Consider the following 72,089-nt stretch of genomic DNA (forward strand, 5'->3'; position numbering starts at 1 on the left):
AGATCCACCTACTGTTGAAGTAGTCTCACAATACGGAAATTACGTGTTATAAGTAATTGACAAACTTTAGTCTCACGATATGGAAATTACGCGTTATAAGTAATAGACAAACTTTAGTCTCACGATATGGAAATTGCGCATTATAAGTAATTAACAAACTTTAGTCTCACGATATGGAAATTACGCATTATAAGTAATTGACAAACTTTAGTCTCACGATATGGAAATTGCGTGTTATAAGTAATTGATAAACTTTAGTCTCACGATATGGAAATTACGTGTTAAAAGTAATTGACAAATAATTTCTGGCAAATTATTACTTACTTCTAAAAGTCTAAGACTTTTACAATATAATCATGTTATTGTTCGACGTTACAAAAAATTTTAGAGTAGGAGAATTCACAAATATAGAATCTGCAAATAATGAGGATGGGCTGTATGTATATTCAGGAGAAGGAATAGACATTCTCAAAAGAAATCAGCGCTGTGGAAGACTATCAGTAAAAGGGGAAAGCAAATAATTGTGGCACATTCCACATAGCATTCAAGTAAAATGAAGACTGAAGTCTCAAGAGTCCACTGGATGTTGTGAATACAAAGTGGCTGGTATTTCTTAGAGCACTTTCACCGGAGTAGTTGAGACAAGGATTTGGTTGCTATGACTTGGGAAATAATTAGGGGGTGGAGAAATGGAGACAAGGAAGATGCAACTGTTTTAGGAAACTTGGTCGTGCACATCAGACTGGAGAATATTCACCATTGCGATGTATGTTCTGTGAGGGTAGGAGTTTTCTTCTCTGCCGTTCATTGTCGCTTCCTCAGCATTTAGGACAGCACCTGAGACACTGGCGCTCAATATAGGTCTGTTCCCGATAGGCTTGGTCCGATAGAGCTGGGAGGGACCATTGAGATCATGTGCCCCACCTGCTGACTTTACAAAGAAGAAAACTGAGGCCAAAGAGACTGAACAATTTACCTACAGTCCCATGGCTAGCCAGTGGCAGAATTGTAGCTAGAAATCCGAGACTCTTTAGCCTTATTTCAGTGTACTATTTTGGCTATACTATGGAGCCAAAAATAGGAGAATGGAAATGAGAGGGAGCAAAAGTATTTGGCCTCATTATTACAACAGGGATTTCAGCACATGGAGAGGCTGGGAAGTTTTCTTCAGTGAAGAAAGCCAACAGCAAAACAATGTGTATAGCGTGATTCCACTTTTGTAAAATATGAACAATCTAGCCAGCATACCCTTTTTGACAAAATGGGGAGTACTAGACTGTTAAAATGGTTTTCTCTGCAGGGTGGGATTACAAGGGACCGTCACTTCTAACAGTAAGTATTTCTGCAGTGTTTGGGTTTTATCCAAGGTATACATTATCTTTGTTAAGAGAAAAATGAAAGAAATTCTTGTAACGCCTACGAGAAAAATCCGCTGCTGTTAGAACAGTACATCGTTGGCTACATAGAAGATTAGTGGATCTCTGGCCAATGAAGAGAACAAGTTTTGTGAGGACGCCTGCCTGGAACCGCCGCTGGAGTTTTCTTCAAACACCAGAGGGATCTAGAAGGAGAATGGGAGAAGATAGAATTTCTATGCAAAGGGGGAGAAAGAGAGGTGGGGGAAAAGAGATAGGGAGGCATTCCCACTATGGCAAGGGGGCCGAGGTATGCTAAAAACAAACCACAGATAATCTAGGAATTAATAACATGGGCACCTACTGAGAAAGAAAATGACTCAGAGGTTTGCAGTATCAAGCACAGAGGGTTTCCTGCCCGCTCCCACATCTTGCTCCGCTCACATTTCACACATGCACGCACAAACAGCTCGGGCACACTCCCGCTGTCTGCACCGTTTATAAATTACCAAACCCGCAGAGCTAACTTCATCAAGGCTGCTTGAGGAGCCAATGAAGTGATGCATGCAAAAAAGTAAAGCACAGCAGCAGACTCATCAGCACAGCTGTTATCATGGTGGCTGAATCAAAAGGCGATCCTCGGAATGCATACACCTTGGGGAAATGCACAGATTGCTTTTCTGGACACGTACGCTTTCTCTTAATTAAGTACCGTTGTACAGCATTGTTGGAAGTGGGAAATGTCGGATGTATCCTGACTGAAGATGATGCTGGGAAGTCTCCCAAAAGGCAATTCTACTTTTTGAGGACCTGGTGGACAAGAGAGGATTTAGGGGGCTTTTTTGGCCAAAGTTCAGGGAAGCACTGTCTTTTCTTTTCCAGGCTGTAAAGTGAGAGGATCTTTTTAAAAGTCGGTGAGCAAAAAATTTAAAGCTCTGAGAGACAGGCATCAGGCGTAAGACTTTCAACTTAGATAGCACTTGGGAGTGATTAAATATTCCCTGAGTTGGCTTCTCAGCGCGCCTCCAGGGAGGCTCCTTTTCAGGAACCGTTTCAAACATCGAAGCAGAGCAGGAGATCAACACCTCCCTCGGCCCCAGCCCCAATACTGGATGAGTAAACAAACGGACCAATGGAGAACAACGGAAAGTCAGAATTAGAACCAAATTCTTACAAGGATTTGGTGCATGACAAAGGTGGCTTCTCAAGTAAAAATGGACTAGTTAATAAAATTGCTGGGGCAATCGGGTACTCACCTTCAAGAAGACAAGGTTAGATCCATAACTAACATAACACTCATCAGAATATCACCAAATAAAAATGTATACACGGGTGGAAAACAGAAGAAACTATAGAAATATGACAAGAAAACACAGGCGGAACATCAGAGTAAGAAAGGCCTTGCTAATGGTGACTCAAAATCCAGAGGCTATGAGAGAGAATAATGATGCCTTCAACTCTGTAACCAACAAAAGCCCTCTGAGTGGCAAAAGAATAGCAATAATAATAATGACAAGGGCAAAATCAAAAGATAAGTGACAGATTTAGATATTTGTCACTCATATCTCAGGCAACATAATCTTCCCACTACATTTTTTTTTTTTCACAGAAAGGAAATACAGTGCCCTTAGACGTATGAAAAGATATCAACTTTGGTCATAAAAAGAAAAACAACAGCTGTAAATCAGAACTACATTCGAAAACCATTTCTCGCCTATCAGATTGGTAAAAATCCAAGAGTGTGATAACATACTCTATAGGCCAGGCAGTGGAGAAAGAGGTGCTTATATAATGCTGGTGGGAGAGTCCTATAAGGGACAACTTGACAATAACCATCAAAAATGCATTTGCCTTTCAACCTACCAATCCCACTTCTGGAAAGTTATCCTGCAGATACAGCTGCATGAAAAAGAAATGCCATTTATACAGGTCTCTTCACTGCTATGTTGCTTGTAATTACAAGATTTCAAAAATTTTAATATCCATTTAGAGTATCTTAATGCTCTGAAGGCCCATTAATTGGGACTAATTAGATAAATCACAGTTCAGCCACACAATAGAATACTACGCAATGTAAAGAGTGAAAAGTGAAATTTGCACGGAGTACTCAATAAGTCCTAGCGATCTAATGCACAATAGAGCGAATATAGACAACAATTCTGTGTTAGAATTATCAACTTGTTAAGAGACTACATCTTAACTATTTCAACCACTAAAAGGAAATGATGATTATGCGACATGATAGAGATGCTAATTATTGCTACAATGGCAACCATATTATAATATCGAGATGAATCAAATCAATATGTTGTACCTCTTACATTTACACAATGACATATGTCGAATATAGTTCAGTGAAAAATAAAAACACATGCAATGAAAAAAAAGAGTAGAAAGTAGATGTTTTCCACATATTAATATAGAAAGATTACCATGTGTAATATTGTAATATAATAGGAAATATATATTTGGTCCCTGGCACAGATCTCATAACACCCTTGTAATTTCCTGAGTGATAAGAGTGGTAGGACCATCTCTTCTTATATCATTTGGTTTTTGTCTCTGATTCCTGACAGAAGACCTTCTAAGACCCTTGGAATCTCCAGTGATGAGTCCTTTTTTGAATGCTAATGAGTTGACTCCCGGTGGGTCCCTTGGTAGCTTCAGGATTGCATGCTGGTGACACAGAAACCGGACCAAGGGATGATTAGAGGATTGAAATGTTCAACCCCATCTCCCAAACCTTCAGGGAGGAGAGAGGTGAAACTCACCAATGGCCAAAGACTTAATCAATCATGCCTATGTAATAGAGCCTCCATAAAAACTCTAAACAAAGGGGTTTGGATAACTTCCAGGTTAGTGAATGTGTCCATGTGCTGGGCAGAGTGGCATATCCCAAACTCCATGGGAACAGCTTCAGTCTTCTGTCCCAATCTGCCAGATAGTACCTTATGTAACCCTTTATCTGGATGTTCATTTATATTCTTTATAATAAACCATAATAATAAGCAAAGTGTTTCCTTGGGTTCTGTGAACCATTATAGCAAATTATGGAACCTGAGGAAGACTACACAGCCACTATATATCTCCCAAAGAGGGAATCTAGGCTATCTTGTGCACGAAAGCTGAACAAAGCAGGACTCTCTATAGTCAAGGGATGCAGCTTGTAGATTCAGTCCAGCTGAATCAATCAGTCCATTATTGGTTACTTTTTCTGAAAGTCAATATGTCATGGTGGTAAAGACTGAGATGTCCAAAATCAGTTGGGTTTGGATTGAGCCCCAAGTATACCATTTATACCGGATGTGAACTTGGCCAAGTTACTCAATTTCTGTAAACCTCAATTTCCTCATCTGCAAAATGCAGGTGATAACAGGGAAGATTATCCACATATGAGCACTTAGCACAATACCTGGCACATAGTAAGGGCTTAGTAAGTGGTTACTATGAATATTATTATTTGGCCAGTGTAAAAGAGGCCTGTTGTTCCGTATCTCAGCAGGCAAAATGTCATGCAGAGTCATTCCAGTTTTGAAGGAGGGATAGCAAATATTTTCACTACCTCTCTCTCCTTTTATGTTTCAGTTCAGCTCATTTAAATTAAGAGGCCCTCATTTGTACAGTTCTTATGGGAGACAAGTGTGTAAAGATATGAGTGTGAGTGTGACAAGTCTTCCAAATGAACCCACCCTATGTACCAGATGTAGAGGGCCACCCCTTTACAGCGGGAAACGAGCCACTTCTAGCGATTTAATCATGTGTGGGAGAAAATCTCAACTCTACGTGGACGTCTTTGATTGAAGTCAGCAAATCTTTCAAAAGCAGTTACATCATTTGGCTTCAGAAAATCTTTTCAATACAGGTGCAAATAGCAGTTTGGCCTTTTTTCCCCCTACTTTATTGTGATATTGTTGACATATAACATACGTAAGTTTAGGGCGTACAATGTGATGACTTAATATACATATATATTGTGAAATGATTACCATGATAATGTTAGTCAACACCTTCATCCCCTCACATAATTACCATTGTGTGTGTGTGTGGTGATAACAGTTAAGATCTACTCTCTTAACAACTTTCAGGCATATAATAAGGCATTGACAACTATAGTCATCATGCTTTACATTAAATTCCCAGAACTTATTCATCTTACAGCTGGAAGTTTGTACCCTTTGACCTTACATCTCCCCATCTGCTTCCCCCCGCCCCCACCAGGCCCCTGGCCACCATTCTACTTTCCATGAGTTCTGCCTTTTTAGATTCCATACATAACTGAGATTACACAACATTTGTCTTTCTCCACTGACTTACTTCACTTAGCATAACGCCCTCAGGGTCTATTCATGTTGTTGCAAATGCCCAGATTTCATTCTTTTTATGGCTAAATAGTATTTACTATATATAATAGTATATGTTATATATATATATATATATATATATATATATATATATATACACACACACACACACACACTACATTTTCTTTATCCATTCATCTATTGATGGACACTTGGGTTGTTTCCATGTCTTGGCTTTTGTCAGTAACGTTGCAATGAACATGGAATTGCAGTACCTCTTTGAATAGTGTTTTCATCAGGGCACCTGGGTGGCTCAATCTGTTAAGCTTCCAACTCTTGATGTCGGCTCAAGTCATGATCTTAAGTTTCATGGGTTGGAGACCGCCATTAGTGCAGAGCCTGCTTGGGATTCTGCCTCCCTCTCTCTCTGCCCCTCCCCTGCTCTCTCTCTCTCTCTCTCTCTCTCTCTCAAAATAAAGAAATAAACATTTAAAAAATCTTTTTGAAATAGTGTTTCCATCTTGGAATATTTACTCAGAAGTGGAATAGCTGGGTCTTATGGTGGTTCTATTTTAATTTTTTGAAGAAACTCCATACTGCTTTCCATAGTGGCTACACCAATTTACATTCCCAGAAACAATGCACAAAGTTTGCCTTTTCTCCACATCCTCCCCATCACCTGTCATCTCTTGTCTTTTACTAATCACTTTCTGGCAGATATGAGCAGTTTGGGTTCAGCTCTTGTTCACCATTTTCATGGTAACAGAAATATGTATACCTTATGAGAAGATTCAGTAAATACTGTATTTGGAGACTAAGAACTGAGCTACTACCCAGAGAAATCATTTCACTGCCACATCAGTGCAGGGGCATTTATCTGTTATATTCTGAGACATTGTGAGCTCTAAAAGACTGGTGCTTATCTGGGAATCTCATTTAGGGAAATCTAGCCTATTTAAGTCCAGTGCTATTTCTATGGGCACTTTGCAGTATCACAAAGAGGAATCAAAGTTAGTAAGACCTTTGCTGGAACCAATGCACTTGATGCCTAGTTTCACAAGCAGTTTGGCGATTCTGCATTTTCAAAAATCAGCAGCATTTGCAATTAATGTGCATGCAAAGATGTTTACCAAGTCCTTAGTGAGACTGGCTGAAATATCAGAGAAGATGAGGGGATGTTCTTTGATCTGGACAGGCAGGATAGAAAAGGCAACAGAATGAAATAGAGAGCTAGCTTCGTACTTAGGCACTGAGGCCCCAAACTGGGTCAGTCTCATTTCAGTCTGCTCCTCTGCCTCTACTAATTTTGAGAACCTCAGGAAATGTTTGAACCTCTTGCACCTTGGGGTCCTCCTCTGAGGAATGAGGACATTTATCTTATAGGCAATAAGTAGCATTTAACTTATAGGTAATGAGATCATTCCTGTAGAACATTTAATACAATGCTTAAAGCTGCTGTATACAACTTGATAAATCTTTCAAATGGAAGTAATAATAATTCTTATTCCACATGGTTATTGTTGTATTAAATGAATTAATATAGTACCTCGGACGCAGCAATTTCTTACTTGACGTGTCACCGAAGGCAAGGGAAACAAAAGTAAAATTGGAACCATTGGGACCTTATCAAGATGAAAAGCTTCTTTGAATATATACATATATACACAAACACTTAGACTAGAACTAGGGGCATTGTAAGAGTTCAACAAGTATAAGTGCTTGAGACAACAAAGCCTCCTCCTATTGCTATGATTATTGTCCAGTCCTATTTTGGGAAAGAAGAGATGTTCATCAGGAATCAAGATTTAATTTAATCAATAGTTTGAACCATGTGAACTGTTAATATTTGATGATTTGGGACCTGCAGATATGGTGATTTCTTAAGGTTCAACCTAATAATTTAAAGCCTTTTTAAATTTAAACCTTGATAACTCAAAGAAGCAAGTGGAACTTTCCCCATTGCAACTCAATCTCCCCTGTGATGTTATGGATTGTACTGTTTTTTTTAATATGACATTTATTGTCAAATTGGTTTCCATACAACACCCAGTGCTCATCCCAACAGGTGCCCTCCTCAATGCCCATCACCCACTTTCCCCTCCCTCCCACTCCCCTTCAACCCTCAGTTTATTCTCAGTCTTTAATTAAGAGTCTCTTATGGTTTGCCTCCCTCCCTCCCTCTCTAACTTTTTTTTTTCCCCTTCCCCTCTTCCATGGTCTTCTGTCAAGTTTCTCAGGATCCACATAAGAGTGAAAACATATGGTATCTGTCTTTCTCTGAGGACTGTACTTTTAAAGACAACCTCCTTAGACTCAGCGTTTCCATTTAGGTCAACATTTTGGCATTTATGTAGCCACCACCAGATGAACAGTGATAATTAGCCTCAACCAGTTGGGCTTTCCTCGGGCGCGGATAAAAGATAACTATATTAAATACCCAGTATAATTATCAAGCTCTAACTATTTAGCAAAAACAAAGTGGTATGCAATTTAGAATAAGATATTAAGGTATTTGTTAAAAAATAAATACATGGGTTCACTGTAACACCTTTCTTAGACAAAAGTGGTTGAACTGGTATCTTTGCCTATTTAGAATAAACTGTTTTTCTTCTCTAATGAAAACCTCTTAGTTTTGACTTATATTTCAAAAGTCAAAAAGAATTTATGTAACTTCTCATGATTTTAGAGTCAGAATCTCCCACAGGCCATTTAACTCTGCCATTTGGCTATCAAATTGAGTTGAAAGAAGCCTGTAAGTGCCCTTTGTCCATTTCTCCACGACAATGAAAAGGATTGTTAGAAAATTAGTATTTGGATTTCAACTTATCTTAGCCTCACTTTTCTTACTGAGAAAAGGGAGACAACACTCATAAGATGGTTCAGGAACATGAATTAAATCATGTAGCCAAAGGACAAGTCACGTAAAATGCATGGATCACTGTTACTTTCCTTCTAATAATAGCTAGAGTTAACTGAACGTTTGCTGTGTGCAGGGCACTAGTTAAGAATCCTTAATGGACCTACTCACTTTATCCTTGTAGGAGGAGCTAAACACAGGCTTGGAGAAATTCAGCCACTTGTCCAAGAGATGACATCAACGTGCCAAAGCAAAGATCTGAACCCAGAAGGTCTAACTACACAGCTTATATGCCTAACCACTGCACCACTCAAAGAGGTGCTTTTTCCAAAATATATCACAAGTTGGTGAATACCATTTGTTTTTACTTATCAAAAGTTTACAACTTTTACATTGAAACAGCTTGGAGAAGGGGTTCTCAACTGGTTCATGCACACATACCCCAGATGGTACTACAACTTTCTTAAGAGTTCAAGTGGTAAGTATACAGTTCAGACTACAAGATCAGGTGTGCAAAAAAACATAGTTTCATTTATTTTTTGTCTATAATGGGACTTAACTTTCTATCAAGGGGGTGGGTGGTAGAATGGAGTCCAAGTAACTGTAATCAAGAATCCCTCTCACTATGCCTGATGAACCTAGATGCAAAAATTCTCAACAAGATACTAGCAAATCAAATTCAACAGTACATTAAAAGGACTGTTCACCATGATCAAGTGGGATTCATTCCTGGGCTGCAGGACTGGTTCAATATTTGCAAATCAATCAACATGATATATCACATTAGAAGAAAGGGTAAGAACCATATGATCCTGTCAATAGATGCAGAAAAGGCATTTGACAAAATACAGCAGTCTTTCTCAATAAACACCCTCAAGAAAGTCAGGATAGAAGGAACATAACTTAACATCATAAAAGCCCAATATGAAAAGCCCACAGTCAATATTATCCTCAATGAGAAAAAACTGAGAGCTTTCCTCCTGAGATCAGGAATATGACAGGGATGTCCACTCTCACCACTGCTATCTAACATAGTGTTGGAAGTTCTAGGCTCAGCAATAAGACAAAAAATTGAAATAAAAGACATCCAAATTGGCAAAGAAGTCAAACTTTCACTCTTCACAGATGACATGATACTCTATGTGGAAAACCTGAAAGACTCCACCAAAAAGCTGCTAGAGCTGATACATTCAGCAAAGTTGCAGGACACAAATCAATGTACAGAAATCAGTTGCATTTTTATGCACGAATAATTAAGCACCAGAAAGAGATATCAGGGAATTAATCCCATTTACAATTGCATCAAAAACCATAAAATACCTAGGAATACACCTAACCAAAGAGGTAAAAGATCTGTATGCTGAAAACTATAGAAAACTTATGAAAGAAATTGAAGAAGACACACAAAAATGGAAAAACATTCCATGCTCATGGATCGGAAGAACAAATATTGTTAAAGTGTCAATACTACCCAAAGCAATATACACATTCAATGCAATCTTATCAAAATAGCACCAGTATTCTTCATAGAGCTAGTACAAACAATCCTAAAATTCGTATGGAACCGTAAAGACCCTGAATAACCAAAGTAGTGTTGAAAAAGAAAACCAAAGCTGAAGACAACACAATCCCAGACTTTAACCTGTATTACAAAGCTGTAATCATTAAGACAGTATGGTTTGGCACAAAAACAGACACATAGATCAATGGAATAGAATACAGAACCCAGAAATGGGCCCACAAATATATGGCCAACTAATTTTTGACAAGGCAAGAAAGAGTATCCAATGGAAAAAAGATTGTCTCTTTAGCAAATGGTGCTGGGAGAATTGGACAGCAACATGCAGAAGAATGAATCTGGACCACTTCCTTACACCATATACAAAAATAAGTTCAAAATGGATGAAAGCCTAAATGTGAGACAGAAAGCCATCAAAATCCTACAGGAGAAAACAGGCAGCAGCCTCTTTGACCTTAGCCACAGCATCTTCTTACTTGACATGTCTCTGAAGGCAAGGGGAAAAAAAGCAAAAATGAACTACTGGGACCTCATCAAGACAAAATCTGCACAGCAAAGGAAACAATCAGCAAAACTAAAAGGCAACTGATGGAATGGGAGAAGATATTTACAAATGACACATCAGATAAAGGGTTAATATCAAAATCTATAAAGAACTTACAAAACTCAACCCCCAACTCAAAAAAAGTAATCCAGTGAAGAAATGGGCAAAAGATATGAATAGACACTTTTCCAAGAAAGCTATCCAGATGGCTAACAGACACATGAAAAGATGCTCAATATCGCTCATCATCAGAGAAATATAAATCAAAACCACCATGAGTTATCTATCACCTCACACCTATCAGAATGCTAAAATTAACAACTCAGGAAACAACAGATGTTGATGAGAATGTGGAGAAAGGGGAACCCTATTGTACTGTTGGTAGGAATTCAAACTGGTGCAGCCACTCTGGAAAACAGTGTGAAGGTTCCTCAAAAAATTAAAAATAGAACTACCCTATGACTGAGGAATTGTGCTACTAGGAATTTATCCAAAGGATACAAAAATGCTGATTCGAAGGGGCACATGCACCCCAGTGTTTATAGCAGCACTATCAACAATAGCCAAATTATGGAAAGAGCCCAAATATCCATCAACTGATGAATGAATTAAGAAGATGTGGTATATCTATCTATCTATATCTATCTATCTATCTATCTATCTATCTATCTATCTATCTATATATATATATATACAATGTAATACTACTCTGTAATGAAAAAGAATGAAATCTTGCCATTTGCAACAACATGGGTGGAACTAGATGGTATTATGCTAAGTGAAATAAATCACTAAGAGAAAGACAAGTATCATATGATTTCACTCATATGTGGAATTTGAGAAACTTAACAGATGATCATAAGGGAAGGAAAAATAAGATAAAAACAGAGAGGGAGGAAAACCACAAGAGACTCTTAAATACAGAGAAAAAACTGAGGGTTGGTGGGAGTGGGCTAAATGGGTGATGGGCATTAAGGAGAGCACTTGTTGGGATGAGCACTGAATGTTATATGTAAATGATGAATCACTGGGTTCTACTCCTAAGGTCAAGACTATACTGTATGCTAACTTGAGAATAAAAAAAAAAAAATCCCTCTCATTTCTCTATCATATCTGGGGGCATCTCCACATTCTTGCCCACCAACGGGAGGAAGGAGGAAACTTGTCCTCTGCTGTCACCTGTCTACCTCTTCCATGCTGAGATGTACATCTTCCTGCCTGATTGTTGATCATCAGACCCACAGGTATGGCTCCATTTCAATTACTTCTGAGCCACTCGCAAAAGTACGGGTCAAATTTGAGTGGTCTTCCATGCCCATCTGTGGCCATGGAAAATTCTGGGATTCTGTCTTACATCCTTTCTGCTAAGATAAGCCACAAGTCATGCAGCAAAAGCCATTTGTACCTTTTTCCAGATGTAGGGTAGGCATGTGATAGATTTCCAAACCCTTGCCACCTCTCTAGACTCAACCTGGGAAGTGAAGCAGAGCTCAACTTTACCCTCAATAGTTCCCAAACCAGTGATGCGCTGGTAAATGTTTACCAATCAGTTCTCCGAGGGGGGGAGGTCTTGATTTGTCTCTGTTTGCCAATTTCTGTGCTGTAGAGATTCCCACCATGGCCAATTTCAAGCTCCTAGTGAAAGAACACTGAAGGGGGAGTTGGAAAGAGACGCCACTAGTGACTTCCACAAGCAGGTACTGTGGTTCAGTACACCATTGCCTCACCTGAACTGAAATGCCTGTAATCCTCACTCATTCAATCAGCCCATGTCTCCATCCAGAAGAGCCTCAGGGAAGGATCTTTTGTCAGCAGCCCACCAACATCAGTCCTGTCTCCCTCTCATTTCCACCCCTAGTCTGACCACTTTGAGTCTCCTGCAGGCTAGAAACACTGGCGATGCCTGACTCCCAAGTCATCCAACTTTTACCTTTCAAAAACAAAATCCTAAAGCTTGACTTTCTATTTCACTACTTACTCAGTGGCAACCTTTTTATAGGTAATACCAACTTGTGTTCCAGTGCTGAACTGGAAGAGAGAAACCGTTTAAAAGAAAATGCCAGACTGGGGAATGGGGATAAGAAAGATATATAATGACTATATAGACATAATAGCTTACTACATTATAAAGAATTCACTCCCTCTCTCACCTCCCAAACCCCTACCAGCACTGGCTGCCAAGGATTATTTTCTGGGTGGCAAAGGCGTGGCATATATTTCAGAGCATGAAACACAATTTTATTTATTTTTCCCTATAATGAAAATTAATATCTTTAGGATGACACCTTGGCCAATTTATTAAAATTTAAGATATATATATACTCTGTAACCCCACAATTGTATATTTTTTGACATATACCTATTATAGGCTGCATTGTATCTGCCTCCCACCCCAAATTCATATGTTGAAGTTCTTACCCTCCAGGACCTCAAAATGTGACTGTATTTGGAGACAGGATCTTCTTTCTTTCTTTCTTTCTTTCTTTATTTATTTATTTATTTCTCTCTAGAGGGAGAGAGATCATGAGTGGGGGGAGAGGGGCAAAGGAAGAGAGAGCAAGAATCTTAAGGAGGCTCCATGCTCCAACCTTGGTATCATGACCTGAGCTGAAATCAAGAGTTGGATGCTCAACTGACTGAACCAACCAGGCACCCCTGGATACAGGGTCTTTAAAGAAGTAATTAAGGTAATACGAGATCATCTGGGTGGGCCCTAATCCAATATTACTGTGTGCTTATAAGAAGAGATTAGGATGCATAGGGAAGATCCTGTGAAGACACAGAGAAGAAAGCCATCTACAAGCCAAGGAGAGAGGCCTCGGAAGAAACCAATCCTGCCAGTGTCTTAATCTCAGACTTCTAGTCTCAGTCTGGGAGAAGATAAATTTCTGTTCTTTAAGCCGCCCGGTCGCTGGTGCTGTGTTATGGCAGCCCTAGCGAGTTAATATGATACCCTAGAAAAATACTTGCACATTTTCACAAGGCAGGTATTTGTGGAGCAGTACTCAGACCTTTAGGACTTGCCTGCAAGGATTCCGAGTGACAGAGGACAGAGAACACAGTGCTGCAACAGACACTATGAGTGAGCATCCTCTACCCACCACCCAAGCCTTTAGCGCACCTCTGCTGATTTCCAACGGCAGCACCTGCTCTCCTCGGCTTGCCTGTCACTTCCACGACATGTGTTGCCAGGGCACTGAGGCCATTGACGTTTGTTCACTTCCCTCCTCATCCCAGCATCCTTCACCCAGTGACTGATGGGAGTTCCCTCAAACCTCAGTGCTGAGATACAAGCTCCCAGAGTTTTCCCAGCTGTGTTAAGCTCAAGTTACTCAGCATGGTAGCTGGTTTAATAATACAGCCCTTTACTGGATGCTTCTGTGATTAATCTCCAGGGTAGACGCATTGCTGTAGTTGCAGCTTTCAATATGAAAAGCATCCTCTCTCTTTTCTCTTTTTTTGAACTTCTCTTTCAAGTCCCATTCAGGTGGGTGGTAAAATGCTGTCTGCAGAGAGCATGCTTGAGGTCCAAAGTTATCAACGCACCGTGGTACATCTATTAGGGTTGGCTCTCCCAGCCTCAGGCCACTGCCCAACTTCCTGTCTCACTAGCTAGTTAAAATTTCTGAAAATACTAAATTAAAAGTATTTTTATTCCTCTCCATGTCCTTCATCTGCCTTAAAATAGAGCAGTTTTGGAAAATGAGATAGAAAATAAGTGATGGTTGCAATTATTGAACTCTAACTCTGTGCCAGCATTAAGTTGCTTCACATGCATGAAATTATTTCATTTGCACAAGAAACATTTAAGACACCTTATTATTATCCCTATTATTAAGGATAATATCCCTCACTACCCCTGTTTATGATCCCTATTTAACATACTATCAACTAGAACTCAGAGAAATTAGGTAACTGGCCCAGGATAACACAGCTAACAAGAGGTAGAACCAAGATTCAGCCTTCCTATTATCTGACCCCAGAGTGAAAGCTCTGTTTACAATGAACATTGATGGGTGTTTCTTTTTTCCAGCTTCTCTGGTCTTCAGCTTGCTAAATAAAATCTATTGTAGAAAGGCTTGGGGAGACTGATTCCTTTGCCCAGAGAAAAATGTGGTAACATACTCTACCACATTTGACCATATGTCATTGCCATTTCTGGATGAGATGCCTTGCAGAAGCCAAGGAAAAGATGCATTCTCTAGAATCAGTGCCCTGGACCCATGGAAAACCAGAAGACAAAGCTAGGACAAATGTTCTTTTTTTTTTTTTTTTTTTTTTTTTTTGAGAGAGAGAGTGCACGGGGAGGGGCAGAGGGAGAAAGAGAGAGAGAGAGAGGGAGAGAGAATCTCAGGCAGGCTCTACACTCAGCACAGAGCCTGAGGCAGGGCTTGATCCCATAACCGTGAGATCACCACCCGAGCCAAAATCAAGAGACAGACGTTCAACCGACTGAGCCACCTAGGCGTCCCAGAGCCAATGTTCTTTAAAGCAGATTCGTTCAGCAGAGAGAAAACCATACAAGATTTGTTATATTTTTATTTTACTCTTCATGAACAAAAACGAATGGCAATAAATAACACGGCAGTGTGCTGGTGTTATCATTAACACACATGCAAACACACACTTGTGTACACACACAGACCACACATACCATATTTTCCAGTAACCGAGATGGGACTTTTTTGCTGTTAGCAACTAGGTACGAGAGTTTAACAAAGGGCATCTGGCACAGGAAAAGGGAAGACTCGCTGGATGGCTACGCTGCCCTTAACAGAAAAGCAAGTGGAAATTAGTTGCCCAATAAATTTGAAAATTTGAAAATCCATAAAGCATACGTGGAAAATTATCTTTCTCCTTATATGGAATTAACAAAAAACAAATAGCTAAATGTCTAGTAGATTATTTTGTAAATTGTAAACCATGACATGTTTAAATGGATTATTACCTAAAAAGACACTAAGATTAATGTGTGTAATTTAATCTGTGTAGCTTTTGCATGCATTTTAATGAATGAATGAATGAACATATTCACTTGTATTTGTAAAGAAGGAAGAGTTATCAGATATTTTCCTAGAAGCTTCTCCAATCACACGTATTCAGCTTCTACATTTTATTTTTATTATATTATTATTTAAGTAATGACTAAAGAACTGTACATGTTGAATATTAGTCTCTGGTACCCTGTATTTTTATATTTCTTCCAATTATAAAAATAAACCTGAATAAAATATCTTTTCCTGGCCCCCACATTTTGATTCTGAATGAGGAAAGAAAGTGACAACTTCTTAGGTTATTGATCCATGATGTTTTAAAGTCTTAGCAGCTATCCTTCATAGTAATTAATTTTAAATGATCAGGCTAGGGTGTTTGTAATGCCAGAGTATGCTAATTTGCAAAGCACTCTGGATATTTCATCTTCACAAAATTACAAGTCATACCTTATGATGTTGTTTGTTCTTTATGGAACCAAAAAGTGTGTGTTGTGATACAAACCTATTTTCCACTTTTTTCTCTTTGTCCAGAGAGTTCACTGTTTTGACCTGAATAATTTTTTTTAACAAGAACATCAAATGCTAAGGTACTCATTGTGGGCAAAATCTTCCTGAGTAACATGCCCAAGCTCTGACTGTAATTGAATTTATGAGTGTAAAGCTCCTACGTTTTCCCATAATGTGTGGCATTTAGGTTAGTTTATATTTTCTTCTTGAAATTACAAAACTCTGAGTTTTATATCATCAATCTCTAAATAAAAAAAATAACTCGTAGCAAACATAGGAAATCTTTGATTTTGGCCGGGTGTATTCATTTACGGACCAACCTTGCCTATCTTTCCTTTCATCAGTAAGTATCGTGGGTCCTTTGTCTCTGCATTGTTTGACTCATACCTGATAACATCTCTAATTCATGGTTACACTAATACAGTTTGCATAGCTCAGGTAATTGATTCCACCTTCCAGAATTGCTGAGTCACAAGACTGTAGTCAGTCTTTCTTGCTTTACCACATAACGGAAATAGACAAATCATTCCAGCATCTCTGCGCTAAACTGCCTCTGTGTGAACTGAATGTAGGTCATCACAGATAGGGCTTTGATGCCAGATGCCACAATTTCAGGATACACTGCCCCCTCCTTTCTAGATTTAAACTTAACCTCTCTAAAACACGCCTGTCCACCCCCCACCCCCATTACTTTAAGGAAAATTTGCCTTCAACACAACAGAACGTTTTGAACATCTTAATAGGGGATATCAAACATCTTTAGAGACCTTAAGCCATGGAATCTTAAATCTTGCAGATGAGGAACACAGGGTCAAAGAAGTTTAACTGGCTTGCTTGCTCAAGCTAGAGTTGGAATTTAACCATAGGTTGCCATAACGCCATAGCCAGTGGCTCCTAAACTACCTGACTATCAGAATCATGTGGAAGATTATATATTCTCTCAGGCCCTTTCTCTGGGTAGTTCCATGGACGGGACATGCATAGTCTGCCTCTACAATCTATAATCTGCTATTTGTTGTTTATTTTTATTTTCTACGTGGACTTCAGCCAAGAAAGGAAACAAACCAAGGTATTTTTATTTTTTATTCGAGTATAATTAACATACAGTGTTATATTAGTTTCAGCTGTATAATGACTCAACAATTCTACACATTTCTCAGTGCTCATCATGATAAGTGTATTCTTTTTTTAAATTTTTTTAATGTTTATTTATTTTTGAGAGACAGAGCGTGAGCGGGGGAGGAGCAGAGAGAGAGGGAGACACAGACTCCAAAGCAGGCTCCATCCAGACTCTGAACTGTCAGCACAGAGCCGGATGCGGGGCTTAAACTCATGAACCGTGAGATCATGACCTGAGCCAAAGTCGGACGCTTAACTGAGCCACCCAGGTGCCCCAAGATAAGTGTATTCTTAATCTGCTTTATCTCTTTCGTCCCGCCCTCCCCCCGCCACTACCTTCCCTCTAGCAACCACCGGTTTGTTCTCTGTATTTAAGACTGTTTTCTTGTTTTATCTCTTTTTCTATTTGTTTTGTTTCTTGAATTCTACATATAAGTGAAATCATGTGGTATTTGTCTTTATTAACTAAGGAAGGTGTGAATGGTTTATAGCCACTTCTCTTGGGCTGCCTCTTCTCCTTTCTGAAGTAGACTGCTTTCTATCAGGCAAATGATATGGAAAGAAAATCAGAGACTGGTGTAGTGGTTGCAGTGGTGGGCTTGAAACTGCCTCCAGTGGGTAAGTGGGGAGGAAGTCCTAATTTATAGCATTTGCTAATTTCCATGGTATAAATACTCCCCCCAGAGCCAATTCAAATGAACAACCTGCTCACAATATTTCTGACTATTTAACAATTGGCCCCAAAGCCAGCTCCAACATACTAGTGGGTGGATAATAATGGGGGGGGGGGGAAACTGAACAATTTTCCGATATTACCTAGATTGCCCATAATGCGATTCAAATTGGTGTAGTCTCCCTAAACATCACTCTACCTGTTGGCCTCATGCTCGGACTTCCAAAGGCACCTCAGTTCTCATCTCTCACTCAGTGTCCAAGGACACACTCTGATATGGGTTTGGAGCATAATGAAACCATGGATGGGACTAGTGGATGGAGCATTTAGTGAAAGAGAGGTGAGACCACCTTTAGGATGACTACTCTTTCCCTCCTACCTGCCTTATTAAGCAAGGGTAGTACTATGGGGGAGCTGCCCTCTGCTTGAGAGAGGCTGCCGTCCTTAGTGAGCTTTGCAGGGCCAAGCGGGGAATGAAACATGAAGTAGGGTTATAGGAAGCTTGGCTTTCAACCTGAGAGGAAGAAAAATGGCTGGGTCTTTCTATGTGTCTACTTACCCTAGGAGAAAGACCCGTACAGTCAAATCAGAGTGCAGGATCACCATTGGCATGAAGTCTACTGGAACAGAGCTGAAGATAATAACCCCAGCCTGCTTTTCATCCATGAGGTAAGCTAGAGGAGCAGGTTGGCTTCTCACGTGACCAGGCCTGGCGGAGCACAACTCTAGTCCAATGAATAGAGACTGTGCTTTTGCCTGGAGCAGCCTTTGCACAACTGACTCATCTTGGGAAAGTGAGTAATGGTGTCAGTTGGACAAAGACTGAGCTCTGAGAACACCAACATGACTATCACCAATTCATGTAAAAGGAGCAAAAACATATTCCAAGAACAAATGTAAATGATTCTAGGATCACTTTCCATTTTAGATGATTTGTCCCTTTTATAAGCTTCCAGAAGTCAGGATAAATATTTTTGGGGTGTCTACAACTAAAGGTAGATACTCCATCCTTGAGCATCCTGGGTAGCCAACCACACCCCTGCTCTATAGAAGGGCAAACTTGCTTTGCATATTGACTCACTTTCATTCTGGTTGAATCCATTTGTACAATAATTCAATGCCCTCATACTTTTTCCTGACCAGAAAGGTAGACACTTCATTGATCTTCTAAGATGGAAAAGGTAACTCCTAAATGAATCAGAGAGAGAAGTGATCACAGTAGGACTCAAAATTTTAACATAAACTCTCTAAAGTAGGCAGTACAGGTAGATTTCAAGTAAGAATGCCTAGATTTAATTAACCAGATATGAGGTCTTGGCCCAGTCATTTTACCTAATAGCATTTTCCCATCTGAAAAATGAAGATATTTGTGCTTAAATATCATGGTAACATTTCCTACCATGTACTAAGCATATTTCTCATGTTCTTTTTCCTTAACCCTCAAAATCAGCTTTCAAAAGTTCTTAATGTGGAGTTCAGACTCCTTTCAAAGAGATCCAGAAGTGATACCAGAAATGAACATTCAAAGCCTACCATATATGCATATTTGTGCATTTTTATCTGGGTTCTCAACCAGGGACGCATGAGAATCTCAGCATCTGGGGTGAAGCTGGGAGAAGGAACAGAGGCACAGGTGTGTGCATTTTGCAAAAACCTTCCATTGCGATTCTGATGGTTGCTCCCCAGTCTAGCTTGTACCAGTTTTGACAAAAAGGCCAAACCACCAGTTTAACATATTGATTTGCATGTATACTCAAAGTAGAAGTTATATGAAGGATGAACAAAAACCGAATTACCTATTTTCCAGAGAAATGAAAGCATATATCCACACAAAAACTTGTAACTATTAACAGCAACTTTATTCATTATGGTCCCAAACTGCAAACAATCCAAAAGTCCGCCAGGGGTGAAGGGATTAAAAGGGAACATAAACATCAAAACATAGAAGACTTCTAAAAACACTCTGAGTGAAAGCAATGTAAAAGATGGCTCCATCTATACACAGTTCTTACAAACCATCCTGACAGAGCAGATTAGCAATCACCTTGGGATAAGAGGTGGAAGGAAGGATTGAACTGCAGAGGGAAATGAAATTTTTAGGACGATGGAAACGTAGTAACGTATCTTGGTTGTAGGGTGGTTTCACAGAGGTATGTGTTCTTTCCAAACTCACTGAGCTGTAACTTCTTAACGATTGCTGTTTATTGTACATAAAAGTATGCCAAAATAAAATTGATTTAAAAATTGAATTAACAATGCCAACTCCTAAATGTCAGCACATCTCATGGAATATTTCTCACACAACTAAAACTACTTACCCACCAACTCAAATGCCTATCCTTTAAGCTGTTTTCAGTACAAGCAACGAAACAGGACTAATCTCTCAACACTATTCTCTCCCCAGGGCCACTGCGTAGGGCTTTTAAGAGGCAATCAGCAGTATACTACAATGCTAAATTGTCACCCAGAGCGGGGTAATGAACTCAGCCTCATCAGAACCATACCTTAATCCATCTAACATCTGACAGAGCAAGTTCATGTGGTGTGACTTATTCCAACAGATGTACCCATATTTTACAATGTGTACCTTGGGTAAGATGCACTGTGTTACACATTCCCTGCAAGCTAGCTGTCATTCCTTTCTTTACCGTAGATCAGTGATCAGTCATTGAAAATTCTATCCTAACCAACCAAACTAACCAACTTTAGAGGAAGAGGATGATGATACCCCTAAGCTTCTAGAGACACAGTATGTTCCGACTTTATTTTACAGCTAATATGCCTCAGTACATGTGTATAGAATCCAAATGATTGTGTTCTAAAATCCAATTACACATTACTTTCTAACTTTTATTTCCATCTTCAGTGCCTTAAAAACTTTATCAACAAACGTCAGTGAGATGTAGGCAAACATGTGTATGCCCAATTATTTATAACCTGATAATGTAAGATCTTTAATAAACTTATTGTGAATCAAGGATTTGCAAAAGCTCTTTTGACCAAATTAAGTACTTTAAAACAAACTGCTCATTTGTTTTCTAACCAACGGGCATGAATATTTCATATATTTTACCTTCGGTACCTTGTATGTATGTAGTCTTGTACACATCACATGTCATATTTATGAAATTCATATTTTTTAGGAAGTTAGATATATTATGATTTGCAAGATTAAGTAAAGACTAGGAAAACAGAACATGTCCTATGAAGGAATAGTCAAAAAGTATGTGTTAAATTTTTGAAAATAAGTCTGCCTTGGAAATCTTGTATTTTTCCTATATTCATACAAAATTATTGTGAACACAGTTTTGTTGCATTTTGACAGCTGTAAAAGAAGTAAAACATTTAGTTCACTTGTTATGAGTAAAATGTTTCTAAAAGGTAATTGTTTATTACTAATTGTTTATTATGTGTAATAACTTTCTGAAGAAGCCAAACACTTGAAACACTTCAAACAAAAAGAATTAAAATACTTGATCAATTTTTATTTCAAAATGTCTACAAAGTTTTAACTCTCCATTATACAAATAATTTTTCAAAATTGAGACATTATTCAAATGTAAGCCAAAGTCCTTATACAAATAGAATACACACAAAGATCAAAAATATACATATTCTCTCAGCAAACTTTGTTACATAAATAAGAAAAATATATACAGCTCATATTTTCAATTTAAAGTACAATTGCCTTAACACTGCAACCACATACAGAAGGTACTAAAATAAAAAGAAATACTACAGCAAAAGTTACGGGAAGAACAAATTCATCTTATGACATCTACAGACTATAAAGATACACAGAGCCAATAATCAAGGAACATATACTTCACATTTAGATCTTAATTTTTACTTCACTTTATTTTTTAGAATATCCTCTGGATAGGTAAAATTCACAATTTTACCAGCTACCCTTAATACAAAAGTTAGAACATGTGAAGAAACCTATGTCTTTGTACTTTGGGATAGGTGTCAAAAGAATTCTGTAGGTTGAATTTGTATGAACCAGTGTTAAAATTTTCCAAGGAAACTGAATTGGCTATTGAAAACTCAAACAATTCTTTTTAAGTAGGAAATGTGGGGAAAAAATCCAAATACTTTAAAAGTCTTAACATAGCAAAGCAATAAGGAAAAATTATGCTAATGGTTCCGTAGATTGTTAGGCAACTCAACTAGATATATGGTAATTATGTTTTGCCCCAGAAATTCTCCTTCCTTTTCTGAGCTCGTGCCAGAGTTTGAAAAGCCTGGAGACTAGAAGCTGCGGAGCGAGCAGAAATCTCAGATAATCTGTCTTCATCTGCAATGAAAAAAGCATAATCAGAAAGTATCTCTAATATAAACACAATGTTTTATAACGTGAACAGAAAATTAAAAGCATCAGGCTTTGTGATGTCAATATTGACTCTGTCAGAAAAAATTATTAAAATAAAAGATATTAACATTTTCAAGACAGTTCACCACAATTTCCCAAGTTTACCATATTGAGAAATCAAACACTTTCGTGTCAAATGAGCATTGTTTCCTTCCTGAAATCCCACAATGACATTACCTAAACACATGGCCTGTGATTTCAGTATTACTTGGAAACAATTCATCATCATACTGTCTTGCCCTACTTTAAAAAGCACAGCTCTTCTGAGCAAAAAGCTTTTTTACGCTTTTTAAAAACAAAATGCCATACCTTAACACAGTACTTAATGTTCACATTTCCTAAATAATCTCACTTAATGTTTGACTTTAATATGCTACCCTTCATTAGGACAGAAATTCCTCATTCTGAGTAAGCAAATACGTTACAAGATTATTTGTAAACGCTATTCTTCAACTAAGAAGAAAACAGAGCTGGATTCGAAGTGTCTGGATATTTATATTTCAAAACATAATAACTTGATTTCTGGCTCACTGAATTCTGAAAAAAGTCCCAAGTTTGTTAAGAGGAGAGAAAATCTTCAATGTGAAAATCTTCAGTCAGTTCCTATGTGAACTTATATAAAGTATTCATTCAAATTTATTTTCAAATCCAAAATTTATAAATTCAATAATTTCATACATCCTAGAATGAGTTAAAATAGTAACTTTGATTGCTCACATCAGGAATTCAAAATTCCTGCTGCCACTATTAGAAGCAAATGAATTTTTCAGAATGAATACAACACAAGAAAAAAAAGTCCATTTGCCCTAATCATATTTCTTTTGATAACTGATAATTGAAAATTGAGCATTTGGAAAAAATGATACATATAATGCTAGACTGGATTCCTGAGCCCACAGCCAGCCAGGATGGAAAAAAAGAAAGAGTACTGACCTCAGGTGTGATGCAAGGTATACTCTCTTATCATCTGTTTGCCCTAAAAATTTTTTTCAAGACTTAAGTCCCAGTTTACTCATTTGTAAATGGGGATAACTTTATCCCCCCTCACAGGGTTTCATGGATCTAATGATATAATATCTGCAGAAGTACTTTGTAAACTATAAAGTGCTAACCCAATGTTAAAATCATGATAGTACTATCAACTACCATATAATAAAACCTCATACTTGGATCTGATGTTATTTCACTATTGAAATACCTTCGTCATTAAAGACTTCATGCTGAGGCAGCTGGAAATTGTTCATCCTTGCTTTTCCCACTTAAAAAAAAAAGGCAGAAAAATCATCCTTCAGAGCCATGTAACAGTATATTTTGTTTATAGGAAAACCTTAGTGAAAGATGGTCAAAACTTTTATTAATTTTATATCTTTGATAGAAATTATTATCAATGGGTCATTCACCAATTTATAACGTGCTTAGCAAATATGTAAACAAGCAATGGAAAACTTCTAGAATTCTTTTCAATAATAATATTGATCTATTCTAACTTTAAAGAAATGCAGTAGGCTTCTGTTTAAAGATGGGAGATGGGACAACACACATTTACAAGAATGACATTAAACCCACAGGACAAGAAAAATGAAGATAAGAAAACAACAAAATTTTGGAAATGGGAAAGCAAACAGAAAAGCAGTGAGTATATGAGACACCGGCAGGGCTCAGTTGGTTAAGTGTATGACTCTTGATTTGGGCTCAGGTCATGGTCTTACAATCGTGAGACTGAGCCCTGAGTCAGGCTCTCAGGCTATGTGAAGCCTGTTTAAGATTCTCTCTCTCCCTCTCTCCCCTGCTTCCATGCTCTCTCTCCCTCTCAAAAAAAAAAAAAAAAAAAAAAAGAGCTTAGACAAGCAGTGTGTTTGTTACCATCATACCTAAGCTGAATCCTAAGTCAGCAGAAGAAAGAATCCAAGAAGCAACCAATTTGTTCTCCTAACCTAGCTCAAGTTTAGGAGTACTAAGTACCCCTGAAAGTTGGAGTGAAGATAAGCCTGAACCAGGAAACTGGTTGAAGTCTTTTACAAAACAATTAGTCTGCCAAATCCTTCTTTATATTTCCACGGCTGGGTAACTGACCTTTCTCACAAGAGAGGAATGGAGGTTTCCTCTCTAAAGGTTTATCAGAGCTGCTCTGACTGAAGAACACCAGGTTCAACTGAGGGCGGGGGTACCATATTCAAAACAGGGCAATTATATATATCATTTATCTTTTCAAAAAGATAAAACATCCATAAAATAAGAACAGAATGCTACATAAAAGGAATATACAATTAAAAAATTCTTAGAAATTAAAAAATATAGCAAAAATTTCTTAAAACGCAGAAGGGGTGAAAAATAAATAGTAACCCTCTCAAATTAAAATAAAAAGACAGAGATGGAAAATAGGAAAGGTAAGATAAGAAAATAAGATCATGTTCAACATGGCCAACATTGGAATAAGAGGAGTGTCAGAGAAACAGGAATCAGAACATGGAGGGGAAGAAATTACTGATGAAATAATTCAAGAAAGTGAGGAACCAGGCTCCCTGACTGAAAAAGTTGACTGAGTACTAGCAAAACGAAGACACCTGCTTTAAAATTTCAGAGCATTAAGGGTAAAAGGAAGATCCCCAAAGATGCCAGGGGGCAAAAAATCCATATACAATGATCAAAAATAAAAAGAGCACTGGGGCACCTGGGTGGCACTGTTGGTTGAGTGTCCGACTTCAGCTCAGGTCATGATCTCATGGTTTGTGGGTTCAAGCCCCGCGTTGGGCTCTGTGCTGACAGCTCAGAGCCTGGAGCCTGTTTTGGATTCTGTGTCTCCCTCTCTCTTTGCCCCTTCCCCACTAACTCTCTCTCTCTCTCTCTCTCTCTTTTAAAAATAAACATTTAAAAACATTTTTTAATAAAATAAAATAAGAGCATTAAGACTTTTCGACAGTAAAAGTGGAAGCTAGAAAAGAGCAGAGCAATGCCTAATAAAACTAAAGGAAACCAATTTATGACCTTGAATTCTCATCTAGGCAATGTTTGGCAATGTCTGAAGACACGTTCAGTTGTCACACCAGGGGAAGCGGTGCTACTGGCATCTAGTAGGCTGCCTATTGTGGAAAGGACAGAACTTGGAGGAAACCTCACGCTGCTACAAAAGTACTGGGGTTGTCGCACAGCTCGGTGTTCCAAAGATGAGATGGAACTTTTCCTATTTAAATTTTTTTTTTTAACGTTTACTTATTTTTGAGACAGAGAGAGACACAGCATGAATGAAGGAGGGTCAGAGAGAGGGAGACCCAGAATCCGAAGCAGGCTCCAGGCTCTAAGCTGTCAGCACAGAGCCCGACGCGGGGCTTGAACTCACGGACCCCGAAGTCGGCCGCTTAATCGACTGAGCCACCCAGGCGCCCCGGGACTTTTCCTATTTAAAGAAATGTGTTACATTAACTAAAAAACCCTAGATAATAAACACAAGTTTTAACATACAGTACATACTTAAGCCTTTGTACCCATCAGGATAACATTTTTGTTTTAAAAGACAAAAAATAAAAACCAAAATAATTACCATTATGCTGAAATTCTGGATCTCTGAGAGAGCCCTGAATTCGACGAGAGGGATGCCAGTAGGATGGAGCACAGGGTGGGGAAGGAGACTGCCCAGGTGTGTTTGCTGGATATTCTGGAATTTTTGAAACTGGAAGAGCTACCTCGGCACGCCTGGGGATACTGATTTCAGAATCTTCCCTCAAAGGCAAGGGATCAACTGTTTTTATACCAGCAGCTGGAGAAGTCAGGAGGGCTATAGCACGACTTTCTTTCTAAGTGATTAAAAAAAAAAAAAAGATACATATATGTGTCTGTATACATAAAAGTAAAATCTTTAAATACACAAAAAATATAACCACAAAAGCAGTAGGAGAAATTATGAAAAAAATCTATGTAACCTCCATGTGAGGAAGATTTTACATGCCTAACAAACAATATTGGTAAATATATTTAGCTATATAAAAATACATAAACATTAAAAAAAATTTTAATCACAAATTTGAGGAAAATATACAACCTATATATTGACAATGAATGACCATTGCTACATAGATATTTCTTTAAAAGTAGTAAGAAAAAGGCAATTAAAAAGTAGAAAAGGGATATACATAAGCAATTCATATAGACAAATTACAAATAGCACAAATACCCTACCTCACTAGTAATCAAATAATTTCAAACTAAAAGCACCAAGGCACTAATTTTTCACTTACCAAATTACAAAGATTAAATTTTTTTTTGTCAAAAACACACTATTTTTAATACTGATGCTGACAAGACTATGGAAACACCGGCACTCTCCTAGAGTCCTGGGAGTTTAATATTCCCAGGTTGCTGGCAAAACATAGAAAAAGCCTTAAAATTTTGTGTTCTTTGGTCACACAATAATACTTGCAGAGTATTTATACAAAAAGAGATAAAATGAACAAAAATGTAGCTGAAGGACGGATTTCTTTACAGCACTTTTTCAAAACAGAAAAATTAATAACTATAGGCATCTAATTTTTTAAAAATTGCTTTCAACAATAAACAGCCTGCATAACTATACGTTGCATATCCCGTTGCTATTAAAAATTAGATCATAATATTTAATGATATGTAAATATGTTAATTCATTGCCAAGTGAGAAAAAATAGATTAATCTTACCTACAGCATAATAAACAAATACACTATACACCTAAAGAACTCAAAAATTCAATATGGCTGCCCTGAACAGTAGATGGAACACCACTGATTTCCTTTTTAGCTGGTATCTTCTATTTTCCACAATGATAATGTATCACTATCTTAAAAGTCCTTGTAGAATTTTCCTTATTAGAAGAATGCGAACCAGTAAAATCAAACACAGTTCCAAACTTTCCTAATTATTTCTTGTAAATGTGGCCTTTATTTACTTTGGATTTATTGATGCAATATTCAAAACAATGCTTTCTGACCTTTGGTATCTTTTTCTGTAATTAGAGAGCTTACTGCTTCAAAGTGGAGAGGCCTGGGGTCTTATCCAACAAACATACATGTTTTTCACATCAAGATCTAAAACAAAACCACAAATCTTCCTCTTGCTTCCCTTTTTAACTATAAGAATCACTTAGGAAAAATGTTCTTCTGATTTACTTTTTCTACATATATACACAGAATCTGAGATCTCTGTCAAATTGGAATCGCTACTGCTTAAAAGGCCTGAATGAAATCTCTCTTACAATATTTGTAACATGGGGTTCCCAGGTATAATTTAATGGACTTTGCAATCTGTTTTTGAGGCTAAAGTCTTCTCATTGGCCTCCTTCCCCCTCCACCCCATACAGCCCATTCTGCACTGAATAGCCAGAGTGATTTTATCATGTAAACCAGATATTTGCTGTGTGGCTTTACACCCTCCCAGGGCTTCCCCGGGCCATCAGAATCATGCCCCCACACCTCACCCACCCTCCCTTCCCAATCTCATTTCTTACCTCTCCTCCTCCCTCTTAGGCCCCAGTCACACTGGTCTTCAAAACTCTCACTGTTACACACTTGTACTTACTGTTCCTTCAAACAGGAAAACAATCTCTGCTCATCTCTGCCTGGGCACATACGTCATTAGTCAGTTCTTAAATTGTCACCTCCGCAGAGGTGCCTGTCCTGATAGCCTGTCCTGATAGTAAAGCAACCTCACCCATGATTTGGAGGTTATTTGTGGTTTTATTTAACTCACAGCATTGATACTACCTAAAATTATCTTTTTAAAAAATCATCTGTCTCTCAGAATGAAAATGTAAGCTCCATGAGGTCAGGGATTTTGTCTTGATTACCAAAGAATCCCCAGATCCCAGAATGGTACGTGACACATAGTAAGAGCACATTAAATATCAAATTGAGTGAGTGAAAGTGAAATTCCTGATATTTCCCTCCAAAGATGGTTTCTGTCCAGAGTTCTCCTACTCAGTGCACGGCATCCCCTATCAATCCTACAAGGTAAGGCAGAAACCTGGAAGTCATTCATGGTTTCTCATCCACCATTATCCAACCCAGCACCAAGCCTTGACTTTGCTCCCCTTATTTACAATTCTTCAGTTTCATCCACTTCTGTCAATGTCCACCCTCCTCAGTCCAAGCTGTCAACTTGTCCTACCTAGACTACCACAGTTACCTTCTAAGGGTAACTAGTCTACTCTTGCTTTCCATGGCAGCCGAAAGGTCTTTAAAATATTTCAGTGACTTCCCATTGCTCTCAAGATAATGATAAAAATTCTCAATATTGCTATCTTTGCCAGATTCATCTTGACCTACTCCCTGCCACACACTATACTTACCTTTGTTTTTTAGAACCCTATGTTCTTTCTCACCACAGGATATTGGCACATGCTATACTTCTCCTCCCCACCCTTTTTACCCGGTCAACTCTTCCTCTTCCTCAGTATCTCAACCCAATTATGACTTCTTCTAAGAAGCATCCTTGATTTCCAAGAAGCTTCCTGACTTCCAGGACTAGGCCAATTCCTTTCAAAATAGCACTATATACTGCTTTGAAACTCTTATTAGTTTTAATTTTACTTTTTTGGGGGGTATGATTCTTTGATTACTGTGTATCTCTTTCGCCAGACTGTAGGTTCCATAAGATCATGAACTATGTCTATTTTTTTTTTAACTTTATTTATTTTGGAGGGGGCGGGGGGCGGGGAGTGGCAGAGAGAGAAGGAGAGAGAGAATCCAAAGCAGGCTCCATGCTGTCAATGCAGAGCCTGACACAGGGCTCAATCTCATGACCGAGAGATCATGACCTGAGCCAAAATCAAGAGCTGGTTGCTTAACCAACTGAGCCATCCAGGCACCCCCCCATGTCTATTTTTGTTCACTATCTTTATTGCATGTGGGTAAACAGATAAGTAACATCTGCTGCATGAATGAATAAAGTGAGCTAACACACACTTAGCTTTTTAATATCATTTATAAGACGTTAAAATGGTCCTTGACAATTAAACCAATACCATGAGAATTTTCTGAATTTTGTGAGACAGTGTTGTTTAGGAGTTAAAAACGTGGGCTCTGAGGACAGACTCCCTGGGACTAAATTCTGCCCCACCAATTGGCAGCTGTGTTTCCCCAGTTTCATCTAAATGAGAATAATAACAATACCAACCTCCTGGAGTCATTATGAAGACTTAAGTTAATATATATACAGTACTTAGCACAGGGCCTAGAACATAGTTAACCACTCAGTTAATGCTAGCTATTATGATCATCCCCATGTTTTTAAGTTACCCAAATTGCTGCTGCCCCATAACCCTCCCACAATTAAATGTCACTAAAAGTTAATATTAAAAAAATTTCTGGATAGGGGCGCCTGGGTGGCACAGTCAGTCAAGCGTCCGACTTCAGCCAGGTCACGATCTCGCGGTCCGTGAGTTCGAGCCCCGCGTCAGGCTCTGGGCTGATGGCTCGGAGCCTGGAGCCTGTTTCCGATTCTGTGTCTCCCTCTCTCTCTGCCCCTCCCCCGTTCATGCTCTGTCTCTCTCTGTCCCAAAAATAAATAAAAAACGTTGAAAAAAAAAATTTTTTTTTAATTTCTGGATATTATAAACATTCTGATTCTTACAATTAAAAAGATGTACAATGATATTGAGGGAAATTGAATACTGGAAAGGATTTATTGGAAACTATATTGTGTGCATGATGAGGTAGAAATTGGCATTAAAGAGCAGTATCATTCTATTTCATTAATTTAACTATTCAATAATTAATTCCACAATAAATGAAAATGTTACATACAAATCCAGTTGCCAATATGGATTAAGGCTACTCTTTTTAGCTGAGGGTAGTCAACTCTGTGTGGGCAAAGCTGCCTAGAAGCTCACACCTTCCAGGTAGCAACCTGGATCCTGGGATGAGAGGGAGTGCTGGGGGTGCAGAACAGCCCATGGGGGCAAGCGATTCCTAATATCTGATTCTGATCAGTCCTCTGTATTCCTTTTGTCATAAACCAATGTATACACATTGGTTTCGATTCTGTCATTCTAATAATACTCAGTCAACACCTATTTAACAGGTACCTGCTATGAGGTGACTTCGGTACTGGGCTTTGGGGACAACTAGGCTCTGATCCCCTCTCCTACCTCTCCCCAACACCTAAAAAGTTTCCCCTGGGCCATACCTCTGAAAATTCATGAACAGGCATCAGGAAAATCCCCTGGAGAAATGCAACCTCTTCTCTAAATGTTCTCTATCCTACTTCAGCCACTTACTCCCACGATTATATGTTAAGCCTTGTCATTACTGCTAACTGCAACCTCTCCACAATTCCAATTTCTGACTACCACCTCCTGACTTTAAAACTACTCCCTCTAGGTACTCCAATTTCAACAAGTCCTTAAGTTGGCCAAGACCTTCCATTGATCCTGTCACCTCTGCACTGTGCCTTACCTTCCCAAGTCCTATTTTTCCTGCTCTAACCAACTCAACTTCCATGGCCAATCATTATAATCACTCCCCTACATGTACCTTAACTCCCTGACCCCCTTTCTCATTTTGTCTTACTCCCTTGACAAAACATGAACCCCAGTTAAATTCAACTCTCTAACTTACCCTGCACCTCTGTAGCCAAACATGGCTGGAGAAAAACACACAACCCCTCACGACTGCTCTTACATCAAATCCGTGACCACTAGCCTAAAATGGGCCCTTTATGTTGCCCTGCGTTATCTCACATTTCCCTGGCCTACTCCCTCTCCCACTCTCTGAAAAGACTACTTCATGATTTCTTTTCTTTACTCAAACCTCCAACCTCTTCATCCCCAGCCTTGTTCTTGGTGAGGATCTTTCTTCATGTGCCACCAAGAAAAAATCCTAAGTGGGGCGCCTGGGTGGCTCAGTCGGTTGAGCGTCCGACTTCAGCTCAGGTCACGATCTCGCGGTCCCTGAGTTCGAGCCCCGCGTCGGGCTCTGGGCTGATGGCTCAGAGCCTGGAGCCTGTTTCGGATTCTGTGTCTCCCTCTCTTTCTGCCCCTCCCCCGTTCATGCTCTGTCTCTCTCTGTCCCAAAAATAAATAAACGTTAAAAAAAAAGAAAAAATCCGAAGAGACTTTCCCAAAGCTCCCAGCACATCTCCCTATTTTATTAGCAGTGCTCACATATTCTGCCTCCTCTGTAACAATGAAGGAGCTGTCAGAGTGCCTACAATCAACCCTTCCACTTCTCCCCCAGATCCCATGGAACATCTCAAGTGGTGCTCGGCACTGAGTGCACAGGGGCAAAGTTGCTGGCTGGGCCTGCATCATTTTTCTCTCTCTTTAAAACCATTCTTGTCAACACATAAATGTGCTGTTATCTCCTTCATCTTGACCTCACTCCCAACTGCCATTTGTTACTCTGCTCCCCTTCACGGAAAAGACTCTTAAAAGAGTTGTCTGTGATGACTGCCTCCAATTCATCTCCTCTCCTTTCTCTTGAACTCACTTGCATTTAGACAATTATCCCTCCCCACCATCAAAACTGCCCTTTGTCAAGGTCACCAATAACATCCATGTTGCTAAATCCAATCATCAGTTCTCATATCTTATTGATCCATCAGTAGCACTGACACTCCCTCCTCCTTGACACCTTCCAGATACCACAGTCTTCTATTTCACCACCTCACTGGCTATTCCTTATCATTCTCTTTGCTGGTTACTCCTCAACTTCCCAGTATCAAAAAACCAGGGCTGACACCTGTCTACACATACTCTTCCCTCTCTATACCCACCTCCCCTGATGACCTCCCCCGGTCTCAAGCCCTCACATACCTGTGCACCTGTACAATAGACACTCAAATCTGTATCCGTAGCCCAACCTGTCCTCCACACCTCAAACTCAGAAAGTCAACTCCCTATTCAACGTGTCTACCTGTACCTGTAATAAGCTTCTCAAAGGTAACATGTCCAAAACAGAACTCTTCATCTTCCCTGACAAACCTTTTCCTTACACTGTCCTCCCCATCTCAGGTAAACGGCAACTTCATCCTTACTGCACAGGCCAAAAATCTTGAATCCTTGATTTCTGTCTTTCTCCCATGCCATATCTTAACCATCAGCAAATGTTGTCAACTATACCTTCAATGCACATCCAGAATCAGACTTCATCACATGGCCTCCACCGCTACCCATATGAACCAAACGACCATCACCTCTTGCCTGGATATTGTAATTGACTCCTATGTAGGCTCAGGCCCTGGCTCTTGCATTCCTACTGTCTGTTCCCAAACAGTAGCCAGAGTCACATGGAAAAACCTAAGTCAAAACATATCACTTCTCTGCCCCTCCAAAGACTTCCGATTTCATTCAGAATAAAATTCAAAGTCTTTGCTGTGAACTACAAGGCCCTACACAGTTTAGTACCCCCATGATGCCTCCTAACTTATTGCCCACACTCTCTCTGGCTCTCTGCTTCAGCCACACTCACTTTCTGGCCAGTCCTCAAGAAATCGGACACCTGATCACCTCAGGGACTTTGCACTTGCGTTCTTTTTGCCTAGAATGCCTGCCTACATATGCATATGGGTACATCTCTCACCACCTTCAGATTCTGCTCAAATGTCACCCTCTCAGCAAGAACTTCCCTGGCTACTTTGTATTCACTTCCCCTGCTTTACTTTTCTCTTTAGTACTTACCACTGTGTAAAATACTCTGTTTTTTACCTAGTTATCCTGTTTATTGTCTCTCTCCTCCACTAGAATAGAAGTTCAATAAGGGTCAGAATTTGCACCTGCTTCTTTCACTGTTATATCTCCAGTGCTAAAACAGTGCCTGGAACATACTTGAAATACAACTGCCACCCAGTAGATGCTCAATAAAAAGTACTGTTTCTCTTCTCTCTCTTCTTGCTGAGCCACATTTGACAAGATTTAAAAACACATCAGCAGAAGTAGAATGCCACTACCAGAAAAAAATAATTCAAGGCCTTTGCCTTAATAAAAGCACATTAATAGCATCACCTCCACATACAATGCACAGAATTTTCTAAAATCTGAACCTACCGTTCATTCGTTACATGTGACTAAAATAATCGCTTCCTAAAAAGGTATTTTTCCCCCAAGATATAAATATTTACCTTCCTAAAATCATTCTTTGCAGTTTCTAAGCCATCCTGAGGGGACACTCTTTTCCTCTGTTCTGGGACTGGAGGCCTCACTTTAGATGGAGACACTAGAACAGCACCACCTAGAAAAATGCAGAAGACAAGTCTCAAACTAAATTCTCATGCCGAAAAAGCAGGTAGGATAAGAACTACAGCGTTTGCCCATTACCAACAGCTGGAGTGGTGAGATCATGATGAGTCCTCTGGATTCCACCAAGTTCTCTCAGCTTTGGAGTAGGAAGCCTGCCTCCTTTTCCAGAAGATACAGAAGAAGAATCTGACCTACAAATCCAAACAATCTACTATGATGCATTTCCCCCCAGCAAAGAGGATTAAAAATATTTTATCATTATTATGCAATAATAAAACAAAATTTATAGGGTCATCTGTTTCTAAAAACACACGCCGTTAAGAGGGACTGAATATTGGAAAAGACAGAAGGTCACTGCAAGTCAGCAGCAATAGACCAGAGAATTCTTCCATTAAATCAGCTCCTAAGTTTCCCATTAGGTGCAAAACTCATGACAGAATGATTAAGGGATTTGGATGATGGACAAAAAGCACCATTACCAGTGGTAGAGAACCACTCCCCAAAGCAATTAACACATAAATCAGCAACAATTAGCTATTTGCAGATATCGCTTATTTTAACATTACAAAACATTATCTTTCTTTTTTGGTGAAACATTTGATATTAAAGAATATCAGCTATTTTCTTAAATCACAAAGAAAGCGATTCCCTCAAACACATTTACAAATCTGCCAAATCATAATTAGTGGGACATAAATGAAAACAACCCTAACTGCTTCCTCCCCAAGTAGCTCAGTGTTCAAGTGTTCAACTACCAATTACTGGTGACTCAAATACCTGAGTGAATCAAATTATAAATTAAAATGTCTGCTTTGTGACATTAAAGTAACATCTGCTCTTTATTAGTCATAAAACCAAGAGTGTAAACCACCGTACTTGGTGACAAAACAAAAAAATATTAACCGTGTGCATAATGCTTCCATATACTGATTAATTTAAAACTCTCACCCTTCTTTTATCTTTTCTGCCTTAGATTTTTCCGGTACTTCGACCTTCTCCAGCTCTCCGTTATGAACCTGCCTGTCCTTTTCTGTTTCTTCCTCCTCCTCCTCTCTCGGCTGTTTCTGCACCCCTTCATCTGTGTTCTCTGCGTCCCATGCCAGGCGCCTTCTAACGGGCAGGGTGGGAGCATCTGACACGCCCAATTTCTCTGTGGTAGTTTTCTGCGGCTGCTCTTCCAAGGCAGGCTTTTTCTCGTCCAGTGTTGTAGGAGGACATTTCTGCAAAGTCTTATGGCTTGTAGGATCTCTGCAGAACAAAAGTGTCAAACTGGAGTTTGAGGTTTCTAAGTTTATACTCATTTCAGTGAGTCTGTCATTCCCCTCCAGCGTTCACAACTTTATGTCCCACAGGTACTACCTTGCCCAGATACTGAAGAAAGAAACCTAATTAAGAGTTCATTTGACAGTATAATAAACTAAAGCTACAATTTGGACTTTCTATTAAAATACTCCATGGGCACCTGGGTGGCTCGGTCGGCTGAGTGTCCGACTTCTGCTCAGGTCACGATCTCATAGTTCATGAGTTCGAGCCCTGCATCGGACTCTCTGCTGTCCATGCAGAGCCTGCTTCAGATCCTTTATCTCCCTCACTCTGCCCCTCCCCTGCTTGTACACGCTCTCCCTCAAAAATAAAAATAAAAACATTTAAAAAGTAAGCAAATTTTAAAAATAAAGTACAATACTCCAAAATAAAACCTACGTATCTTCTCTTATTTCCACCTTCACACAGGCGTGTCTGTCCCGCTGCTGACAACAGTCACATGTGTTCCCTTGACTGGCATTTACACACACAAGCAAGGACTGCACATGGTCTAACTTGTTCGGTTACTCAGTTACAATTTATGCACAAATTCAAGTGTATTTGTAGATCAAGCAAACTGATTCCAATTTTATACTTCAGATTGATAAGTGTTTTCAAGACATTCTTACAGAATGGATTTTGTAATGAATTTTTAAAGAGGATGTCACATAATTAGAACTTATAGTTCAATTTGGCATATATAATTATATTACTATAATAACTAAAAATGCTTTTATTTGCCAAAAATCAATATGCTATTTCTTTTATAAATAGTTAAATAATTTTCACTTTAAAACCCAAAAGAGCAGAGACTTTGCCCATAGAATCAGCGCCTAAGTGTCGTATTAACCACAGAAATCCATTAATGAATGATTATAGGATGTACTACTAGCTTATGTTGTCTAGGTTTTTATTGTTGTTGGTACCTTTCCTTCCTGTTACTTTCTAAAGTTCTTTTCCATCTACTGTATAATCATCCCTATTCTACTCTTGTTAAAAAATATTATAAAATCCAGCCTTCCAGATTTACATTACGTATTATTTACACACAGCTTTACTTCTCACAGAGAATAAACTAGTAATAATGAAATGTAATAAATGGCTGGCATATCTCCATTTAACCGGAAGACAAATTTTGAGGGGTCATGTCACTTACCTATAGAATTCCGTGATCTACCTAAGCTACAATATACTTTCTCACCATCCACAAAGAACATATCTTACCCGGCAAGATCTAGAGCTCTAATGTTACTACTAATGGTTCCTTCTGAGCTTGTGGTTGAGGAGACATCCCAACAGCAGTTGTTATCAGACAGAAGCTGATTCAGATGGTCCCGAGAAAAATGTGTTCCTTGAACTCGTTTCCTATAAAATTCAGCCTTCTCTCGGAGTTCTTTAACCTATGCAGGAGAGTTGAGACACTGTGTATTACTTTAAATGCTCCTTTGCAAACACCACCATGTAGCTTATCAAAGATACTGCACAAATACAGCCAGAGACCAAGGAGAAAGGAAGGCAAAAAAAAAAAAAAAAAAAAAAAGCCACAAACGTTCATCAGACTGTGTGCATTTTAAGCAGAAATTAAAACAGTCAAGCTAAAGCACAATGCAGTTATTTTATTTCAGGCCAGCAGGCAGGAAGAATTTGCAGCAACTAAGAAAAATATTGACACCTAATTCTTATTTCAACTGAAATTACACAAGTACTCTATGCATTATTACAGGTTTTAAAAACTCAAAAGCAACCAACCTCCGCATACCACATGGCATTTAGAGAACCCTAGGAGAGGAATACAGAAACATACTTAATGACAGGTTAATGCCGTAGTTGAATATTAATGGGAATCAATGAAATACCTTATTATTCTTCCTTCTAAATATATAACAAACTTGTCAATCAATATTTTTATTATTTTTGGTAATATTTAATTCACTAAGTAAGATATCTTAATATTACCATGAAAACCAGCCACATTCTTGCATGGCTGAAATGCTATCAATAACAGGTAACCTAATTATTATTCCTACTTCCCCACCTCTGGAAGGGTAGTGACATGCCAGGAACCCCTACCCTGTCTTTATTTCCTGGCTTTATACAACAGCTGCTCCTACTATAGAAGCCGGCAGTGAGAGAATTATGAAGCTTCCCTCTCCAAATTCCTGAAAATTCCCTTGGCATCAGCAAAACCTCAACTTTTAAAAAATGTATTACATAAAAGAATATCCCACAAAATAACAATTATAATATATTCATCAAAGTGACAATACAAAAAAATGTTCTGATGGACTATAAGGTAATGCGAATTCCCTACAATGCAAATAACATCTGTTCAAATGGAAAGGAGCCTTCTATACCCTTTGAAACCCTTTCATGTTATACGTCATACTGCCACCTGCTGGCTTCCCTAAATTCAATTCCACAATGAAAAAAAATTAAGCTGCAGCTTAAAATTCTTTAAAATAATCTTTATTTACTCTTCAAAAAACTCAATAATTTTTCCTATCATAAAGATGGAATAATAGCATTAAAAGGATATTCAGATACCGTCTGCTATAATCTTTCACTTACAGGCAAAAAAGCAAATAATGAAACTTTGCATTGCAAAAAAAAGTAACCAAAGAAACACATCCTCAGTTCCTCAGGGAGACACTACTGAATGCAAAGGGATGAAAGTGTTACATCTGTAGGGAAGTAGCCAAAGCAAAGGACAGCACCTGTCACGGTGGCATAAGAAACCATATAATCCCAGCAGAGTCTCACTGTTCTAATGAACCAAACCTGAAACATTCCTAAAGGATAACTGAAAATATATTTTCTTCACTGCCAAGAAAAACTGAGCCATGTTCATTTATCATTTCTGTTAATTCCTAAACTTTAAAGAAAATTACTAGTTTTTGCATTTAACATATAGAACTGAGACGTATAGTTTTTGTCTGTTGAACTACTAACCAGGGTGTGTTGCTGTTTTCTTTCTTTGTTTTTAAAGTAGGCTCCACGCCCAAGGTGGGGCTTGAACTTAAGACCCCAAGATCAAGTGTTGCATGCTCTACCAACTGAGTCAGCCAGGTCCCCCCTCACCAGGGTGTTGTGAATACACAGAGGCCTTGTTATAAAGTGCCCTGATATAATCCAGATTTTATTTCTACTAAGTCCTCTCATGCTTCAAATGTTTCACAGCTGCTCCAGCACCTACATGATACAATCTTCAAGCTTTAGTACAATTTCCTCCTCTGTCTTCAAAGCTCTTCATGCACATCCCCATTAGTACTTATTTCATTCTAGAAATAAGTGGAGTTAATTTCTCTTATCATTCTAGTGGAGTTAATTTCTCTTATCATTCTCCCCCATTAATCTATAAACTCCACAATGTGAGGGAATGTGCAGCATTTAAACATTGATTCCACAACTTGATCTGAGTGTGGACTAAGTGCTCGGCTGGAGCTGGATGGCTGGTAGCCAAAGATAAACAAGAAAGTCCCTGCAGCACTCAGTGTGCTCACAGTTTGATAGAGAAGGCGGACCTCCTCGTCCTGTATGATACGTTATCATCATAATATTCGTATGGCCTATGCTATAATACACAAAAGAGATATAAGTGGAAGAAGTGGTTCAAAAGGGGCTCCATCGGTCCTGCACTGAGTGCGGGGTGGGCTGGGAAGGAGCAGCAGAGAAGGCTGTATTCCATCCCTGTGGGAGGGCCTACTGCTTGATGAACGAGACGATGGACAAATAGCCCCTCCATGTGCACAGTGACCCAGTTTTGTTTGTCAACCAGATTTTTTTTTAAAAAAGCAGATACTATGGAAATTCTGTATAACTTTATTCAGTTCTATTTTTCACTGACATTCGAAACTCAGTAATTGAAATTTACTTTGTCAGCAACCTTTATTAATAATCTTCGTGCTAATGTTATAGTGTTTTACAAATACATAACTTTAAACTTCTATGATCCTAAACTAAGATGAAAAAATAGAAAGCTGATCTTTCCTAAAGCAAGTTGTTCTACAAGAAAGAGAAAAAAACTAATGGCACGAACTTAATACCTACAACCAACAAGCAGAGGCACTAAAAAGGATGTGAACTTAATTAAACTCAATTAAAACAACACACATATCCCTTTCCAGGTCAAGAAACACCATCAGCATCTAGGATATAAATGCTGTAAGTAGAATGTTTTCATTTCTGAATTTCTTTTCCCAAAATAAGAATTCAACTAAGTTGTTTAAAATTTATATACCGAAAATTCAAATTCAAAAAACTGACAGTATAAAAAAATTTTCCCCAAAATCATCCCCCTCAAAATGAGTCATCTTAGGCCTAGCTGTCCTTACAATGTTTGTCAAATTACAGAACGTCTCTCAAATGTGGAACTTTATCTTGAAATAAAGTTTGTGAAAGACACACTTGTGAAAGACACATTAGAAAAGAACATCTCAGCTAACGTAAGTTTGGATGATTAGAAGATCACCTAACAAGAAACAAGAAATGTAACATGGATTCAGTAGTTATTGTAAGGATGAGACCTAACAATTGCAACTGTTGGTTATTATTAAAAGCCATCTTTTAAGTGAGCATTTCAAAAAGCAACAGTGCCAGTGGTTATATAATGGAGATAATAAATATACAACCACTGGACAAATAAAACCAAACACCCTAATGTTATATGAATAGGTACTTGGATCTTAAGATAAAATACCGAGGCACTAGACTATAAATAGATTCAAAAAGTTTAATATTTCAAACAACACAGGAGGAAATGAAAACGATATATGAACTAGAAAACTATAACAGGACTCAAAGTTACCATTCTAATGATAATAAAGTCACTGATGTCCAAATGCGTTTGAAGAGTGTGAATAATATTCCTCCATGAAACATTAGTAGAAGTGGGAAAATGAAGGAGTACCTTATGCTTAGATATCTCATAAGCAGCCACATAAGTAAATGTCTTCAGGTTAAAAATAAAATCTAAGATTTAAGTAAAACATGGCCCATATTAAATATCTATGACCTGATCAACTGAAATGGTTATCAACATCAGTGATAAGATTTAGCTAAATGTCATATTCTTTACTAACTCCAATTCACTTTTTGAATTATTTTGCCCACACAGGTTAGGCAAAACGGTATCACTGATTTAAACATTAACAACCACCATTAACAATAAGCTTTTTTAAAAAGCCCAAAAGTCACCTTCCCAAGATGTTATAATAGGAAACCTTGAAATGACAGCTCTTAAGTTAATGTCAACAAAAATGCCGTTTTCCATCAGGGCAGGACAGGGACTACCACCTTATCGTGACTCCAGACAAAACAATCCTCTTGGTCCACTACATTTTTAGATCTGAGGCCTAAATACCAACTCATCTTAATTTAAAGAAGTCTCAGAGACTGAGAGATAATCTTTCTAAAACAAGGAGCCTCTCATGAGCCCAACCTAGTGAAGTCCCTAAATACAATAGGTCAGTGGCCTACACCTATTAAATGGCCACACTAGCCCTCTATGGCCACACTCTGTGCTCTGCTTTTGCCCCCAGCTTTTCCTGATTCCCCATCAGAGCTCCTGGCCAAGGTCTGGCATGACCATAAACTGTTCAAGGGTTTCACAGACTCAATTCTTTGCTCCATCATGCCTGCTCTCGATTCTTATATTTTTAACTTTATTTCACTAGGATATGAATATCCCCAGTAATATCTGGAACAGCTTCAAGATTTGCCTTTTACTCTGCCTGGATTGCTGCTGAGCCGCTCTCCAGTAGGGAAGGAGACAGCACGAGGAGCAGCCACGGTGGAAGGAACCAAGTGGTCTCCCGAAACAACATGCGGGGTACAGGAGTCTCACCAGGACGCTGGTCTGGGAGGTGCCAGCGCAAAGAGCCAGCAGCTCGAAGTGCCAATGCCTTCTTCCAGAGGCTCATTACATATAACCATTAGCCATGGTTTCAAGTACGGGGCTGAATAAAAGATTCATTCCCCATCCAAATGATCTCTCTCTTCCCAATGATGGGAGAGGGGGTGTTTACTGAAGTCTCAACTATTTTACTTTTGCTTGTTCACACAGAAAAAAACAGGAAACCATCAAGATGTGGTTTAAAAGATGGTAACTGTACAATAACCAGAAAAGCTCCACAGTTCATCCTTTGACTATAAGAAGCTAGTGCTGAACAGGCACTTCCCAATTCTAGGATTACCCTTTCCCTCAAACCTTCCTTTCAGTCCTCAGAATTGCTCCCATATGTCAGGGTACCCCAACACTATAACACAAACCTCTCTCAGCACAGGCCACCCCTCCCAGATACTGATGGACTCTAATAGTACAAACTGCCAGTGGATGCCACGGTCAAACTAATCTTGAAAATTTATCTTCAGTTGAGAGAGTAGAGGTCTGGATCTTATTTTCAAAACTACAATGCTACAATTCTACAAACATAATGAAATACTGCATTATAAAAAAACATTTTAAAGACTTTAATAAAAATCTCCAGTTGAAAAGGAGCTATTTGATATTAAAAAAAACAGTAAACACACTGATAAATTATATCCTAACATACAACTTTTACGTTCCTGATACTTCCAATGTTACTATTATATCACATATCTTTAAACTGTAGTCTCTATTACTAAATGAAACTCATTGTGGAATTAAATTGGGATATAGGCTCAAAGAAAACATGGGCATACTGAGCTTATGTATACTCACCTGATCTGGTATGTTTTCCTTCACACGGGTCCAAGCCCCGGCTTTGTATAAATACTGGGCTGGGCTCAGAAATTTTGCCCTATATTCAGAATTCACCTTCCTAACAGAAATGAAAGGAGAGTAAATATTTCACCATGTTGATCTTCTAAATACCATGACATTTTTCTTATAAAATACATACCCAAGCCTTTGATGTCTCCAAGGAGTAAGCTTCTTTTTAGGCTGGTTTGACTCTTTTGATTCCATCTCTGCTTCTAATTTTAAAGGATCATCTGTTTTATTACACTAAAATGGAAATAATTTAAACATTTTATGCTTAAAATATGTTATACATTAGGGCAAAAACATAAATGTTATAAAGTATAATTGGGTACTGTATTACAATTCTGTTTGTGGAAGTAAGTTTTAACTGCTAAAGATAACCTAGAAATCACAAGCAATCAATAAACAAGTTTTGAAACTACTAGATCCGGTTGGTTTTTTCAAGTATAGCTCAGGTTTGGTTCATTTATAACAATAAGATTTATATCCTTGGCTACAAAAAATTTTTCTAATTAACAAATAAACATGTAAATGAATAAACTTGACATTACCACCTATTAAACAATGTTTTTACATTTGCCTTTGATATTCTAAATCCACATTTTATTGCACTGCAGTAAATATAAGGTTCCAATGAGTAAGTTACCAACCACATTGTTTTACTGAATAACTTAACCCTTTTTTTTAAATGTTTATTATTTATTTTGAGAGGGAGAGTGGGCATGGGAGGAGCAGAGAGAGAGAGAGAGAGAGAGAGAGAGAGAGAGAGAGGGAGAATCCCAAGCAAGCTCCACACATGTGCAGAGCCCGATGTGGGACTTGAACGCATAAACTGTGAGATCATAACCTGCGAGCTAAAATCAAGAGTCAGATACTCAAGTGACTGACCCACCCATGCACCCCATAATCTCCCCATTATGGTAGATCCAAAAATATGTATATATGTGTGTGTGTGGAAACAAATATATGTATAAACCAATTTACTTTTAGTCATAGAATTTCTATGTTTAGAACCCACAAGGTATTAGTTATAGCATTCCAGAAGATTTAAAAATAGGACTTCTATCCCATTTACCTATAATTTACAATCATTTTAACCTGAATCTGTAACTTAAATAGCTATAGTTCAAATAGAGGCAAGTGTTTGTATGTGTTGATTATGGGGTGCATGGGTGGGTCAGTCACTTGAGTATCTGACTCTTGATTTTAGCTCGCAGGTTATGATCTCACAGTTTATGCGTTCAAGTCCCACATCGGGCTCTGCACGTATGTGGAGCTTGCTTGGGATTCTCCCTCTCTCTCTCTCTCTCTCTCTCTCTCTCTCTGCTCCTCCCACGCCCACTCTCCCTCTCAAAATAAATAATAAACATTTAAAAAAAAGGGTTAAGTTATTCAGTAAAACAATGTGGTTGGTAACTTACTCATTGGAACCTTATATTTAATTACTGCAACGCAATAAAATGTGGATTTAGAATATCAAAGGCAAATGTAAAAACATTGTTTAATAGGTGGTAATGTCAAGTTTATTCATTTACATGTTTATTTGTTAATTAGAAAAATTTTTTGTAGCCAAGGATATAAATCTTATTGTTATAAATGAACCAAACCTGAGCTATACTTGAAAAAACCAACCGGATCTAGTAGTTTCAAAACTTGTTTATTGATTGCTTGTGATTTCTAGGTTATCTTTAGCAGTTAAAACTTACTTCCACAAACAGAATTGTAATACAGTATCCAATTTAGGCTGGCTGTAATTTGGCATGCTAAAGCTTTGGTTTAAAATACATGTATCTAGGGGCGCCTGGGTGGCGCAGTCGGTTAAGCATCCGACTTCAGCCAGGTCACGATCTCGCGGTCCGTGAGTTCGAGCCTCGCGTCAGGCTCTGGGCTGATGGCTCGGAGCCTGGAGCCTGTTTCCGATTCTGTGTCTCCCTCTCTCTCTGCCCCTCCCCCGTTCATGCTATGTCTCTCTCTGTCCCAAAAATAAATTAAAAAACGTTGAAAAAAAAAAGTTAAAAAAAAAAATAAAATAAAATACATGTATCTAGGGGTGCCTGGGTGGCTCAGTTGGTCGGACCAGGGGTGCCTGGTCCGACTTTAGCTCGGGTTATGAGCTCACAGTTCATGACTTCAAGCCCCACATTAGGCTCTGTGCTGACAGCTCAGAGCCTGGATCTTACTTTGGATCCTCTCTCCCGTTCTCTCTGCTCCTCCCCCGCTCACTCTCTTTCTATTTCTCTCTCTCAAAATAAATAAATAAACTTTAAATAAAACAAACAAAATACATGTAAGTATGCATGTTTCTGTTTGACTTCCATTATTTAACTTAAAGTGTGTGTTTCTATCACTACTGTTACTCCTATAGCTCACATCACTATAAGGCTAATCATTTGCTATTAGACATAGCAGACTTACTTTCTGTGTTGCTAAGCACTTGTCACATATTACATTTATTTAGTTACAACTCTGTCTCCTGTGTGGGGTTTAGTGTGGTCATCGTTGTATTTTCAGTACTTACCCAGTGCCTGGCCCCCACTAAGTGCTTAGTGAACATGTGGCACTTAATGGACAAACAAATGAATAAACTAGCTAAAACCCAAATTCTCAGGTGGTATTCAGTAAAAGATAATGAGTAGAGTCTAAAATCATAAGTCTGTTATTTTGTTTAAAGTAAAGAGTTGATTGGCGCCTGGGTGGCTCAGTCGGTTGAGCGTCCGGCTTCGGCTCAGGTCATGATCTCACAGTCCGTGAGTTCGAGCCCCGCGTCGGGCTCTGTGCTGACAGCTTACAGCCTGGAGCCTGTTTCAGATTCTGTGTCTCCCTCTCTCTGACCCTCCCCCGTTCATGCTCTGTCTCTGTCTCAAAAATAAATAAACATTAAAAAAAAAAAATTTAAAGTAAAGAGTTGATGAATACCTTCTTTTCAGGAGATACTGTTTCAAAATTTCCATTCTCTCTCAAATCATTTCTTAATTTTGGTTCTTTCACTGGAGATAAACCCTTGAAATTTCTTCTGTATTCAGTTTCATGGATGATTGAGTTACCTTTGAATTGTGGAACAAATTTGCTTTTATTGTGGAAAACCTTAAAACAAAAATTACTGTAGTTTAGTTTTCTTGTTGGTTAAATACACAAAACTTAGTTTCTGAACTGCTTTAAAATTTCATATATAAAGTTGAATTATAGGATGTCAAAAAAGTGAAATTATAAGACTGTTTATAATTTCGTATTATTTCATATATCTAATTAACATCCAAAAAACAACAAAAGCAAAAATAGACAAACTAAAAAGTTTCCATACAGCAAAGAAAACAATCAATAGGGTGAAGAGGCAATCTTGGAATGGGAGAAAATACCTGCAAATAGTACATCTGATAGGGGTTAATATTCAAAATATATAAGGAACTGAAGCACCTTGCTAGCAAGAGAACAATCTGATTTTGAAAATGGGCAAAGGGACACATACATCAATGGAACAGAATATAAAGCTCCAAAATAACCCTATGCATCTACAATTATTTACAACAAAAAAGCCAGGAATATACACTTGGGAAAGTATAATCACTTCAACAAATGTTGTTTGAAAACTGGACAGTCACTTGCAAGAGGATGAAACTGGACCCTGAACTTCTGCACTATTTAATCGGTACCCCGCTCCTCCTAATCGCCTCCATTGTGGCAGCCTCCAAGAGTTACAGCCAGAGTGGACTGGTAGCTGGAGCGATCTTCGGTTTTGTGGCCACCTTCCTCTGCCTGGCGAGCATGTGGCTGTCCTACAAGAACTCATGTGGGACCCAGTCAACAGATGCCGCTGTCTGAGGACACCCTACGGCCAGGCCCAAGGCAGGCCCTGAGACGGGAATGTCGGGGAGCCGGCCCCCAGGAGGGGCTTCTGAACTTCTGCTCCTGTGCCAAAGCCCTGCCCACACTGCTGGGCACAAGAGGGGCCTTCGACATCCTCCTGGGCTCCTGAGCCACTCTCAGCCTCTCTTTCTGGTCTTCCTTGGAGAATAGTCCTCCCTGCCTGGGAACAAAAAGCAGCCTCCAGGGAAATCTAGTCTCTTCCTCCTGCTTTTAGAAGCAACCATCTCAGGGACTGATGACCCCACTTACCTACCACAGTCCGGGGGGTGGGTCTGAATACTCCTGCCTAAATCTGCTTCTACTCCACATTCCTCAGGGGAATGAAGCTGTTCTAAGTCCTCTTATAAAAACAAAGCCATGTCCAGGGCACCAGGGTGGCTCAGTCGGTTAAGTGTCCGGCTTCGGCTTAGGTCATGATCTCATGGTTCATGAGTTTGAGCCCTGCGTCGGGCTCTGTGCTGACAGCTCAGAGCCTGGAACCTGCTTTGGATTCTGTAGCTCCCTCTCTCTCTGCCCTCTCCTGCTCACACTCTCTTTCTCAAAAATAAGTAAATATTTAAAAAGATCAAAACAAACAAACAAACAAAAAAAAAATGGGCAGAGGAATTGAATGCATATTTTTCCAAACAAGACATAGAGATGGGCCAGCAAGTACATGAAAAGGTGTTCAATATCACTCATCATCAGCCAAACATAAATCAAAACCACAAGACATCACCTCACACCTGTTAGAATAGCTATTATCCAAAATACAAAAGATAGTGTTGGCAAGGATGTGGAGAAAAGAGAACCCTTGTACACTGTTGGTAGGAATGTAAATTAGTACAGTCATTATGGAAAACAATATGGAGATCCGTAAAGAAATTAAAAATAGAATTACCATATGATCTAACAATTCTACTTCTGGGTGGATTTCCAAAGGAAATGAAATCCGTATCTCAAAGAAATATCTGCACTCCCATGTTCATTGCAGCATTATTCGCATTAGTCAAGATATGGAATCAACCTAAGGGTTCACCAATAGGAATGGATAAAGAATGGTAGAATGGATAAAGAAAATGATAAACACACACACACACACACACACACACACACACACACAAGAATATCATTTAGCCTTCAAAAAGGAAATTCTGTCACTTGCAACAAAATGGATGAAACTGAAGAACATATGCTAAGTCTAAGCCAGGCACAGAAAGACAAATACTGCAGGTTTCACTTATATGTGGAATCTAAGTAAGTGGAACTCATAGAAGCAGAGAGTAGAATAATGGTTGCCAGAACTAGGGGGTGGGAGAAACAGGGAGATACTGGTCAAAGGGTGCAAAGTTCCAGTTTGCAGAATTAATAAGCTCTGGAGATGTAAGGTGCAACATGATGACTAGAGTTAATACTACTAACAGAGTTAATACCTGAAATTTGCTAAGGGGATAAGAGCTTACAACACACATACAAAAAGCTAACTACGTGAGGTGTTAATGTGTTAATTAGCTTGATTTTGTTAATCATTTCACAATGTACAGGTACATCAAAACATTATTTACATACTGTAAATATATAATTTTTGTCAATTATACCTCAATAAACCTGGGAAAAAACCCAAAGATCAACTTTCTACACACACTACTATGTTGTGAATAATAGTTACTATAATAAAAATAATGTTTAAGCCAAAAAGATAATGAACCATATCTTTTCTCCCCAGTTTCCTACTCCTCCCTCCCATCAGTTTGATAATGGGATAAGTACAACTGGCATATTTAAGTGAACATAGACATTCACTTTATAAGGCAATTCTGTTGTCAGCTCTACCAGGTTTTTTTTCCTTCCTTGGCATGATTTTTTTTTCTTCCTCCAAAAAACAGAAGATTCTTAACATTGTGAATATCTGATGTGTTCTTTTGTTGTTGTTTTTATTCCTTTGCTTATTTTTAGCTCAATGCAAGGGGAAAAAATCAGGTAATAATGATGTTTCTGTTTTTAAATGTTTCCCTTTATCCTTAGTATTTTATAATAGGGTTTCTATTTTATGGTATATTATCACTGATTACAAAGAAAGCAAAAGGAAAAGATGTGGACCACAAATAAGGTATATTATAGCTTTGCAATGCTGAATAACACATCTTCATACAGATCAAATCCAGAGTATCTTTTCCCGAGTATAACCTCAAGGACTTTTCTGCCAAAAATTATTCAGACTCCTTTACATATTAATATAAGACATCTTTTTAGAAAACAGGTGTTTGATAAAATAGAGCTGAATAGCTCCTTCAGAAGTTCCCTATCAACAAGCATTGAAAATTTCTGTCACAGGACTCTTTAATCCACAGACCCTGAAAATGATATACTTTGAATTGACAAAGAGCATTTACTTTCCCCCCAAATTCTCTGAAACTCCCACTAATGAAAGCAATAAAACTACCAGTGAAGGTTTGCTAATGATTTATTTTATATTATACTTTGGTCCTATAAAAAGGGCTTTTCTATACAATGTCTCCACTGAAATATATAAAAGCTGTCAATGGGGCTTTGATTTGAATTAGCTTTAGCTTAAAGATGAAATGTTCTACAAAAACTGAACAGCTACAATTTTCAGGGAGTGATTTTGTAGATACACACACTTACTATCCAAGAACACTTGTGAGCCAACAAAAGAAGTACTGATCCTCTACTGGGTTCATGAAGGGGACATACGTTGCCTTAGCTATTTTATATGCTTCTAAAATGTTCTACAAATTTCACAGTTTTTTTAGAAACCTGAATAACAAGTAAGCCCAAAGCTGCCACAATTTTTAGGATCACTAGAATTATTACATTAGTGTAAGAGGACTGATATTATTGTCTTGTTGAATCTACCCTCTCAGTCCTGAGGGGTATATAAAGTTTACAAACAAATGTTGAGATACAGGAGAAAATGAGCCATAAGGGTGTATGAAGGGATGTGTATGTGTTCATAAAGAAAATGCAAAGATCTAGAAGAAGAAAAGTCTAGGCTGTCTTGGGCCTCTGAAGATATTCTAAATGCAAGTATTTCCTTACCCAGGCCCAGAAGGATGGTTAAGAATATAAATGAGAGTTAAAAGCCTAAAAACTGTCTAGAGGATGACAGTAGTAAAATATTGAGTGTTTATTAGTAATGGTGGTCGAGCACCAAAAAACGGTACAAGATACAAAGAAATCTAGGAGCACATTTAGGTACCATCATAGCTTTTGAAGTTTATAAATGTCATCAAAATGACAATTTCTATTACTGCTCACTTGATACAAAAACAAGATTATGTATCTTGTATTATTTTTAACATATTTTGTATTTTCTTAAAATATTCAGGGTAGTTATGCCTTTCTTACCAGACAGAAAACATGCAACATATTAGTCAACAAAACACAGTATTTTAGAATAAAAGCAATTTAATATTTTTTTATTAAATAAACAAAATCTCGCAGCATGCAAAAACTTACCAGTCCTCATGCTTCATTACCCTGTCTCATATTTAGCGTATGTGATGGATCTGGCAACAGTGACCATCAGTGGCCTAGGATAGTGTCATATTACTACTATAGATCGAAGTAACAGAAGGATGTTAGGAAAACTCTTATTTTCACTTTTCTAGAACCTACCTCCAGGCTCACTGAAGAAGTACCTAATTTCTTTTAGCCCTTAGTTCTGTGTAAATCTGCATTACTAGATCAGAGGATGATACTTAAAAATATATTATATCCATTCAACTACCTGATTGGCTGTAAAAACTGGAGCAGCTTCTTTAGGGGTCTTCCAAACAAACTGCCTTTGATATTCAGAATTTCTCAAGATATCATGTGAAGGAACAACAGTCAGTCCTGCTTTCTTCCGAAGAACTCTATTCAACTGTTAGGGAAAGAAAAACCCCACCCACAGTCATTAAAAGTTTCTGTTCAAACTTTTTCTTTTACTGTGGTAAAAACAAAAACCAAAAAGACATTATAACATATTTCATATAACATGAAATCTACCCTCTTAACAAATTTTTAAGTATACAGTATTGTTAATTACATGCACACCGTTGTACAGCAAACTCTTTTTAATTGATGATCTCTCTTTTAAACTATTTAAAATTTCTTTCTGAATATTGTCAATGGATCATTGTGCATCCCAGAAAAAGATAGCACCTCTCAGTCTCTTCCTACCAATTTTTCACAATTAAATCTATGACTAAGAAACAGCAGCACCTTGCCTTATTCACACATTGCTTCTGCGACACCCCTTCCCTTGCCCACCACTTACACATCACCTTCCTTGATTCTACTGTACCCCCTGGTTTTTGCAATGAGCCACAGATTCTTCACCAACACTTCTGAATGCCTCTCCGTGGTTCCAGTCCACAGTGGACACGAAATGGGGAAGAGGTAGTGGACTGGAGAAAAATGTGGGAGGCAGCGAGATGTCTGCACAGGTCCCCAAAGCCTATGCTTATGTGCTTGCAGGGATGTTCCACAGGCCAGGTGTGACATAGGAGAGCAGAACTCTAAGATCTTTGAGATCCTGCCAGAACTGCCCTTCCTTTTGTATTCTGTCAAGTGAGATGTTGTTTGTGTCCACAATAAGAAATTGAAAAGGGCCTAGGTAGAAGTCAGCTCACCACCCCTGCCAGAGGTAATGGCTTACTACTCCCCTTCTCTGTCTCAATTTGATCTCTCCCTTAGGACTTTGGTGCTGATATTTGATGAATAAAATCCAGAGGCAGGCTGCCCATCCAATGAAGAGATATCTTAGTATAACCAGTACAAACTGGCAACTATTAAGAATAGAACTCATAAGAGGCACCTGGGTGGCTCAGTCGGTTGGGTGTCCGACTTCAGCTCAGGTCATGATCTCACAGCTCATGGGTTTGAGCCCCGCATCAGGCTCTGTGCTGACAGTTCAGAGCCTGGAGCCTGCTTCGGATTCTGTGTCTCCCTCTCTCTCTCTACCCTCCTCCGCTCATGCTCTGTCTCTCTCTGTCTCAAAAATAAACAAACATTAAAAAGAAAATTAAAAAAAAAAAAAAGAATAGAACTCATAATAACTAAAGTCAACAGCCTCTTAACTATTCTATAAGACATTAGATTAAAAAAATAAAACAATGGAAAAATTTTAAGCATAAAATGTAGTATTAGTGAAATGATGACATTTACAAAGAATTCTATGCTTTTGAAAAGAAATACTGTGAATATACCTACCCCATTATCTACATTTTCTGAAAGCAGCTTGGTAGAATGCTCCAGTTCCCCATTTTCATTAACCGGTATATGACCTTCTATTACATCCTCATTATTTTCCACAATATCTGAAGCCCCTTCAGCTCTGGAGTCTGTAGAGTGAGACCTGGTTCTTTTGGGAACCCTGGAGGCTTCTAGTGCAAGAACTCTTTCTTGGTTAACATCTTCTTTTTGTTCTGCTTCTTGTAATTCTGTTTCTGTGGCTTCAGGTTTTGGTGACACAATATCATTCTCTGAGATAGCTCCATTCCACTCAAGAGATTTTGAAATTTGTGGATCATGATAAGGGACTCTTCTTTTTGAAATAAAACTTGGCTCTTTTGTGATTCCTACAAAATACAGTATACAGAAATAGCCATAAAGCTCTACCATAGCATAAAGTTACAAAGACAACTTTTAATAACACTTAAGAGAGGAGAAATGGAACTGAAAAATCCCAGGTGAGATACACACAATGTCCTTAAAGTTGCAAGATAAAAAAAAAATAGGTATAGTTCGTTCTTCAACATAAAATCTTTAATTTTGCTTTTAAAAAGTATTAACATTTTTCTGACATAAAAAATATTAAAAATTGGGGTCACAATGTTCGAGTTACCCCAACACAAGTCACTAGAATCGCAACGTGACGGGCCTGGCAAAGCCAGCAGGACATGTTGCCTCCGTTTCTAATTACTTTCCTGTGCTACTTAACAGAACAATGGGCCCTGGTACTGTCAAAATTTGGAACTTTTCACAAAGCTTCTCTTATGCACAGTAGACCAAGGTGAGAAGGGATGAGATGTCATTATGCTGGATCTTGGTTCTACATTTGCCTTGATTTCCTGAGAATTAAAGAGAATGAACCCTTTTAACAAGAGCTAAGATACTATTTCTCTATATTTCTGTCTGGCAAGCAAATGTCCAAAAAACTTAACCTTCTACCCAAGTAAGAGGAGCTCTGTGGAATGACAGCCACTGGGACACTGTCCTAGTTTGGGGCCATTCTTTAAATAGAAAGACGACTTAGCAGGGTGGGGAAGAAAGAGTGAGACTAGAGGGAAGGAGAGGAAAGATGGACTGAAAATCTGGCATGAGTTCTTTAGCCTCTGTCAAGGATGATTTGGCCATGGAACCCAGGGTCCCCTCCCTTACAAGACTTCCCTAGATTAGTGGTCTTCAAACTGGGTGCATATGTGTCTGGAGGCATATGGAGACATTCTAGGGGATAAGCAGAAATGGGCCGTGTAAGGGAATCATTTTGCAGATCTTAACTCTGTATGCACTATATCCCAACGTTGGTCTGCCTGAGAGTTGCACCTGCTGTCTGTAGTCTTCGTTCCCACCCCCGCCTTCCCACTTCACAAAAGGAAGACACACCTCTCAGCCAGCCCCAAGGAATAAAAAATTCTCGTAGGTGGGAAAGACAAAGGGACAATTCAAAAAAGTATAACTACCAAGAGAGAGTACCTGACAGCAAAGCAAAGAAGGCAGAGATGACAAATAACAAAAGAATAGTGCCTTATTTCACCCATCTTCACACTTTTCCCATCTAACTATCTTAGAATTAAAATTCAGGGGTAAGAGGGTTGTCATGTGAAATGAATATATGTTAACACATGTTAACACATTTATAGGGATTGAAAAATAAAGTTAGACTTTGTTCTCACAGCAAATAATTCTAATTTGCCTGATTAGTTTGCCAATGAGGACTGACTTTACCACTTATATGATGAACATTTACCGTAAAGTGAATCAGCTATATTGGCTGCTCCAAAGTTTTAACAGAACGTAAGTGAAACATATGCATGATATTCCATATGCCAGAAATCACATCCTTTGATTTCACTTTGTTACAAACTGAATTTGTTACACTTATGATAAAAAAAATTAAATGTCAACTTAAAAATGTGAGGGCCACCTAGATGGCTCAGTTGGTTAAGCACCGACTTTGGCTCAGGTCATGAACTCACAGTTCACAAGTTCGAGCCCCACATAGGGCTCTCTGCTGTCAGCACAGAGCCCACTTTGGATCCTCTGTCCCACTCTCTCTCTGCCCCTCCCCGCTCGCACACGTGCACTTGCTCATGCGCTCTCTCTCGCTCTCTCTCTCAAAAATAAATAAACATTAAAAAAATGTGAAAGGATGCAAAGACTTTCTAAATACTTTTAAGGGATATGAAAGCAAAAATTTGAAGACCATTGCTCTAGACTTCTCTCTGTTCTAACACAGAGAGGCTTCTGGTAGAAGAGCAAAATGAAAGGGGAAGATTCTCAAGTGGTCTGCCATAATCTCTGAGCACCAGCAAAAATACACTAAGGGGAAAAAATACACTGTTAACAGAACACCCAGCCAGTCCTAGGTAAAATGGCTGTTATTCCTCCCACCTGCCTTTCTGAAGTTCTCACTCTGCCCCTCCCCCTAATCTAATTGTTTCCCATTCACATACCTCCCCTAGACCATTCCTGCTTTCATAATGTACCATACTCTAAAGTGGCTTTGCTCCCAGTCTTGTCTCAACATACCCACCCTCAAATGTAACTGATCTAAGCTACAATGTTATATGCACAACACTCTGGTTAACCAATTCCACAGTATCATAACAGGCCATCAGTGGGATATATATACTTTAAGATTTATTTTGTATTAATCTAATAGAGCCTCAAATTTGTAGGATTTCGAGTCATTTGGAGGACTGAGCACCATCTTGCCCAAGAAGCAGAGACATCCAGTGTTTGAAGTCAGGCTCTGGGCAAAGGATCCTGATGCTTTAGAGGAACCAAGAACCACTGACTCTAGCCCACTTTTCCCTTTTTTCTCCAAATCTAATCCCAGAAACCCTCTCCTCATTTTACTAATTTCCCAGGCTTGGGAAAATTATGCTTATTTCTCATACGTCTTTTCTTTTCTTGGCTTCAAATATCTAATATTTGAGGGACATACATACCATGCATAAAGCATGCTCACATGTGAGGCCCCAAGCACTCACCTGTATATATGCACCTGCCCCTTAACAAGGAATATCTCATTTAATCCCTCCCAGCAATCCTGTGCAATGGGCTTCCTAAACCCCACCTGGTAAAACAGGTCAAATTTTCCCAAGATCAAAGCTAATGGAGGTCCAAACTCACGTTCATTCATTCAAACACTGGTTTGCATAAGCACTGGAGGAGATGTCATCTACTAGGCAGGAAGACAACCAGAGCCCTTGCTCTTCGAGATCTTCTATTCTAGTGAGGGCCAGTGAAACAGGCAGGTAGGATAAAGTCACTCTGTTTCTTTTCCTCTGCACCATTCTCTGGGAAACCCTGGCCTAGGGCTGACTTCCCTGGGATACCAGGAGGAAACATGTGTGATGACAAAAATACAGCCTATGAACTCATGGGCTTTCAACAAAACAGATTTGATTTCACATCATGGTTTTGCCACTTACTAGCTATGAACTTTGGGCAAGCTACTTAATCTAAGTTTCCCTTCCTCAAGACCTTGGGAGAACACCTCCCCAGGCTTGACTGCTCTCAGCCATCCCATCTCAGCTCAAGTATGACTCCTCAGAAAGGCCTTTCTTGACCACTGAAGCTAAAGTGGCTTCCCTCCAACCCACCCCTCCCTCAAGTTATCTATATGCTAGCCTATAACAACTTGAAGTCCCCTAGTTTATTTATTGAGTTACTTGTTTACTTTTTTTGCCCACAATTAAGGGTCTTTGTCTGATTCAAGGCTATGTCCCTAGAAGCTGGGAATAGTCCTGGCCTATAGCAAGCCCTCAGTAAATAGCTGTTAAACAAATATGTCAACCAGACCAATGGAACAATGCTTCACAATTCTTAATCATTTTTGCAAACTTAACCCCAAGCTTTACTTAAGTTACAACGACTATTAGTTTGTTCAGCTTACCTAATTGATCCGATCTAAGTCCAGCCCATGGGTACCTTCTCCCCACCGAGGGATTATAGGACTCTGACAAATATGACTTTTTCCACAGAAAGTTTCTCTGGTATTCACTCAGCCCCTGAGATACAAAATAAAATTTAAGTACAACGCAATTAATGGACATTGTTTTAAAAAAAAAAAGACATCAGTAAAATAATTTCGGAACCATGAAAAGAGTTGAAAGCCTGGAGATTGATAAACACAGAAGAGCTCCCTAATAACAACTAATATTTACCCAGCCCTGTGCTAAGCAGTTCACACGTCTTCTATCCTTTAATCCTCACAACCACTTGAGGCAGATGCTGGCAGGAATCCGACTCCCTGAGCAGCTACCTTTTTGCTGGTTGTCTGATTCCAAAGCCTGAGCTCTTGTCTGATAACAGGTGACAATCTAAATCCCCATCGCTATAATTATCCTTACTGATTACGCTGGCAATGAGTACACAGTATCAGGTATTAGGCCTAGTACCTCTCGAAATGTTGTAAAGTCAACCAAAGACGAATTCCCATCCCATTCTGGATACAAGCCCTTAAGATAAAAGAATAAAACAGGGTTTGTGGAAGGATGTGGTCAACTGTTATGCTGATGGGTGCCTGACCCTGACCCCTACCACCTACCTGAAACTTACGCACAATATGAAAACTGTGTATTTCTTACACCCTATCTTTACCTAGCCAGGGTCCCATTTCTCGATCCTTTAAAAGACATAGGCACTTTAAAGTTTTAAAGGGCAGGTAGGGGGCGGAGGGTAAAAGGCTGAGATGTGAGATGGGCTACAGGTGTTCCAATCTGAAGCCACCTTAGATCCCTTTACAAAGCGCCCTCCTTCCATCACCACTCCCCTGTGCCCTCCAAAATCAATCTCTCTCAACACCACCAAACGCCTCCATACTGCAACTCGGAAATGTGTGTGAGCGGAGAGGGAGCTAGGTGGAGGAGACAAGCATCCCTCAGGATCTTGGCAAGCAGGCTCGGGAGCTGACAGGCATTGCGGGGCCCAGGAGCGCCGCGCAGAAAGCCAGCGCGGCCCCCGTGCCGGCACCCGCCCAGCCGCGACTCCCCCCCCCCCCCCCCCCCAGCAGACTTCGGATCTGGAGACCACGGCCTCACCTTGAAGCGCACCGGCATGTCGCTCGGCGCTAGAGCCCCCGCCACTCCGACAGTTAACGGGACAAAAAGCCCCGAGGGGGCGGGGCGACAACAGTCGGTTCCCTAGCAAAATCCTCAGCCTGGCGTCCCCGACTACGCGCCGGCGCACTCCGCGCTTCCCTCCTTGAGCCCCTACGCTCTGCCTTTCTCCGCCCATTCTGAGGTTTAAGAACCAATAGAGACCCCGAGAACTTCTTGCCGTCATTAAGATTCGACCAATCAGTGCCCGAATGGGGGACGCCCGCCTCCCGTGACAAATCCCGACGACTAACAGAAATGGCGGGCGGAAGACTGGCCAATGAGGCTCCCGGAACCGGGTGGGTGGGGCCCCGCGGGAGCTTTGTCCTGGGGAGAGCTCAGCGGCTGCTGGTATTGAGGGTCGTTGTGTGGCTGTGGGTCTACCTGCCGGTGGGATTCGTATGCTACCGGCCTCGCTGGGCCGGTTTCGTGACGTCAGAAAACATGAAGGTGTGTTCTTAATTCCAAGCCTGTGACGAAACCGAAATGTTTTCTTTTTCTGAAATGAGAATGTTCAGGTCTGTTCTCCTGAATATCAGGTCCTACAACTGACAGCCATGTTACATCACTTACTGTCGCATCAAAAGGGATAGGCTAAAAAGAAGTATTGCTTAGGCAGGCCAAAAAAAAAAAAAAAAATTTTATTTACTCTTGAAAGATAAACTGCTTACTTTCAGTGATGTTTTTGCCTCCCACTACCCCGCCCCCGCAAAAAAAAAAAAAAAAGTATATATAGCTCTTAATATTAGAAAACATTAATGATGCTTGTGAGTCTCAGCTTCTAAAGCTTCAGCGTTGTCTCTCCTCTCATTCATTTAAAAAAATAAAATTGCATCTGATTTCAATAGACTTGCCATCATCATCAGTAAGTATTTTTTGAGATTCTCCCATTGACAGAACACTGTGCTGGGAAAGAAATAAATTGTCCTGACAGTTCTCTAACATACTTGCAGAGAATGAACATATATTTATTCAATAATGTATAATGTATCATTGTGCTAAATTTTCAAATGGCAGGTATGATGATAAGGGCTACAGGAGTTGGAGGAGGGAGTTGTCCTTAAGGGCAGAGATGATTAGAAGAAGCCTCAGGAAGAAATATTCGGACTCACCCTTGGAGATTAGAAGGACTGAAATAAAGAGGAAAACGGGACGATCACAGGGCTGATGTCTGAATGGAATACTGCCCAGCTTCTTCCAGGAACAATGAAAATAGTGCCTTTACTTTTGTCATTTGTTGACTAAAGAAAAGTATACCCTCTTTGAAACTTTCAAATATTAATAGCAATCCTTGATGCTCTAAGCATCAAGACTTGTCTTCCTGAATCCTAATTGATGTCTCTGTTCTTCTTCATCATCACTGAGATACTTAAAAATTCATTTGAAAGAGCCACCTGATACCTGAAACAAAGAGAATATTAAATTAGCCCCTATGTGGCCATGCATCCAGGGGGCCCTTGATAAATGTTAATTGGTGATGACAGCATCTCTGTCGTGTAAACTGAGAATGGCACCAACAAGACACAGCGGAACATAAACTGAAGGTCCTCTTGAGGAAAACAGTCCAGATTGCACAGAGTAGGAAAAACACAGCTCTGGTTGTATATACAGCTTTGTTAGGACAGAAGGCTGAGGCGAAGTCAATAAAAGCAGGCATGTAGAATGTAGCCTGTCTGCTAAACAAGGACCATGGTAACTGCAGTAGGGCTCTGCTGAGAAGGGAATAAAGGACAAGAGCGGCAGATGGGAAAAATAACGGAGTCACAACCGGGGTTGGCTGAGAGGTGCTAAAGGGACTCCAGGAAGAAGAGTACTTTGCTATTCTTAAATGAAAGCCTCCTCAAGTTTATGAGGCAAAGACGTAGACATACAAAAAGGGACAACCTTAGTATATGAGCCTATAGCTTGTGTTTTACCAGCTTTTCCACTCTCTACTACTGCAAGAAGCAGACCCAGCACCTACAAAGTTCCACCCAAGTGTTTGGGGGAGTCCCGGGAGGTGTCTCACATGTGCTTACAGCTACTACATACAGTACGCAGGGCAACACTGCCTTTCATTTCAGTAGCCACACATCTGCATGTGTCACTCTTGCTGCTGGCCACCACAGCCACAAGTGCTGAGTACTGAGCCTCCACTGGTCACGGCATGAAGCATCCTCCGACTGCCCAGTCCTGCTGGTGATCTGTGACAAGGCACCTCCATCTCCTTTTTGTGTTACCCTCTATTAAGTGAGTGTCAAAGTGTCCTGGAGGGTTTTTCCATTTGTATTTCAGCCTTCCCTCTCTCCAAAGGGAATTCCATGGAGTCTGGGCCAGAAAGTAATCCTCAAGTGATAGGTTTCATTCTGTGTCATTCTATGACCTTCTATTCTAGATGAGCTTCTCCCTTCCACAGCCAAGCCTCTCTTCCTAGGACCAGGGTGTCATACCTGGCTCCCTCTTCCCTTTGTTGATGTCTCTGTTTCTCATGCAAATAGATTTCTCTTAATTATCTGTGGGAGATTAAATTGGTACCACCTCTAATGAAGGACAATTTTGCAGTCCTTTGACCCAGCAATTCTACTTTTATAACTTTATCTTACAAATATACTTGCCCATATGTGAAAATTATCTGTTGAAGGTTGTTTACTGTATTGGAAACAACTTAAATGTCCATCTGCAGGGGACGAGTTAGATGTATTGTGTTTCCTCCAGGGCCCAGAGCAAGAACAGGCTATGCAGCAGGCCCAGATGACAGTGCAGGCCGCTCTGCTCCCTAGGGCTTCCACCCCAGCAGGTCCAGGTGGGTCGGACCCGCTTCTGGTGTCAAGTGTTATATCCATCAGGGTCTGGCTGGGAAAACTGAAACTACCAGAGGCATTTCCAAAAAGAAAGCTTAATATAAACTATTGGTTAATGAGTTACTAGAGAACTTTGAAAAGCTAAAAGGAGAAACAGGATAGTAATTCCAGAAAGCAGCTCACACCCCTGAGGTTGGAAAAGCAAAGGGAAATGTTGATGTTACTGAAACACAGAGGTTTGCCCTAGAGGCCTCAGGGAGTTGGTGAGACCTCTGCCCAGCTGGTACTGGTGCCTCAGGGAACAAAGTGAAGCTGCCCCTGGGAATGACAGAAAGGGAGGGAAGGAAGGAAGGAAGAGAGAGAGCAAGAGAAAGAAAGAAAGAAAGAAAGAAAGAAAGAAAGAAAGAAAGAAAGAAAAAAAGTTAGAGACTGAACCAACTACTACTATGGAGAAAACAGTCATCATTAAGGTGCTGCTGAGAGCAAAAAGCGAGTGAAAGCAGGCATTCTGGTCTCTAGTGTCCTCTCTTAGCAGACCTAGAGGGAGTTAGTCAGCAGGATCCAAAGGATCTGCACAGCCCAAAAGGTAAGATTGAAAGTGAAAGACAGTAACTCAGTAACTTCTACCTATCAAACCCTTTAAAAGAAAGAAGCATTTTTTTTTAATGAGCTAACATGGAAGGAGTTAAAAAAAAAGGCAAGTTACAGGTGTGTATAATATACCATCAGTTGGCATAAAAGAAAGACAAAAGAAAGAAGAAAAATGATGTTATCATTCACAGACACTTTTTCCCTCACTCATAAGTCCAACTCCATTATAGCAGCTATGAAGATGAAGAACATTTCATACAGCTTATAAATATATGGAGACTCTAAGGTATTGATAGCTACTACAACTATTCTCTTCGCATGAAATAACGCCTTTGACTCTTTCTAGATTTACTTTGATTTACATATATTGCAATAGGTCTGTTTTCTCTTTTAGAGACAAAAATATATCAAAATCCTTTAAAAACAACTTTTATTTGCACTTGAAATACAAATATACTACCCATTAAATTAAAAACAAGAAGTCAATCACTCCACAAACCTAACAATCTCCTATCATTTTCAAAGCAGCAATTGAAACATTGGAGAATTTGTATTTGTATTCAAACTTGTATTTGTGTTGAATCTATATGTGCCTCTAACCATATTTTTATTTTACAAACAAAAATATACTGCATATAAGCAAAATACTATCAAAGGGTTGAAGAAAGAAGATACAAAGAAGAGTAAGATACAGCCCGTTTCAAATCTGATTACAGTTGAATGAAGGAACAGACATACACACAAAGAACACAGGAAATGATAGAAAGAAGGATTCAAGAAAGGGGCTAAATGTGAGCACTCTGGTATTCTGAAGATGCTTTTAAATCTAGTGCCAGAAAGTTTGATCCAAGCCTGCAGACTAAAGAGCAGACAGGATAAGAGAGCTGCTTTTAAGTTCCATCCTGGGAAACACCTGATCGAGAGAACCTTTCACTTTCTCTTTTGTTCTGCCCTAGGTAGCTGAATCCAGGCCAGAACTAACATTTGCTCAAGATTGGGTCTCAAAAAGGTAAGTTACTTGCTCTCTGTCATCTTATTTTCCCTGGCTGCTTTAGAAATCAGAGTAAAGCTGTTTTAGAAACCACCCTACAATCAACACAGTGATGCATCAGCCTTATGTTTGCATATATGTGATTTTTTCTGAAATACCTTGCAAGGTAACTGAAATTCCAGTTTCCAGGCTTAGTAATGCTCTTGAGCTCTGTAACTTCCTCTTGGGTCGTATACGTGGGCTTTCCTTGGTAAATCTTGATCTCAGCCTCTGCCAAAAAGCAATCAGTCAGACAGCCACTTTCTTTGGCATTTTTCCATAAGTTTTAACTGCTTTTTCCTCACATGAATGAATTTCTGATTACACGACTGAAAAGAAAAATGACAAAATTAAATCAATGGATTCTGTTTCAGAAGCAAAATTGCTGATACTTCACATTAGTTTCAGTAAGAATCAAATAAACAGGGTGTGTGATTAAGACTTACCGATGAGCCAAGTGCAATTTATCCTCCAGACTTTTCACTGTGGGATGCCTTTGTTGACAAAGAAGTGTCTGGCTTTTGAATCAATGGGGCACCTTTTGGAGGGACTCCAGGTTCTCTTGACAACATGAACTTTTTTTCCTTTTTTTTTTTTTTTTTTTTTTTGGTGAGCCTGAGGGACTTCTAGCCATACAAGGCCATGACTGAATAAAGAAAGTAATTCTTAGTAAGGCATAAGTCACTGCAAGCCTCACATACCATAATAACATGTTGTGCCTCCACTGAACAAGACACAGAGAACAAAATTTGAAGGCACATAATTCTTTTCATTTTAACGCCTTCACTGTTGATGATTTTGTTATCAAAAAATTGCCTTCCCTTTTCATCAGTGATTATTGTCCTAAGTCACCATCGCTAGGAAAGTATCCACAAGGACACAGACTTTTCTGGAATCACTAACTCTGTAGATTTGGAAGCATTAATTCTCTGACCACTTAAAACCAGGTGTCATGTCTTAAGGTCAGACCAGAGGACACTATCCACTGTCTTCCTGAGAACCTTCTAAATCTCTACCCTACTCCAAAATAAATTTTGAAATATTCTTTTATCATGTAGTATATAGGCACCTTAATAACTTCAGGTCAAGACCAAATGCCTGCCATTATTCCTACTGAAATCACTGTTCTATTAGTAACGCTATATCAAATACCAATAAGGGACTAAGAATTTTTCAGAACATAAATCAGTTTTCCTCTCCTTAGTGACTTAATAATTGTTGATTCCCTTAAAACATTCATTTGGGTTTTGCTGGAGCAATGAGTTCATAAAATCTTAGTATATGTGGTTCATTCTCTCAGCTTCCAGTAATTGAATTAATAATGTTTGACAGTATAGTGATATGCCAATTGTAAAATACTGCACAATGAATTTAAAGAAATTGTTTCAATATCATGGAGCACAACTTACAGAATAAGTTTTAGGAATCCTTTTCATTTGAGTTAATCATAGCTGTGGCAGATACTGAGGCTGACACTCCAAATCCATTCCAGCCTCCTTCTCATGCACTGCAGAAGCTGGAAAGCTAAAGTCCCTTTGACACTAGACCCCTTTGCAGCTGATGGTCAGGTGTAACTTACATTTTGCTGATGAGAAGCACTTGCATAAATTGAATTAGATGGGAGAAAGAAAGACAAAGCATAAGCAACTGTTGTGGTTATGGCGGTAGCAGCAGTAAGTTATGGCGGTAGCAGCAATAGCATGGTTATGAAAAGGTAGCTCTATCAGCAGCTTCCTGGTCACCACAGCAGTGACAGATTTCTGGAGCCAGGGCTTAGAGAGGTGGCTTATTATTAACTTAGCATTGAATTTCCTGGTTCTACAACTTCCTGACATTAGTGAGTCTATTCTGTCTCTTCTAGAATTTACTCTTCTGCATTCCCAAGGATTCTGTAAGGCACTTTGTGTCAGTCATCTATTGCCACAATAATACTGTATAACAAACACCCCCAAAAGGAGTGGCTTAAAACAATAACCATTTAGTATTGCTCATGACTCTCTGGGTCAGTTGGCCAGTTCTAGTAGCCTAGGTTGAGCTTGGCTGACCTCACTGAGCTTGCTCAGTGGTTATTTGGTGGGTAAACTAGAAGCTGGCTGGTCTCCAACGACCTCAAGTAGGAAAACTCATCATTGCCCCCTCACCTTCCAGCAGGTCATCCTGGATTATTCTCATGGGATAGGAGGGTACCAAGAGGGAGAGCAAAGTGTGCAAGGTCTCTTGAGGATTAGGTTTAGAACCAGCACACCATCACTTATCACTTCTACCACATTCCATTGACCAAAGCAAGCCAAACAGCCAACCCACATTTAAGACTAGGGAAACAGGGGTGGCTCAGTCGGTTAAGCATCTGACTCTTGGTCTTGGCTCAGGTCGTGATCTCACGGTTTGTGAGTTCAAGCCCCACATCGGGCTTCGCACTGACAGTGCAAGGTTGGGATTCTCTCTCTCCTTCTCTCTCTGCCTCTCCTCTGCTCCTGCTCTCTCTGTTTCTCTCTCAAAATACATAAACTTAAAAAAAAAAAAAAAGAGTAGGGAAACAGAGTCAACCCTTGATGGGAGGAGTCACAAAGTCACATTATAGAGGAGGAATGAAAATTTAGGTCTATTTTTTCAGTAAATCTGCCTCAACACTGAATACCCTGAAAATACCCTCTCTGCTTTAAATAGCTGAATTAGTTATGTTCTCTGCAGCTTAACTCTGACCAATACAATGGTAGGTTACATATTTGCATTTATCTCTATTCCCTCTTAAAACACTATAAAATGACAGTAAATGGATAAACCAGGTATAAATTGGTGAGGTCAAAGAGAATGGCAGAGGAGACAACTGCAAAATAGAGATGTGGACAAATATTGGTGACATGGAAACAGAGTCTTACAGGCTGGGCTCTGTGAGAAAGAAATGGACCCTGAGATGAAGTTGAAGGTGTTGAATGTTTATTACCGAAGGCCCTTGGGATCAACATCTGTGGAAGGGAGGGCAAGGGAGCAGGACTGGGTAGAAGTCAGGTTTAAAGCAGGCCTGACAACCTCAACTAACCCCATGGGGAGTCCAGAACTAAAAGAGCCTGTGAGACATGCCCTGTGCTGGGCTATATAATGGGCTTCCCTAGAAAGAGCATGACCTTGGGTAAGGCAGCTCCCTCCAGTGGAGGTCACAGTATAGCACACAGACAGGAGGCAACTATCCTTCCCTAAAGTGGAACATGGACAAGTGTATCACCATAAGCATGTTCCTACTAAGCAATCAATGTTCCTAACAAACAACACGTATTTGAAGCCATAGGCAAAAATATCTCTGTTCCTATTGGGAGCCAGTCTCAATGCAGCTGTTAGAGTTTTAGTCCCCAAATCTTCAAGAGTGAAGGAGGGTCCCTGTCAGCACTGGTACCCTTAGTTCTGGTTCAGAACTCCCAGAGACAAAACACTGGGCCTGAATCTCACTGTACCCTTTCCCTTCCCTAGGCTGTCTCCTCTATCTTACCATGTTGTGGTTCACTTTGCACCTGCATTAGGGCATCCACAGCCTTGTGCTTCCAGAGAATCTGGTGGTGTTGGTGCCATGCTAATGGTTAGGAAAGCCAGATACAGGGGCCAGCAGGACATTCTGCTTGTGAATTTCCCAGGCAAAGGAAGGGTGGGAGTTGGGGCTGGAGAGGAGCACAGGAATCCTGACCTTAGAGGGGAGCGAGGGGAAAAGGAATTGGACCTGAGGAATTGGCCTAGAACTTGCCTTTTTTACCTCAAGGTGTATAAAACCCACATTAAAAAATATTGTCACCCATAACCAGTAAAGAAACTGAATTATCAAAAATCTCCCAAAAAACAAGAGTCCAGGGGCAGTTGGCCTTCCAGGGGAATTCTACCGAACATTTAAGGAAGAGTTAACACCTATTCTCTTGAAGCTATTCCAAAAATTAGAAATAGAAGGAAAACTTCCAAACTCTTTCTATGAAGCCAGCATTACCTTGATTCCAAAACCAGACAGAGACCCCCACTAAAAAGAACTATAGACCAATTTCCCTGATGAACATGGATGCAAAAATCCTCAGCAAGAGATTACCCAACTGGATCCAACAATACATTAAAAAAAATATTCACCACAACCAAGTGGGATTTATACCTGGAATACAGGGCTGGTTCAATATCCTCAAAACAATAAATGTGATTCATCACGTCAATAACAGAAAGGACACGAACCATATGATCCTCTCAATACATGCAGAGAAAGCATTTGACAAAATACAGCATCCTTTCTTGATAAAAACCCTCAAGAAAATAGGGATAGAAGGATCATACCTTGAGATCATAAAAGCCATATATGAAAGACCCAATGCTAATATCATCCTCAATGGGGAAAACTGAGAGCTTTCCCCCTAAGGTCAGGAACAAGACAGGGATGCCCACTCTCACCACTGTTATTTAACGTAGTATTGGAAGTCTTAGCCTCAGCGATCAGACAACACAAAGAAATAAAAGGCATCCAAACTGGCCAGGAGGAGGTCAAACTTTCACTCTCTGCAGATGACATGATACTCTATATGGAAAACCCAAAAGATTCCACCAAAAAACTGCTAGAACTGATTCATGAATTCAGCAAAGTTGCAGGATATAAAATCAATGCACAGAAATCAGTTGCATTCCTATACAACAACAATGAAGCAACAGAAAGAGGAATCAAGGGATCGATCCTACTTACAATTGCACCAAAAAACATAAAATACCTAGGAATAAATCTAACCAAAGAGGTGAAAAATCTATACACTGAAAACTATAGAAAGCTTATGAAAGAAATTGAAGAAGACACACAAAAATGGAAAAAGATTCCATGCTCCTGGATAGGAAGAACAAATATTGTTAAAATGTCCATACTACCCAAAGCAATCTACATGTTCAATGCAATCCCTATCAAAATAACACCATCATTCTTCACAGAGATAGAACAAATAATCCTAAAATTTGTAAGGAACCAGAAAAGACCCCAAATAGCCAAAGCAATCTTGAAAAAGAAAACCAAAGCAGGAGGCATCACAATCCCAGACTTCAAGCTGTATTACAAAGCTGTAATCATCAAGACAGTATGGTACTGGCACAAAAACAGACACTCAGATCAATGGAACAGAATAGAGAACCCAGAAATGGACCCACCAATGTGTGGCCAACTAATCTTTGACAAAGCAGGAAAGAATATCCAATGGAATAAAGACAGTCTCTTCAGCAAGTGGTGCTGGGAAAACTGGACAGCGACCTGCAGAAGAATGAACCTGGACCACTTTCTTACACCATACACAAAAATAAACTCAAAATGGATAAAAGGCCTGAATGTAAGACAGGAAGCCATCAAAATCCTCGAGGAGAAAGCAGGCAAAAAAACCTCTTTGATCTTGGCTGCAGCAACTTCTTACTCAACACATCTCCAGAGGCAAGGGAAACAACAGCAAAAATGAACTACTGGGACCTCATCAAAATAAAAAGTTTCTGCACAGCAAAGGAAACAATCAGCAAAACTAAAAGGCAACTGACAGAATTGGAGAAGATATTTGCAAATGATATATCAGATAAAGGGTTAGTATCCAAAATCTGTAAAGAACTTATTAAACTCGACACCAAAAAACAAATAATCCAGTGAAGAAATGGGCAAGAGACATGAATAGACACTTCTCCAAAGAAGACATCCAGATGGCCAACTGACACATGAAAAGATGCTTGACATCACTCATCATCAGGGAGATACAAATCAAAACCACAATGAGATACCACCTTACACCTGTCAGAATGGTTAACATTAACAACTCAGGCAACAACAGACATTGGTGAGGATGCGGAGAAAGAGGATCTCCTTTGCACTGCTGGTGGGACTGCAAATTGGTACAGCCTCTCTGGAAAACAGTATGGAGGTTTCTGAAAAAATGAAAAATAGAACTACCCTATGACCCAGCAATTGCACTATTATATATTATTGCACAATTAATTATATATTAAAAATATATAAGTAAATATATATTATAAATTATACATATAATATATATACATATGTAATGTAGTATTACTCGGCAGTCAAAAAGAATGAAATCTTGCCGTTTGCAACCACGTGGATGGAAATAGAGGGTATTATGCTAAGTGAAATTAGTCATAGAAAGACAAGTATCATATGACTTCACTCATATGAGGACTTTAGGACACAGAATAGATGAACATAAGGCAAGGGAAGCAAAAAGAATGTAAAAACAGGGAGGGGGACAAAACATAAGAGACTCTTAAATATGGAGAACAAACATAAGGTTACTGGAGGAGTTTTAGGAGGGGGATGGGCTAACTGGGTAAGGGGCATTAAGGAATCTACTCCTGAAATCATTGTTGCAGTATATGCTAACTAATTTGGATGTAAATTTAAAAAAATAAATTAAAAAGTAATATGTGAAAAAAAATATTGTCAACACTAGTGAACCAAGAAAAGAAAAAAATATTGACTCCCTAAAATTGATTCCATTTACAGTCATTTATAAACTGGCTGCTACCATTTATGCCTGATTACCATACGGCACAATAGCAAGTGTACATGTCATGAAGTGTGTGTTCAGTAAATTGATTGGAAAGCTAAACTTTCCACTATATGGACAGCTGTTAGGGTTTGTTACTTCTTCTTGGTGATCCCATAACACTGGAGGGCACATGAGCCAGAGGGCAACTCCATTCTCTTGTGATGAGAGAAAACTCTGGAACAAATCCATGTTTCAAGTCAATGTAACATAAGCTGCTTTGTTATTTGAATCATGATGTTCTCTTGAACATGGGCTTTTATTGTTAAGAAAACAAGTGTCCATTTCCAATATATGCTTCAGCTTAGCCCAGTGCAGTGAAATATGTGCAAATGCTTCGTGAATTGAGGAACATTACAGAAATGTTAGTAGTTCCTGGTATTAGGTGTTAAGAATGATCTCCTTTTGTACCATTTTTTGTTTTTTTTTGTTTTTTTTTTAATTTTTTTTTTTTTAACGTTTATTTATTTTTGAGACAGAGAGAGACAGAGCATGAACGAGGGAGGGTCAGAGAGAGAGGGATACACAGAATCTGAAACAGGCTCCAGGCTCTGAGCAGTCAGCACAGAGCCTGACGCAGGGCTCAAACTCACGGACAGTGAGATCGTGACCTGAGCCGAAGTCGGACGCTTAACCGACTGAGCCACCCAGGCGCCCCCTTTTGTACCATTTTGTACCACTCTTCATCGTTGTTTTTCCTAAACAGTGGAACTCACGCAGCCTAACATTACTAACTAGTCTCTAATTTATTATGAACAATACCTTTTCTTGTTACTTATTTTTTACTATTACTTATTACTATTGTTATTGTCTAATATTTGTTGAGTGCTTGTTACATGTCCTAAGCCTATATATGTTGTGCCAGAATGGTTTAATCAGGAAAACAGGGCCACTGTAAATGGTACAGGAATAAGGGGCTTCATATAGAAATGACAGCTTACAGGGGGGGTGCTTGGGTGGTTTAGTCAGTTAAGCATCCGACTTCAGCTCAGGTCATGATCTCCTGGTTCATGGGTTCAAGCCCTGCTTTGGGCTCTGTGCTGACAGCTCAGAGCCTGGAGCCTCCTTCAGATTCTGTGTCTTCCTCTCTCAGCCCTTCCACCACTCACACTCTGTCTCTCTTTCAAAAACAAGATAAACATTATTTAAAAATTTTTTAAAGAAATGACAGCTTACATAAATATGAGAAGGCCTGGAGGGTTTAAGGTCTAGAAGGTGGCAGCCAGAGCTGTGGAGAGTCACTGATGTGTGAGTCTAGAGCACTAGAGTGTGGATGGAGAGACTCAGCTCCTGGGGTATGTCCAAAATTCCTGCCATAGCTACGGAGTGAGGGCTCACAGAGAGGGCTGTGAGGCCTTGATGAGCTGTAGCAACTATTATTCCAGAAACATTGGCCTCCCTTCACTTTTGCCCTCCAAGTCTTGCGTAAGTCACAAACTCAAAGTCTCTTTCACAAACTCCAACCTGGAACCACGTAGGAAAGGAGATTCTGGGAAAGGTTGTTCCCAACCTTAGATAGGAGTAATGCTGATGGTGTCAAGTCACCATCAGGCAGTGCAGCACACAGACAACTCTAATATCTAGGAAACAAGTGTTACTGTTAACATTTCTTTTTGGCAGTTAAAATGCTGAGATGTTCAATAAACTTGCCTGAGGTCACATGTTAATAGGTGGCAGAGCTAAAACTCAAACCCAAGTCTGTCTGATTCTCTTGATCATACTTTTAACAACTGTTGTTTAATGGCCCTTCAAAATCTATAAATACTGATTATCTGTCATAATATTTAACATTATTTCCTATCTCCACGAGTACCAGAGGCAGAGGTTTCAACTAGTCTAGAACACTGTGGTTAAGAGATACAGATATCAGAACTAAAGTGATGTGTCAGGGATGCAAGTCTCCTTTGGGGCCAAGCTGGGACATTTCTGCTGCCCGAGGTATCAGGTGTTCCACAGCTTAGGAGCTACACCATTGAGAAGTCTCATTTCTTCCTCTGGTTGGAGAAAAATTAATCCCTGCACTCCTTAATTCTCCCATCTTTTCTACATACTGTGCCCAACACAATGACACCTTGAACCCTCCTTTTGGGAGAGAGGGAAGAATATGTTTTCCACTACCCCAAGCTGAGTGAGAAGAGTTTCAAGGGAACATTTGAAGAGCTCGACAAATGTTTCTTGGACTTTGTGAAACAGAATGGCTATTATCTAATTCCAGCCTGGAGACAATGGTGAAAGATTCCAGATAGAATTGCTGGTTTATTGGCAGAATGACAAGAAGTGAGTGCATTAGGAACAACTACACTTCTGCCCACAGTAGGGAAAAAAAAAAAAAAAAAAAAGTTTCCTTGTGGGCCAAGTTGGACAGCTGGGAGGGAGCTCCAACCTATGAGTATAGCCTGGAGGGGAAATGTGACCCGCAGGTGGACTGTCAGAGGTCCAGGTGCTGAGGGTGGGATCTTGGTGGCTCTTGAGGTGGAGCCCCGCCCACATCAGGAGAGCTGCAGTCAGAGGCCCTTAGTGGGCACACCTCCAAAACATCCCTCAGGGGGAAGAGCCAGCAATTGTGCACCTGCCACCACAGAGGAAATCATCAGATTACAGGCTACACAAGCCACAAAAAGTCTTTTTCATTAATCTCCTCTCCTCTGAGCCTGGCCCTGCAAAATAGGGAAGAGGAGACAGACAAAGTAAAACAAGCAAGCAGAGAAGTATGTGTGTGTCTCCAGCTGGGCACATTTGGGGGGAGAAGGGGCAGAAGGAAAGGAAAATAGAACTGGGTTGGAGTTTTATACTACAAGGGAACTTTACAAACCCCAACCAGAGGCTGTTCTTGTGACTATAAGTAACCAAGGGATTTTTTTCCCTATCTATGAGTAACTGAAAAAGTTTGGATGCCAAGACTGTATGCAAGAATGGGATCTAACAGGGACAAACAGGAAAGAATGAAGTTGGTTTCGGCATGACCCTATTAGGTCCAGCTTGTAAGTAAAATGATTATACCAATATAATAGGAACAATGGGACAACATAAAAGAACTCTTAGCAACTAAAAATATTATAGCAGAATCTTAAAATGCCATATGGGAGTCATAAAATAAAGTTGAAGCCATCTCCTGGAAATTAAATCAAAAAGAAAGAAAAGACAATAAAAATCAACAGTCATTGAGGAGGTCCAAAAGCTGACATTATAATTGGAGTTTATAGAAGAAAAAAAAAAAACAGGAAAAAAATGTAGAGAGAGAAATTTTTAAAAATTTTTTCAAGAAATCTTCCCAGAACTGAAATGAGTTTCTAAAATAAAATCATATGCATTAATTATTCAGCAAATATCTGAAAACACCTTTTATGTGCTAGGCCCTATTCTAGAACTACAGCAAGGATGAAAACAAAGTCCTTACCAAGAGCTTGCATCCTACTAGGAGAGACAGGTCATAGACAAATAGTGACGTGTGTCAGATGGTGATAGGTGTCATTAAGGAAAATAAACCTGGATAAAGGAATATGGAATAATGAGATGGTGAGATTTTAGGCCAGGGAGTCAGGGAAGGCCTCTCTGGTAAGGTGACAATTGAGCAGAGGGAGTGAGAGATACAGACATGCTGGAAATGTAAGCCCAGCAAAAGCAGTTTCCTTGTTGGCCTTGTTTACTAATGTATCCCAACTATCATAGTCACATTTGTTAAATGAATGAATCAAGGCATAGGGGAAAAGCATATGTGAAGGCCGTGAGACAAAAAAAAAAAAAAATCCTTGGCTTGTTCAAGAATGCCTGTGTGGCTGGAGCAGTGGAAGCTTGTGGGGAAATGGTAGGTGATGACCTTGTAGGTCATGGCAAGGACTTTGGATTTTATTCCAAGACAGATGAAAATCCACCGCAGCGTTCTGGACGCTGTTGTTAAAGAACTACCCTTGCTTCTTGAGGAAGGTAGACTGTAAGGAGGTGAGACAGGAGCAGGGGGACCACACTGGTGCAAGCAAATGTTATCAGTGGCTTAGAGTAAGGGTGGTATGAGTGGAGATAGTGAGAAATTATCAGATTATTGATAAATCTCAAAGAGTATACAAGACTTGCTGATGAATTAATTAGATGCCATATATGAGAGAAAGAGAAAAGTGAAGGATGAAACCAAAGTTTTCAGCCTAAACAATGAGAAGGATAGAAGGGGAAACTTAGTTGCAAGGTGTGCATGTAAGGACCAGAGGCAAAGGAAATGAGGGGTCATTTCAGACTTAATAATTGTGAGATGCCTACAAGATCTACAAGTGGAGATGTCACATGTATCTCTTTGCTAAATAAATAAATTTAGGGGGAAATGCATATTCAAGTTGATCCTCCTGAATACAACGCATCTATCTCAAGGGCCAGACAAGTAACCAGACTTTAAAGTCCATTTCTAACCCTGAGACGTGACAGTACAATAGTCCTCTCCTCACAGCTGAAGTAAAAGCCATTGAAATTCCCCTTTTGTGACTCCTACAGGATCTTTCCTTCCCCACATATATTGCTTGCATTTTCCACATTGCCTTCTCCCCCTTTCCTCTAGCTTCTTGAGGAATAGGTCCCTCTTATTTTGGAAAAAAAGACAAAAAGAAATACAAACCCTTTATTTGACTACCTTGTTCTTTCTTCCTCATTTCCCTGAAAAACTTGGTTGCTTCCCCCTCTGGTCTCTGATAAAGCTTTCTCTCCTTAACCGTGATTTCCTTCTCCAGATCCCTCTCTAAACCAGTCCTTTCAAGGCCAAGCTCATAGCCTGTTCTCTGATCTGTGTACCCTGGCTGGGACTCTGCACCATTCCCTGTGGTTGACTTCTCATGGGGCCTCCCCCAGGATTCATTTTTGGCCATCTGCTCTCCTATCTGCATTCTTTCTCCCTCAGAAAGCTCATCATTCCCATAACTGCAATGAACACCCCTGTGTGGATGACTCCCAACTGTTCATTTTGGTCTTTGGTTTCTATCAGAGTTTGGACTTCTAAGAGTATCTAAGCAAAGTGGTGGTCTGGCATAAGCACTGGAATCAGATGACTTGTGTTTAGCTGTATAAACTTGGGGTTATATTTACCTCTCATCCTTTATAAAATGGGAATAAGATTAGTACCTATCTCACACAGTTTCCATGAGGATTAAATGAGTTTATATGTGTAAAACACATAGTGCCTGACACATAGTAAATATCATTATTGGAGATCACACTATCACCATCAGTTAAACAATACCAATTCTTCCTTTGTTTCTCTCCCTCTCTAAGGGGTTCTCAAGTTTTCCTGTGCTATCTCTAGTTCTCAGACGCACAGATCTAACATTATTCCATGAAGTGCCAAATATATGTCATTTTTATATGTTTTAGGTTTTAAGATTCTAAAAGGCTGTAATGTTTCCTAAACATCAGTGTCCCTGATTCACCCCTTCCCCTTCCCTGCCACATGCCTAGGAAAGCAGTGACAAAGACCAGGAAGCCATGATGATAACACAAAAATAAATGATAA

The 72,089-nt window shown here is 39.4% G+C and overlaps 1 protein-coding gene across 2 annotated transcripts; it reads right to left on the minus strand.

The window, feature by feature from the left end:
- Window positions 1-21,333: 21,333 nt before the first annotated feature.
- On the minus strand, window positions 21,334-55,768 carry SAXO6 (stabilizer of axonemal microtubules 6). 2 transcript variants are annotated; one of them, XM_078449703.2, is made up of 15 exons: window positions 55,605-55,768; window positions 54,458-54,572; window positions 50,545-50,912; window positions 49,079-49,213; window positions 44,401-44,568; window positions 41,624-41,727; window positions 41,443-41,542; window positions 36,492-36,521; window positions 35,967-36,142; window positions 34,389-34,688; window positions 33,519-33,631; window positions 33,323-33,432; window positions 25,780-26,032; window positions 23,440-23,499; window positions 21,334-22,166 (listed from the first exon to the last, which is right to left on the minus strand). In XM_078449703.2, the coding sequence occupies exons 1-15, from the start codon at window positions 55,620-55,622 to the stop codon at window positions 22,054-22,056; spliced, it is 2,163 nt and encodes a 720-aa protein (XP_078305829.2). In that variant the 5' UTR covers window positions 55,623-55,768; the 3' UTR covers window positions 21,334-22,053. The 2 variants fall into 2 exon arrangements, with proteins under 2 accessions (XP_078305829.2, XP_078305830.2); XM_078449704.2 differs by lacking the exon at window positions 36,492-36,521.
- Window positions 55,769-72,089: the final 16,321 nt, after the last annotated feature.

This window comes from Panthera onca, chromosome B4 (genome assembly GCF_046562875.1).
Source record: "Panthera onca isolate mPanOnc1 chromosome B4, mPanOnc1 haplotype 2, whole genome shotgun sequence".
NCBI lineage: Eukaryota > Metazoa > Chordata > Mammalia > Carnivora > Felidae > Panthera > Panthera onca.

Excerpts from the sequence above, each read along its gene's own strand:
- SAXO6 (XM_078449703.2), bottom strand. Across the intron at positions 36,522-41,442 it reads AGGAAAACATACCAGATCAG|GGTTCTCTAAATGCCATGTG; the intron begins GTGAGTATACAT and ends TTCCTCTCCTAG. Across the intron at positions 22,167-23,439 it reads TGAAGTCTTTAATGACGAAG|ATGAAGACAGATTATCTGAG; the intron begins GTATTTCAATAG and ends TTTTCATTGCAG.